Source organism: Hemiscyllium ocellatum, chromosome 9 (genome assembly GCF_020745735.1).
Source record: "Hemiscyllium ocellatum isolate sHemOce1 chromosome 9, sHemOce1.pat.X.cur, whole genome shotgun sequence".
In the NCBI taxonomy this organism is placed as follows: Eukaryota; Metazoa; Chordata; class Chondrichthyes; order Orectolobiformes; family Hemiscylliidae; genus Hemiscyllium; species Hemiscyllium ocellatum.
Genome location: NC_083409.1, coordinates 12,949,856 through 13,021,944, shown reverse-complemented (window position 1 = coordinate 13,021,944; position 72,089 = coordinate 12,949,856). Strand labels below are relative to the sequence as shown.

Sequence of the window (72,089 nt, the reverse complement as noted above, 5' to 3'; positions counted from 1 at the left end):
ATTTCTCATAAATCTCATCATAATGGCTCAAATTTTAGAAAGCTGAAATTTCTTGAAAACTTGGCAAGTTTGCCCTGCTTCTATCAGTCAACTTGGAAAGTGCAGTCATGCGCAGGTTCGATGCTAATATCTGCACATTTAAGATCAGGCATTGTCCTAAATCACAACCCAAGGGTAAGTAAATTTAATCTCTAGTTTTGGAATAATCTTTGTTTTGCCTGATTTAACTGAAGAACGTTGCTCAGAATGTTGCCTGGTTTGGAAAACGAGCGCAGCCATTATCACTTAAGACAATTTCACAAAACCATTTCTGAAAGACCACAAGGCATAGACCTGTACCTTTAGGATCTGAGCCAACGACACAGTCTCTTGTTGAGCAAAGGCTATTCCCCGGGTCATGTCTATCTCCGATAGCTGACGGATGGACTCTTCCATAGCATCCAAGTAAGTGTGTTGAGCAGTCATGTGGTGTTGGATACTTGGTGGGGAGCTGAGCATCGAGGCTGCAATAACCAAAGTGAAAAGTGTAATTCCAACTTTTACAATTAGTTCAATAATACATTGGGATCATGGGATTAACTGCACGCCTCTCCAGGATTCAAAACAAGTTCGGGAACTGCGTAAAAAATGACAAGGGACAAGACATTGAAATTTTCATGAGATTCACAGGATAAAACAAATAGCAAAGCGTGCGGAAAATCCAAACCCAATCATTGTATTTGGGTCCTGGTGAATGATCAGGAATGCAACAAAGGTTCACCAGACTTGTTTCTAGGACATTCTCATGGAGAGAGATTGGGAAAACTGGACCTGCATTCTCCAGCATTTTGAATTGATTTCATTGAAATCTACAAAATACTTAAAGGGTAGATGTAGGTAACGTTTCCCCCGTTGGGGAGTCTAGGACTGGTGGGACAACTTATAAGTGAGACCATGTCATAAGTCTGAGCTGATGATAATTCTGTTGTTACTTCAGGGTCATGAATCTTTTGGAGTTCACTGCCACAGAGAGTTGTGAAAGCATAGTCATCAATTATGTTTTATGTAAAAATTGACGGATTTGATTTCCAACAGTGTATGGGGTGATGGGAACAGGGTGGCTAAAACGATACTGAAGCACTGATCAGCCATGATTGTACTGAATGACAGGGGATGGCTCAACAGGCCGAATAGCCTACTTCTGCTTAATGTTCCTCAGACAGGATCCGACCACTTGAATGGAAAAGCACCTGCTTCCACGTGGCCCCTCACCATTTCATCCAGTCATCACTATGCCTGTCACTTCAACTTGGTTGTCTACTTACTCAGGGTTTTATTTTTTTTTAAAAACTACTCCAATGGAGACGGTTGGGACAAACCAATGACAGTTACAGAAAACATGATTCCGAGAGTTCCAACCTGCAGCAGAGGATGTGGAGGGCCAGGCTGCAGTAACACTGATGTCGGCTAGAGAAGGTGAAGGTGTGGAGGTAGTAGCACGCAGCTGCCTTGTCCCCTCTCTGGATGTTATCACTGCGTCATTCTGAAAAGGGCTCTGAGACATGGAACTCACAGTGGAATGGAACAATGAAGAGCTTGTGCTTTTCTTTGATGACTTCCCGTGAGCACTGAAAGCACAAAATTTACACAATCACAAATGTTGACAACTGCCAAAATGAGACATCACTTCAACCATTTAACACTGCAGATTTCATGCCATCAAGTATCTGTTTGCTGAAGCTCTGCTTTAAACAATCTGTAGGATTTAGTCGGCATTAGGGATAAACAGAGTCGAAAAGTGTGGCACTGGAAAAGCACAGCATGTCAGGCAGCATCCAAAGAGGAGACTCCATGATTCCGGCACAAGCCCTTCATGAGGATAAACAGTCATCCTTACTGGATGGGCCCATGTTCCCTCTACTATTCCCAAAAGCCAATCTTCTACAATACCATTCCCACTCTTAAATTTAAACAACAATGTACTGACTGGACACAGCAGCCTAAAGGCTGATGAACCTGCCAAACCTGACAACCCAGACAACAGCTTCGCAACATACTTGCCAAGGCCTAAAAGGTCCTTTGGGTTTACCAATCCATTTGAGTCATCAAGAGGATTCATCAGTGACTACCATCACACTAGCCACCGTATGGCTGGTAGCTCTCTGGGATGCCAGAGGAAAAATAAAGGACAACGACATCACATGCACATCAGCAGACAGCACACAATTATACAAGAGCTGAAGAGTTTCCAAAATCACATACACTAAATAAAGCAAATGCTCACTGATGACAATTTCCCCTTGATGAAGTCCAAAAAATGCCAAGAACCCAACTTCTATGAGCAGCAAGGAGAATTCACCCCAGCTCAACATATGTTGGACTATCCAGTGCAGGAGAAAGTGAGGACTTCAGATGCTGGAGATCAGAGCTGCAAAATGTGTTGCTGGAAAAGTGCAGCAGGTCAGGCAGCATCAAAGGAGCAGGAGAATCGACGTTTCGGGCATAAGCCTGAAGAAGTGCTAATGCTCGAAACGTCAATTCTCCTGCTCCTTTGATGCTGCCTGACCTATCCAGTGTAGGCTTACTAAAATGTACTGAGTATCTGGATTATTTACGTGGCACTAATACCACTCGGCCATCGCCTCCCCTTGAAATGAAACTGTAACTTTATTAATTTGGTGACTTCCATAACTTCACCTTGTATTTTCCATCTACTTACTGTCTCTTTCACCGGTAGAAGCAGTTCTTCCAACATCCTGACCAGGTTTGAGGTCTCCTCTGAACCACTATTCAATCAAAATGATCAGCAATTTATCGAATCTCTCTTGATTACTATAATCAGCGAATGTCAAGTTAACACTTTCTGGTTCCTGTGCACAGCCTTGAAGTCCTTCCTGAATTAGGGTTCCCAATACTGGGGACAACATTCTAACTGTAGCTTAACCAGTGATTTGTGATGGTTTAACATCATTCATTTTTGTACTCCAGTCCCAATTTATAAAAGCTTAATGGCTCTGATGAACTGATGATGATCTAAATACTGCACAAGACTGAGCTTCACTAACGTATCTCCATTAATAGTTGGTTTCACAGAGCAGTGAGCATTGAATAAAAACCAAATAGAATCAACTAAGGTGGGCTACATGGCAAAGGATTCTTGTAACCACGTTTTATTATTATTATTCCATATTTGAAATTGTGCCCATGTTTCAGGTTACTGGCAGACCCCAGTTTACAAATGGTTTCTGTTCTAGAGTGCATCTGCAAGTCAATTTGTACACAAGTTGGAACACACTGTAAAAAGTCATAAGCACAGAAAATGTTTGCGTGCAAGATCTTTAAAATTACACCCTCGGATGAGATTACGTGTGAAAGAACAAGCATTCTGAAGCCTGGGATCCTCTATGTATCTATCCTGCCACTGTTGACTCTGTTGTGATTTGAGTGTCAGAAGAGTGCAACTATAAGCTGTCAAGCAGGTATTGGTTGTTTCTAATATATGCACAGCTTCAGGAATTGATAACAGAAAGTGACCGACAGAAGGTACATACGCCTGGTCATACCTATATGCAGTTAATGGATCTCTGAATTCATCTCGACTGCTCTTCATAATGTTACTTTCCAGGGTGGTAGATCGCAAGGGACTGCGGGAGGTGTTGACCTTCCGTGATTTGCTGCGACTACTGGACTTGACAGATGTAGCACTGGCTACAGAATCCTCCAGATACCTTCCATCTGATAGAAACAGAAACAAAGTTTAAGAAGTCAAAAAGGAGCATGCATTCCATTATCACAATCAATGGGATTGGTTAGTAAGCACAAGTTTCTCTTAAACTGTTGCTGTCAGAATATAGAAGAGATAGATGCTAAGTTAATTCTTCTCGCCCACCTCCTCAAATTCTGTGGACCAGCACAAAGTGATAAACCAGACATTTGGGGGGAATCTGCAAAGGGCAACAGGTGTTGACACAGATGGAAGCGGGAGATGACCACTTCAGGAAGGGAATGGAGGGTTGACTTTGCCTGCTAAGCCTTACCAATGAAGCTCCATAAATTAGAGAGAAGGAAAAGATTCCATAGCCTCAGTCTCTGTTGCAAATGCTTTCAAAACACTGCAAAATGTGAGTGCATGACCCTCGACCACTTAACTTAATTTCACCAGGGTTATTACTTTTATCTGATTAACAATGGCCAGCATGAGGTCAAGAGTAACTGTTGATCTAATTACCATGAACAATTCATTTTGTATTCCTTCCACTTACCCAGTCCGCTAATTTTTCGAGTAGCACTGCTCAAAGCTTTCTTAGTATCCATCACTGTGTCTGTCACTGCAGTAGTGGTGGGTACAGCTTCAAGCCTGTTTTCTATGTGCCGCAACTTGGGATGAAAGAAAAATAATGAATCAAACACAATGCAAGTTAAAATAGTATGTTTCCTGCAGTAAAAACTCTTAGGATAGAGCCAGGCAGGAATCAAAGGGGAACTAGAAAACATGCAGGGTGTCAAACATATATTTTGAGGGAAACTGGAAGCTAAGAAGCAGGAAATGTCAGGGTGAGACTGGGAAGTATGGAGCTAAAATGTTCAGCAGACAGAATGACCTGAGATATGGAGGGGGGCAGGGCAGAAAAGAGTTGGAAAAGTAAACGGGAGCCACAAACAAATCTGTCCATAGGGACTTTGAAACTGAAGGACTGGGTTAAGGCAGAGAATGAAATTAAGTAACAAGAGGGTGATAAGCGAGCAGGGCGATGATGCAGAAGATAGAATGTGTAGAAATGTACAGCATGGAATTAAAGTTTTGGAATGGTTTTGGTAGGTGCCACCCTGTCAGTCTTAGAGAGCTTCTGTAAGTGTATTAAGCAAATGGTACAGATTGGTGCTGAGTGTTGAAGGTGGAGGAAGTGCAGGTTTGTGCATGTGGTGTTAGCCCTCAGCTGTTCTGTCCCAAATAGTGTCAAGCTTCTTCAGTATTACCAGATCTGCACTCATCCAGGCAAGTTGAAAGTATTCCATCACACTACTGAATTGTGCAATGTAGATGGTGAACTGCAATATGTGCTAGTAATTCAACCAGGCAGCCAAAAACAATCATGGGACAGCAAATGTTATTTTAACTGGCACTTTATGAACTGTTGCTCTTAATAAACCAACAAAAATTATACACCTGAAATACTCGAAGGTCACCGCATTTTCATGGTGTCAGAGTAGTCAGTTGAGGCTGCAAGTGAGAAGGCACTCTGCCATTAAGTTTTATTTAAGGCAAATGTGCATGCTTGTTTCAGTGAGATATACGACAAATAAAGTGATGTGTATACCCCTGCATTAGGTTTCTATTACTAAGCATTGATTATGTCAGTCTGTTTGACACTGGAATATTTGATCAACCAGCGCTCCTGGTCCCATTGGTGACAGTTAATAAAACATTTACTGTATCTTCAAACAGACATGGCGGGAAAGGCTTAGTAGGTCTGGCAGCATCTGTAGAGAGAAATCAGTTAACATTTCAGGTGCAGTGACTCTTCCTCACAACATGGAGAGAAATAAGAGTTATTGTTGCAGTGTTCAGAGGAAGGATCGCTGAACCAGAAATGATTACGGATTTCTCTCCACAGATGCTGCCAGACCTTCTGACCATTTCCAGCAATTTTTTTTTTGTTTCAGATTTCCAGCAGTTCTTTTGGTTTTTGTGCTGTATATTCAATCAAGGTTTTGCTGGGGATCTGATTATCCAGTACTAACACCAACTGGTTATTATGTCATAACAATCAGAGCCCGACATCATAATACCTTCCTTGTAACAATGACCAGAATTCAAAAAATACTTCATTGGCAGAGAGCCATTTTGAGATGTCCCATAACCACAAAATTCCTGATTTAATTGTAAATATTTCTTTCTCTATGACAGTCCATTGGCCTTAGGATCAAATGATCTCTAATCCGCCACACAGCATTGATGACTCAACCCAATAGTCACCACAACAGTGATTGAAGGCACTACAACTAACTGGAATGGTTTGCAAATCAGCACCACTGTACCTTGCCTCGTATTTTGAATCTTTATCAGTCTCTGATTTAGTAGGACTGACTTGTTAGATGTTTGACTCCACAACTTGTCAGCTCACCTAAAACAAAAGCAAAGCAAAGATAATCAACAACACAGATTTTCAGATTCAGATTAGATTTCATTACAAGCTTGCAATCAGAAACTTGAATACTTATTTTGGATTTGGATTTTCAATTTGGTCAAAACCAATAATATTAAGTTGACATTATTTAATGATAATGAAATACAACATTTTGTATAAACAATTGAAATCTGGTTTGTATACCAATGTTGAGCCTTACAGCACAATCAAATCCTTCACCAGTGTGGGACGTTCTCCAGTCCTGAGCGATAAATTAGCTTCAGTGAGGAATGTAAAAGAATTAAGTAGTAAGTTCAAACTAGAGCATCTGTGTGTATATACACCAGAACCACAATCAAATAATGTCAGTAAGCATCAACAGAAGCCCAAGCCCGTGTTCTCCTGGCTTTTATTACATAACAATTGGAGCCACAACACGCAACATCATAATACTTCCTTTGGAACAATGACCAGAATTCAAAAAATACCTCACTCGCAGAGATCCATTTTGTGTTGTCCCATAATAACAAAGATCACTGAACCAGAAATGTTAAAGGATTTCTCTCCACAGATGCTGCCAGACCTACTGAGCTTTCCAGCAATTTTTTTTTTGTTTCAGATTTCCAGCAGTTTTTTTGGTTTTTGTGCTGTATATTCAATCAAGGTTTTGCTGGGGATCTGATTATCCAGTACTAACACCAACTGGTTATTATGTCATAACAATCGGAGCCACGACATCATAATACCTTCCTTGTAACAATGACCAGAATTCAAAAAATACTTCATTGGCAGAGAGCCATTTTGAGATGTCCCATAACCACAAATTTAAATGTAAATATTTCTTTCTTTATAACGGTCCTTTGGCGATAGGATCAAATTATCTCTAATCTGCCACACAGTATTGATGACTGAACCCAATAGTCACCACAACAGTGATTGAAGGCACTACAACTAACTGGAGTAGTTTGCAAATCAGCACCACTGTACCTTTGTCTCGTACTTCGACTCTTTTTCAGTCTCTGATTTAGTAGGACTGACTTGTTAGATGTTCTACTCCACAACTTGTCAGCTCACCTAAAACAAAAGCAAAGCAAAGATAATCAACAACACAGATTTTCAGATTCAGCTTAGATTACATTACAAGCTTGCAATCAGAAACTCAAATATTTATTTTGGATTTGGATTTTCAATGTTTATTTGCATTACGACATTTGGTCAAAAAAAGTAAAATTAAGTAGACATTATTTAATGATAATAAAATACAACATTTTGTATAAACAATTGAATTCTGCTTGGTATACCAACATCGAGCATCAAATCCTTCACCAGTGTGGGATGTTCTCCAGTCCTGAGAGATAATGTAGCTTCAGTGAAGAATGTGCAAGTAGTAAGTAGTAGGTTCAAACTAGGAGCATCTGTATGTGTATACACCAGAACCAAAATCAAATAATGTCAGTAACCATCAACAGAAGCCCAAGTCCTTGTTCCCCGGTTGTTTTGCCATAACAATTTGAGCCATGGCATCATAATACCTACCTTGGAACAATGACCAGAATTCAAAAAATACCTCATTCACAGAGAGCCATTTTGAGATGTCCCATAACCACAAAGGTCACTGAATCAGAAATGTTCACGGATTTCTATCCAAAGATGCTGCCAGACCTGCTGAGCTTTTCTAGCAATTTCTGTTTTTGTTTCAGATTTCCAGCAGCTCTTTTGGTGTCTGTGCTGTATATTCAACCAAGTTTTTGCTGGGAATCTGATTATCCAGATTATCATGATCACCAAGTGGCTATTATGGCAGAACAATTGGAACTATGACATCACAATACCTCCCTTGAATCAGTGATCAAAATTCAAAAAGTACTTCATTGGCAGAGAGCTATTTTGAGATGCCCCAGAACCACAAAACTCACTATTTAGATGTAAGTATTTCTTTCTTTATAACAGTCCTTTGGCCAAATATTTGCCCCTGCAAATATTTGGTTGTTTTTCTGAGACTCTACCATTCATTAAACAACTGCTAATCTGGCCAAGTCCCATTTCCTGGTCCCTACATTATCTCGTCTCTCTTCCTTCTCGCAATGTAAATGTTCCATTTCTGTAAATTAATGGTTAATAGTCATTTACTGACATTAGTAAAATTAAACCGTGATTGACATTTTTTTTCTTACATTACAGACCTCTTTTCACAACTCTATCAGTTCACCTCACGTTAAATGCATCTTCCCTTTCCACAAGACAAATTATTTATCAGAAATGTGCAATAAATACATTGTAACATTTGTCATTCTGATTGAGACAGAGTCACAGAGAGTCACAGAGAGAAATAGATTGTCACAGAGTGTCACAAAGAGTCCAATAGTCACAGACAGCCACAGCATGGAAATCTTTTCCGAACATGAGATATACATAACCAAACAGGGAGTTTGATAAAGCAACTACAGCAGGTGGTAAAAGGTCACAATAGGGATATGTTACTGCAGCTGCAATCTGCAGAGAAAGTCCAACTTATGCTCAGACACAAATGCCCAATTTGTGTCTGGCAGGTCAACTTCCCTTATATGGTGAAAATAAAGAGAATTAGCCAAGGAAAGCCTCCACAACCCACCCTTGGAAAATGGTGGATAAATGAGCTCTTCAAATATTATTGCCTGTTACAGCAAATGCCTTTGATACAGAAACAAAGAATGGTTCGAACAAACATTTATTTGAAAGTGACTGTAAAGTTAGAGGTTGGCTTGTGTCATGGCAGAGATGTTTCTCATCAGGAACTGGAAAAGAGCTGACACACGGTTATATGCTGTGACTACTCTGAAGGTTTAATGATAGTTCCAATTTTTAAAAAAATAACTGAGGGAGAAAGGTAAATCAATTTGATGACGATTAGTTTGGGACACTTGATGTTGTTGTGAACGTACTGTTCACTGCAAACAATTAAACACAACCCAGAACAGCCATGTGCTTTTCAGGTAATAATGTAGATTCACAAGGAAGCACAACATTAAAACAATGGAACAATTTACAGAGGAACCTCGATTACCCGAGCGACATGGGTAAGGAGTGTTTTGTTTGGATAATTGAATGCTGGGTAATACAGTTTAGCCAAGCATCGGGATCTTACGATCTACTTTGGATGATCCGAAATTCAGATAATCGAATGCCAGATAATCGAGGCTCTTCTGCATGTAGATTAATCAAATATCCTATAAATCAAAGAGATTTAATATTTTAAACAATAAAGTCTGATCATCTGCTTGGTCTTTCGCTGTTCTCTATCAATTGAGGCCTTCAGGGCAATGAATAAAAGTTATTGACATGAGAATATGTGGAAGGGTTGATAATTCAGGAAATTAGTTGGTTCTCTATTGATTTAGACAAATAAAGAGGATCAGAATGGGAGCAATATGATATAATGTGCACACCACACCAAAAGGGTATTTCATCACAACTGTGCCACTTATTTTAAGAGCAGGAAAGGTCCGTCACTGACCAGATAGCAGTTGTGTAGCCTGAGACAGCAGATTGTGGGTTCAAATCCCACCAGAGATTTGAGCAGATCTCTCAGGCAGACATTTCACTCCAGGTAGTTCTTCTATAACATAATGGTTGCATTGCTGTCCAACCCCCATGATGTCGGAAAATCACATTTTAGAAACAGCACTTAAAGTCTTCGCGATGTAATCAGGTTACAGCCAACACACGTTTTCAGAGTTCGTGCTTTAGAAACAATGTCCCCAATTTGTCGATCGTGTTATAGCAAATTTGTGTTAACGAAATACAAGTTATAGCAGAATGACCTGTACTGTACTGAGGGTGTACTGCACTATTTTACTGATGGTGTCCTTCAGATGAGACGGATGCAGAAGACCTCAGCATTCTGGTCAATGTTTATTTCAACAGACTATCCTATTCAACAATTTGCTATTTTGATGAACCTAATATGCTCAAATTGTATTTTGTATTTGCTATTTCATAAACTACAAAGTGTTCACTGGTTGTAAGTCACATAAAGAAATTTCCATGATTGTAAACGGTGCCATTTAAAACAAGTTTTCTTTTCTTTTCTGAAGTTGCATAGATCAATACCAGACAACAGACACAGGCCCTGTTATACGATTACACACAACACTGTGATATTGTTACACACCACCGAGCTGAAGTGTTCTGCAACTGATCAGTCTCCAAGCTGTAGGGAACGGCTTCAACTTCGGCAGAAAAGGGAAGAAAATCCATCCAGTGATTCCCCTTTGCCAAGTGCACTCATGTGGGACGGATCAGCCCTCTGATTCCTTCTCTAATTTGCCCGGCAACACATGATAAAGGCTCAGAAAAAGAAAGTGATTACTTGGCCAAATTCTCAGTCAGAATAGGGAGAACAGGGAAGAAAATTGAGAAAATAAATTTCCATTCCAAGAAAAAGAAATTGAGGTCAGGGTCAACACCTTACAGGAATAATCATCTTTCTACATTAAAAAGGTTATGATGGCACATTTCATTTTCTAGATACTTCTGAGTTCAGATACAGTCTGACATTTTCAAATACTAACCCTGCCAACTTGAAAACTTCAAAGATACTTCTGACACTACAAATGAGTCAGCACCTTAGGCACATCACCTCCACACACGCTCTCTGACTTGCTCCTTCATCACTGGTAGCTCTATTTAATCTCAAATCACCTACCACCATTACAAGGCCCACTGCTGTTCAAAAAGGTGGCTCATGTTATCGGGATGACTGCCTGTTAAGTGAAACCGCGCCAAAACTGCACATGTCTGAGAACTCTAAATACTGCAACAGAATGAGGAAACCAGTAGACTGCTGAGACTGAAATTTACATCAGTTGACAGGAAGAAACTGAAGAAAACCAGAGGCGAAACACCATCAGTACACTACAACCAAAAGATACTCCTCTCCAAACATTGCTGAAATTCTACAGAGTTAAAAAACATACAACACCAGGTTATAGTCCAAAAGGTTTATTTGGAAGCACTAGTTTTCAGAGTGCTGCTCCTTCATCAGGTAGCTGTGGACCAGGATCATAAGATCCTTTGTTTTATGATCCTGCTTGACAACCACCTGATGAAGGAGCAGCACTCTGAAAGCTAGTACAGTACTTCCAAGTAAACCTGCTGGACTCCAACCTGGTGTTGTGTGATTTTTAACTTTGTCCACCCCAGTGCAACACCAGCACCTCCACTATCATAAATTCTACTAGGTGCTAGGACAAAAACCACAACCCTTACTCAAGTCTAGGAACAAAGATGACATCTTTGGAAACTTCCAGAAATATCTGAAATAAACATCGCTTAAAAGAATCTTGATCTAATTTACACAAGAGTGTTGATTCAATGCAAAGTGAACAAATCTAGTTTGGGAAAATGAAAAATGTCATGGAGAATTTTAAATTTCTTTCATCTGCTATGATTCCATTTTTACAAATAGTTATTCCCATCTATTTGAATAAACATTCAAATACATGGATGAAGATTCTAAAAGCACGCTGCCAGGGAGCCTCAATAAATGCTGAAACCCTCCATGAGAGCCCATGTAAATACCAAATACCAACACATTCTCAGGGACATTTTTAAAATGCTGACACCCCAGCAACACTGAAAACATTCCAGAAAACAGACAGGAAATAATAAATTTTTCAAAAGGTGTCCCATGAATACTAAAAACACCCATATGCCCCTGGCAATACCAGACACTTTCCCAGGGTCACCACTTTGAAAACTCTGCCATCCCTTATGTAAGAACACCTGTCTTCCCCACCCGTTCTGGTCTCCATATGTCTCCAAGCCCACAGCAACATGGTTGGCTCTTCAGTCTGAAGTAGCCAAGTAAGCCACCTAGTTCTTCCATAAACTGCTGGGGAAGGTAAATAATAAAACCAAACACACCATGTGATAACCTGATGCCCTCAGACTTTATGGAATCTGAAGTCAATATTGAAGTCTCCCAGAGCAACTCACTCCCAATTGTATGATACTGCCACTACCTCTGCTGACCCTATCCTGCTAAGGGTACGTGGGCGGCACGGTGGCACAGCAGTTAGCACTGCTGCCTCACAGCGCCTGAGACCCGGGTTCAATTCCCGACTCAGGCGACTGACTGTGTGGAGTTTGCACGTTCTCCCCGTGTCTGCGTGGGTTTCCTCCGGCTGCTCTGGTTTACTCCTACAGTCCAAAGATGAGCGGGTCAGGTGATTTGGCCATGCTAATTTGCCCGTAGTGTTAGGTAAGGGGTAAATGTAGGGGTACGCTTCGGCAGGTCGGTGTGGACTTGTTGGGCCGAAGGGCCTGTTTCCATACTGTAAGCAATCTAATAACAATCAAGGAACCAGAAATAACAGCAATATATCCAGCCCAGACGACTCTGCAAAGTTCTCCTTACTCATAGTCAGGGATTGTGTCTAATTGCCCCACAGAACACTCAAGTTTCAGCCTGACATAGTCACACCCAATTTACAGCCAATGTTGCACACTCCTCCTTAGCAGGATAGACTCAGCAGAGGTAGTGGCAGTATCATACAATTGGGAGTGAGTTGCTCTGGGAGACTTCAATATTGACTTCAGGTCTGAGGGCATCTGGTCAACCATGGACAACTTCCTGCTGATTCCCGCCACCCCCTAACTGGTGAATCAGTATTCCATGTTGAACGCCACTTTGAGGAAGTAGTGAGGGTGGCAAGGGCTCAGAATGTACTCTAAGTGCATGACTTCAATTTTCATCACCAAATATACATTCATAGCAGCACTAATGGCCAGGTTGGTGCAATCCTAAAGGGCAAATTTGGTAGACTTGATCTGCAGCAGGTAGTACCAAAACCAATGGGAAAATAACCACTTAACTCCATCCTTCTCTGATACTTATGAAGGGATAAGAGGACACAACAATTGCAATAAGGCTTGAAAACATATTAACTATACGATTGGTGGTTTGTGCTCCAGAACTAGTCATATCTCTTGGCAATATGTTTAAATGCAGCAACAACACTGACAACTACTAACAATGTGTAAATTTACCCAGGTAAATCCTGCCCTCAAAATGGAGGAATGTCCAAACTATTCAAACGTTGCTCCATCTGTCTCTGCTTAATCTTCAGCAAAATGGTTGGTCAACATTAACAATGCAATGAAGAAATACATTCCCCAATAAAACGCTGACTGTTGCCCAGTTTGGCTTCTGTCAGGACCATTCAGCTCCAATCCTCATTACATCCAATAATTGGACTGACATTAAGGGAGCTTTTGATGAAGTATTGTATCAAGGAGTGTTAGAAAAATTGAAGCCAATGGAATTAGGAAATAGTTGTGTTTGTTGCAGGTTCAAACACCTCAGTCCCAGGGCATTGTCCAAGATCCAATCATCTTCAGAGTCCTTTTCTCCGTAAGGTCAGAAATGAGGATGCTTCATGACTCACACTGTTGAATCCCATTCATAATTCCTCAGCTGTATTCCGAGTCACTATCAGTAAAACCTGAACAACATTCAAGAAGTCTTGGGCTGATAGGTTGGAAATAACATTGGTGACAAACAGTGCCAGACAATGACCAAAACATAGGATCCAGTCATCTCCCCTCATCATTCACGACATTACCATCATTGAATCCCACTAACACTATCCTGGAGGATGTCACCATTTACCAGAAATGGAACTGGATTAGCCAAATAAACAAGGTTTACAGGATAACATCAGAGGCTGGAAACTCTGCGTGAAGTAATTTACCTCCTGACTCGGCGAAGTCTGATGCAAAAGGTACAAGTCAGGATGCTTCAGAAGGGATTAACTCTGCTTTCTCTCCACAGATGCTGCCAGACCTGCTAGATTTTAAGAAATTTCTGTTTTGTTTACACATCAGGATGTCGGGATGAATGCAGCTTGGGGAAGAAGGCACTGAGTACAGTAAATCCCTCTGTCACACTGACAACTCAATACTCTTCCAATTACATAGCCCTTCTTTGAGGTTTTCCCCTGTTGGGTTGAAAACTGAAAAAAATATTTTTTCTATTAATACTTTCCTCTCACTGAGAAAGCTTCAGTCCAACCCACATCCTACAATCTGCTCTGAAAACTCTGCTCACATTTTGATAATGTGCAGTGCAGTTGCTGAAAACTTCCACAACAAAAGTAAAACACACAATATTCTTAAAAAACGAATCCATTACAATTCCAGATACAAATTCAGATCATTGCCAAGAAGTCCAATCCTTCCTTGGACCAGAATATATTGTCTACTACATTTTGTTGAAACAAATGTGATTGTTCTTGAGATGTATTGCCTGCAGAAAAACAGGAATTATTACAAAAAACATTTCAAGAAGTTGAAATCAAGGACAATGTAGCCAGGGTGAATGGCACCCAATATACAGCCTTTAATATTCCTCAGTCACTGTTGCACAATGCTGGCAGTTCAGGAACCTATCAAGGCTTGTGTCTCAACACTACCTAAACTCCTGACCTCCACCTATGAAAGCAAAGATAACAAGTATATTGGAGCTCCCCTCCAAACCGTATACCACCGAAACTTGGAATTATAAAGACATTCCTTCACTGTCACTGGGTCAAACATCTGCAAAGTTCACTCTGACTGCAATTGAAAACTCACCACATTATGAAACACTATCAATGAAGAGTAATACATGCTGCTACGCTTGTGATACTTGTGTCATGAATGACCAAAAGATAATAAGACATAGAATAAACAGAGCAGGGGTGGGGAACCTGCGGCCTTCCAGGCCATTGTGTGTGGCCTTTTGAATGAATCCAAATTTTGCAGAACAAATCTTTTATTTTTTCTTAATTTTTTTTTCATCCTTTATTATTTTAATTTAATTTTAACATGAATGTATTTAAAATACCAGAGAGTAAAAGAAAATTCAGCAAAATAATCCTCACAAACTGAACGCCACAATTAAAAAATTGGTAAGTAATAAGGGCTATTTCGACTCCTGCTATGCTCATGATTTAGTTATAATGCGACTCTAGAATGTACGTTATCTTCCCTGCCTGACTGGAGCCACTTCTGCCTGAGGCTGGTTGGCGAGAGCCTGGGTGTATCCAGTACACCAGTGTTTAGAAACTGATGACAACAGTGCACGTGGCTTTCCATTTGAAGTGAAATTTGAGAATAGTTACACAGTTTAACAGTATCACCATTTATACAATGGAAGTCTCTTGGATGAGGCTTTATTAGATTACAACTAACGTAATGTGGCCTTCCAACATGAAAAGGTTCCCCACCTCTGAAACAGACCATTCAGCCCAAGTTCACTTCACCTTTCAGTAAGCTTATGGGTTATCTGATAATCTGCAACTCCACTTTCCTGCCTGTTCACATAACCTTCTATTTTCTTACTGAACAAAAATTAATTTTAGCTTTGAATATGTTTAGCTTCCCAGCCCTGACAATCTTGTGATAAAGAATTCCACAGATTCACTGCCCTGAGAAGGAACTCCTCCAAACTGGTTTCAAATGAGCAACCCCTTACTCAGAGTTTATGCCCTCTGGCCCTAGACTTTATCACAAAGGTGAAACACTCTCTCAGCATCTACACTGTCAAGTCTTCTAAAAATTCCTTATGTTTCAATGAGGGTCCCTCTCATTCTTTTAAACTCCAATCAATACGAGTCTAACTTATTCAACCTGTCATTAGAAAATCCCTCCATCCACAGAACTAACAGTGAACTTTTACTGGATTATCTCAAATACCAGTATATTTTTCCTCAGATAAGGGGATCAAACTCTTCATGGTACTTTAGGTTTGATTTTAGGTATAATTTTAGCAAGACCTCTCTATTTTTACACACTGCTCCCTTTGAAATAAAGACCAACAGCACTTTGCCTTCATTATTACCTGCTGAGCTCAGCCTCTCCATTTATATGAATTCATTTTAAATGAATCAGCCACCAGAAGAATAATTCCATCTGAATAACAATAGAAATAGGTTAGCAAATGCAAAAACCATGAACTCATCACAAAGCAGGCATCAGAACAGCATCAAACATGAAACACCTTTCCATCGTAGATCTGTATGTTTCCTTCTTGTTGGGAAACAAAGAATTTGGGTTTTTTTGGGGGGGGTGGGAATCTAGCAAATTAGATATTGCTGACAGAATCAAGGATGACCTATGTAGAAAGGAATCTGAAGCACTTTAAGACAGAGTAGGTGAGAATATCAGGTTTCCATCCATTAAAGACATGAATAAGCTAGTTGTTGCAACAATGCACATGCCGGCACAATCGTTTGTTTGGAGGAGCTCATAGATACTATAAATGCAGTGGTGCAAACTTCGGGCTGCTAGTCTAGGAAATAAAGTAACTAGTATGGAATATATGGAAGTTAATTTGGCAGTTATGTCATTAATTTAGTGGAGTAATGCATGCATAGGGTTATGTTACAGGGCTCAGGTAACAGATAATGGTAGCACACTCTGATATAGGCCAGTTAAATCACACGATAGATGAGCTAATGCTAAAGACTATGGTGGTGTAATGTGATAGGTTAAATGTAAGCGGTAGACCAGTGTGTCAGACGATGATTAGTTTAGAGAGACAAAGCAAGCTAGTATGATTGGTTATGCTAATGCTATCAGATTAGTGTAGAAACTAGGGCAGTATAAACTGGAGAGACTTCAGGAGGAGGGTGGGCAGACAGGACATATAGTTTTTGATTGCCACAGCTTGTATTTGCAAATAAAAGTTTAACTTCATCAAGGATTTTCTGCATCTCCTGGTAATTTTCTTAGAGTAGTGGATGTTCTTTCCACCACACCCCTCACAATCTCAGTCTCTTGTTTGAAATCTAGAATGAATCATTAATCTCTGGGAGAATGTCCTCTTTGGCAACATTGAGTGTGAAGGTCAATGACACTCTCATTGTGACTTGATCTGGGTTGTCTCCAGTTAGTTTGTGCTTTGGTTCTGGGCCCAGACAGGACTGAAAATGGGAACAGGCAGGCCCCAGTATTTCACCTTTGAGACTGGCAATAAGACAGCAAAATCCCCCAGGGACAAATGCCTGGCCCTTGCTTTAACTGTTGAAATGTGGCCAATGGGGAGTAATGTACATCTGTGCTGACGTTGGGAATAGACATGTTTTCATCCTATCTAAAGGAAAATCTACTAATATGCATTGATTCTTCATTGTGCTTTTAATATGATCCACGATTTTGGAGCCTTGTGGGAACATTGAAGACTTTTAACCTCAAGGGGGCAGTGTTATAGTAATGTTACTTTGTCCAATCAATCTGACAATTATCAATATGTTCGTCTCATGCTGAAGAAACTGATACTGTTTCTAAAGTAGGAGGCAAGTAGATGCAGCTGTCACCCAGGCAGCCTTACACCCCAAACTTCTGATCCCATTGGGTCCCTAGCAAAACCCGGTTAGACACAGTATAAGGACGTGTGTGCCAGACCTGGGTACGGTGCAGAAATCATGGAGGAATGAGACTGTCTGTTCAGTGCCAATTCACAATGTAGAGGTTGATTTCTGTATTGCTTACTGTCTGTAATCATACAGGTTTAGTGTTTGAATTGCTTTCCATATTGTTTACAAATTTGGAAGTAATTTGCAAATTTCCATTTCTGCAATAATTACAGGTACTTTATATTACAAGGTACTACTGACTGAATTATCAAGTGATTTAGTTTCATACGTAGACGCTAAGCCTAAATGTCTTTGCTTTGTGTATGGAGCTTATAAGAATGCACACTGGTTAATTTGATTTATCTTTGGATTGGGCTGTTAGATCGAAGAAGGAGTGTCTGGCTGAGCTATTATCTTCATTTAAATATTTGATCCTGAACAATGATGGTTTATAATTTTAAGACAGTACCAATGTCTAAATTCTAGGGTTAGCTCAATATTAGAAAATGTCAGATTGGATTGAAAGCTTTGTGTCATGTTACCATAATTTGGGGGCAGCATTGCCCTCCATGCAATATTCATCACCAACTTCTCTGCTCAAAATCACCATCTGGTTTCTACACTGAATTCTAAATACTGTCAACTACAGCTGTAGCTCAGGCCATTTGATTTTTTAGAGAATACAATATATTGCAGTACTAATCTAAATTTTAGGTAATATTGATGTTTTTAGTAGCAAAACTTCAAGGAGTATTACATCCTAGCAAAGCTGGATTTAAAAAATATAGGTTTGCTTAATTCACCCATGCCTGGGCTCCTCCGTATAAAGTAAGAAAATAATGGGTAGGAAAGGAATCTCGAGTGCAGAGTTTAAAATGAATGAGCCTTTTGCCAGTGTGGGCAATATATTTACTCAAGTGGGCTATTTGAACTTGATTGATTTGAGAATTATTTAATTTAATTTAGATTACTTACAGTGTGGAAACAGGCCCTTTGGCCCAACAAGTCCACACCGACTCGCCGAAGCGCAACCCACCCATACCCCTACATATACCCCTTACCTGACACTACAGGCAATTTAGCATGGCCAATTTACCTGACCCGCACATCTTTGGACTGTGGGAGGAAACCGGAGCACCCGGAGGAAACCCACGCAGACACGGGGAGAACGTGCAAACTCCACACAGTCAGTCGCCTGAGGTGGGAATTGAACCCAGGTTCCTGGCGCTGTGAGGCAGCAGTGCTAACCACTGTGCCACCGTGCCGCCCTCAAAATTATTTATTTCAAAATTGCTCTTAGCCTGCTGAAGAGCACAAATTACGGCCTCAAATAGGGTACTCCCTCAATACTCAAACCAGAATATGGGTGACTCTTACGAGATGAGTTTGTGTTCCTTCTTTGCTGCTGCCTATTTTAATTGCTTATGTGTATATTGTATATACAAGGAGGAAATGGTTTATATTTTATTACAATGGAACTCCGCGGCCTCCTACCTTGCAAGGGGGAGATGATAAAGATCGAACTTGACCTGCTGTGTGGACTTGCCATTGCCAGCATTGGTGCATAAGAAGGGACAGTTTACCTGTGTGATCCTGAGCAAACAGAGACTGTGTACCAACTACGCCAGGAAGATGTCCTTGTGTACCAAGAAGCTGAATGTTACCAAGAATGACCATTGCACTGATCAACTGCATCAAAAAGATTGAACAGTTAATTTACAGAACAAGTCTAAATGGTCTTGACCCTGTAAAGGTGTTGTGTGCCAGTTGATTACATTTGTACAATGGGCATCCCTGGTAAGCCTTGTCCCCTTTCAGATAGATCATGTTAAAATAGACAAAGGGGGGATGTTATCCTTCACTAGCAATATGTTTCTAACAACCCATAATAAAATATTTGGAGAGAATGAAGAACTTTGTTATGTCCTTACTTCAGCAAGAGACTCCCTGACGCCTTTTATCCTTCCAGGGATGAGGAGGATGCATTTATGTAAAAGTGCCTAAAATTATCCCCTGTCTTATGATTAAATGTATCAGTCATCACTGCTTCCTTGAAGGACCTTGCATCTCATGTGTATGCCTTAAGGAGAAATGTGTCTCTATTACCACTGGTATTCAAACTCTTTGTAAGGTGGGTAACATCGCCCACCTTCGTTATGATACCCTTAATGGCACTAATATTTTCCCAATTATTGGATGGGTAGAACTATTCTGGGATGTCGACCACGTCCCTTATCAAGAAACCCACCTCATTCGACTAAATCATTTTCAGCCATTATGTTCGGGGCCAAATTATGTAATCATGAATTACACAGGTACTCCAGGAAGTTACAAAGATAGGCCTGCTTCTTATTGGGAAGGTCCCTCCATTATCTATACTAAACCTGGATAGTATTTTTTTCAGTCACAATAAGGCGTATACCTACCTTGTTCTGAATAGAGCAGATACACATCATGATGTAGCTGTAGGAACACTATTTCCAACTACTGTTCCCTGTCCAATTACCTGGCAACAAGACTCAAATTCCCTGATTAAACATTCACTTTCTCCTGACTTTTGTGCAGAATGGAAGAATGCAAGTGTTCTATCAAAAAATAAAACTCACTCATTGGCATATGCAGCTCTTAGTGTTCTTTCTGTAGGAGGGTCGTCAGGAGTTATTAGTCATCAAAACCATAATTATCTCATTTGTGGACTCATGATTTCATGAAATGAGACAACTGCTGCCCTAATAGAAATTAGGGACATGCTTTCAGAATTGTGCCTCTGTACCCAACAAAACAGCTATGCTTTTGATTACATACTTGTGGAGGAAGGTGGAGTTTGCGCCACAGTCAAAGGAAAGTGTATCATGGGGGTCACTTTGTTCATCGAAAATATTACTAGACATATAGATAGCATCCACACTTATGTCAACCAAATGAATGAAGGTGCAGGATTGGCAGATTGGGGTTTTGGCTCATGGTACAACTGGCTAATCAATATGGCTATGTATGCTGCTATTGTTTTAGTTGGTCTTTTTGTTGGTATTGCTATTGTTAAGAGTATTCTTGCTAAAATATTAATTTCTATTGACAACATTGGCTCCATCCAGAGAATGTTTCTTCTCCACTTAGATGATGATGAGAAGCATCATCGCCTGCCCCTGATTCATCTTCGGAGGAAGAGAAAATACTGCAGTCTTTCGCTGCCATTGGATTGGGTTAATTTGATCCATGCCTTTATGGTGTGGTCATAGAATGACAAAGGGGGGAATGAGGATCTAACATTTGAATTTAGGTTGTTGTCAGAAGCAACAAATATATGTAGATTTTTATGAACCACAAAATGGATTTTCAATTTAAAATAACACAACAACATGGCTGAAAGTAATGATTTGACTCTTGTGAACTTGTGCTGCTGCTTTGCTGTGTTAAGCTAAATACAAGTTCAGAAAATACAATGGATTTTTCAGAATAGGAATTATAAGACAGTGATTTGGTATTTGAACTAATCCTGAACTAGCAAACCTGGGGTAATTCTGTGCATATAACAATCTGTTTCCCGGGGAATATCATTGGACTGGCCTGTCATATCACTTTATTATGGTTGATCGAACTTTTCTTGTAATTAAGAACCCTTTCCCAGGAAATATCATGTCAACTTATTATATGTGATTGGTCTTTTCTTGTAGTTAAGGCTGTCCTATCTCTTAAAAAAACATATAAATAATGTGTAATTTTTGAATATAATTGTACCATTTCTCCATGGAACACAGAAGCTTTCAACCTCTGTGTCGCTGGACAAATCTGTGCAGGGTGCCTTAATTTATGAAACTAGTAACCTTGCTTTAACCAGACTGTACTCCTAGTGATTCTTTTGACCGATCATGAGACCGAGGGGTCCTGCAAGGGGGTCTACATCATCATTGGAATCTGAACAAAAAAACCCATGAAACTCAATGTCATGTTCATGAATGTTCTTTGGGCAAGGGAACCCAGTCATCACCCGGTCTTGTGACTCCAGTCTCACACTGACTCAATTAATTCTTAACGGCCCCATGATCTGGTTCAGCAAAGAACGCAGTCCGAGCAGCTGGAGATGGGCAATACATTTGAGGCTTATCACTGGCATTCATGCCCTGAGAAGGAATAATGTCTGCCTTTTAGCCTCTGAGGCACCACACTCTCATTGTTCTGGGTCTCTAATCCTCTCACATTAATTCATTAAGTGACAGTAATATGCGAAGAGCTTTTATTTTGAACTCTAAGTTCTCTTTTCCCCATGATTCTCTCCTCTTCACCCCCACCCAAAAAAGCTTTGCTGTGCAGAGTGAGAGCTCTCTGTGTTCTCTGAGGCCTCACTCTGTCTCTGTCTGCCTCCCTTCCAACTGAAGACAAAACGTATGTTTCCCAAACCCTGTGGCGATAAGAAGGCAGCTGAGAAAAATAATGTAACGAGAGTTGAGTTGTGTTTGTTAAAGAAAATGTTTGTTTTGAAATTATATTTCTGTCAGTGAGTGACAAAGGAAAGATGGGGGTCCAGGATTGTTGCAGCCACTGCCAGAACATAGGACCCAGGAGCAGGAGCAGGCCTTTTGGGAGCTGCTGTGCCAATGAAGAAGATCACTGCTCATCTGGGTGTGGTCTCAGCTGCACTTTCTGCTTGCCCCAATTCCCCCATTATACTGAACTGCCATGTTCATCAAAAATCTGTCTATCTCAACCTTGAGTGAACTCAATGACCCAGCCTCCATTCCCATGTAGAGAAGAGAATTCCCCAGACTGTCGACCGTCAGCCATCAAAACAAAACCTCTTGGTTTTAAACGGGAGACTGCTTTGTGTTAAATTGACCCTCTAGTTCTTGTCTGCCCTACAACAGGAACCATCCTCTCAGTATCCAGCCTGTCATGTCACCTTCAGACCTGAAACTGTTAATGACAGCAAACAGGTTGCATAAGTGAGGCTTTTCCGCTGGAAATGATTAACAATGTTGATGTAAACTGTTTTCTCTAGTGCCAGAGTTCAGAACAAGAGGGTTGTTAAAATTAAAATTAGGATGATTTCAGGAAAAACTCCTTCTGAAAAAGTGTGAGAATCCGGTACTCGCAATTGGAAAAGCTGTAAAGGCCAGGGTTCGATGTTCATTCGCTCAGGACAGTAAGGTTTACAGAACTAAGGGGGAATGTGTTCCAGGTTAGCCACAGCCGAACTGACTGGGGGATTTGGTCAAAACAGATGATAATTTATTTAAACTAAATGTTAACAATAAATCTATGTTAACCTGAGTGTACAAGGCATAATTTCAAGGTTTTCTGATGATATAAATCTTTTTAAGTATTGTGGCTTATGAAGAAGATAGTGTCGAATTTCAAAAAGGATGTCGGTAAGATAATGGAATGAGCAGATGATTGCAGATACAATTTAATGGGAAGAGATGTCGATTTTGGAAGGAAAATGTGGTGAGACAAATCAAACTAAAGGATACAAATATGGATAGCTGTAGTGGCAGTAGGGCCTGGATGCTTATGTGCATTAGTCACTGAAGGTGTCAGCACAGGCAGCTGTTTTCATGAGAGAGCAGCTGATAAAGCAGATGCCATATCAACATTAGCATAGAATACAGTCTGGATGTGAAAAAAATGTTACGTTTTCGGGGATAATACTAAACTAAAATAAGTTCCCTCATTTAATAATGAGAAAAGCAGATTTTGTTTGTCTTGCGTACAGTCATAGGTCTTTGAAACTCTTGTTTAAAAGGTCTACAGAAATCTCTGAATACTTGTAATGAAGAATTAGACAGCCTTTCAGCCCTTGCTTATCAGTAATCTATCAGATTTAGGCAAGAATGTGGAATAATCAGATCCGCCATGTGGAACAGGATCAAGAGGATGAATCTCCTTCATCTGTCCCTAATTCGTATAATTATGTGCCTCGAAAAGCCAGGAAGATGTGCTCAGCTATATGACAAGTTGGTTTGTCCTCAACTGATGTATTAAGTCCAGTTCCACCGTTGAAAGAGCAGCCCCTTGAAAACATGTGGGCGCAAATGGAACGGGACTTTACCCATAATCCTCAGCAGCAGGGCAAGCGCTCTCTCTCGCCACTAGAGGGCAGCTGCTTCACTGTCCCTGATCAGTAAAACATAAACTGCAAAGATGCAGAGAGTGTGTCCAGCTTCAGAAGCAGGGTACTTATCGTACCACAATGAAAATGTCCCCTGTGATAAGAAAAGTACTTTGGTGTAACTTGTGATTGTCTTCACAGTGTGCTGTTTTGTTCATTCTGTGATACAAATGGACAATATCAGTATCGAGGGGCACAAAGTATATTTCCTCCTCAAACCCCTTTTCCAACACACCCTCTCCATCTTGCTTTACTCCTTATTGACTCCTCTACAATTGTCCCTGTTCCCTCACTCCGTCCCAGTCCCTGAGAGATTGATGGCCAGAGTTGATGACCCCGCACTGTGTGAAGGTTGGTGTGAAGTGAGGCCAGTGTGTTGGAGCTTGGGCTCCTGCCTCAGGCCCAGGTGTAGGGGCCTGTTCAACAATCTGTACATTGTCCTTTTTCTCTTTCTGACCGTACTGGAGTTTTCAAGCTGCAGTAACTTGCTGGCAACAAGGTGTCTTGTCTAAAATGTTCCAAGCACTGGACAGATCTCTGCTGTTGATGGTTTTCTCTCAGGAGCCAGCTCTGTCCTAAATGCCTGTTATCATTAGTTTGTTAGAGTTTATATGTCAACTGCTGCTTCCTTGCTATTGCACTGAAAAACAACATCAATGCATCTTGAGATTTAAAATATTCTGTCTTCATGAAAGTGTTTGGCAGACTTTGAACATCACTTAACAAACTAATGATGGGAATGCATCAGTGTTGTTAATGGCTGGGAGCATTTAACATCATGGTCTTAGTTTTTAATGGATCCTCACTCGTGGTAATACGGTCTGCAATGTTCCTCTCCCCTTTCGTGTTATTAAAAGGCTTTGAACCATGTTATGCTGAGGACAGTGCAACTACAACACCGTGTGACGGAGTGGGTGGCTGAATTCCCATCTCATTATTGTCCAGCTTTCAAAGAAAATGATGTAGTCTCTGAAATTAGATTGTACCCAGGTTTTATACATATTGTGTTTGGATTTCATTTTTGGAATGCCGATTTTCATAAAAATATCCTGTTCGGTTTTTGTAGCTCAGTAGTTGTGTTTGTTCCCTGAGATGCTGAGATTTACACAACACGCCATTTTTTCTGTGAAATAGTTGTTGGCTGAAGCCTCTGATTGTTCGGTGAGTCCAAGCCATTGTCTTGCTGTCTGCAGTTATACCATCAACTTGGTTTCTCAGTGTGAGCCAGGAGACCACTGCGTGGTGACTTCCTGTTCCACTGTCGGTGTAAAGGCAAGTGGGAACTGTCGAGGTTAATCCCATCATGAACATCAGAACATTGTGCTCAGCTAGAAATACATACACTGACTCATTTCTTTAGCCGCCATTGCAGTAAACGCAAATCTCTCCCTTTGCCAGCACAAACAGAAAGTGCCCGTCAGATTCCCTCGTGTGTGATGGTTTAGCCCAATAGGAGCAGCACTGGTAGACCATGCTGTATCAGCCTGGACAGAAACCTGGGCAACCTCTAAATGAAAGGATGACCTTCAGTAGATCTGCTGTGACAGGAAATATAGAATTGGAATCCTTGTTCCCGAATCACCTCATCAAACCTAAATACAACTGAGAAAATATAAACCAAACCAATTTCCCAAGGACATATGTCACAACAAGAACGTAGGGAACAGACCTTTTCTGTCCCCTGTCTTTTGGGAGCGTCGCTTTTCCTGTCCCACCTCTGTCTGTGGGGTACCATTTCTATCATCCTTTCTGTCTGAGAATATTACTGTTCCTTTCCCCACTATCTTAGGGAGAGTTTGAGGGTGTCACATCCACCCATTTTGTTGATTCCATTTGCTCTCATGAAATGAGTTATCACTGCTTCACTATGTGTGTGTAAGCCACGTGTGAAATCCCAGCACAGCTCACCCTTCATCTCAATCAGAACACAGCGTTGGTCAGTACTGTCTGGACCCAGAACAATAACACTGACTAACTGGAGACAACTCAGATCAAGTCCCAATGAGAGTGCTATTGACCTTCACCCTCAAAGCCCACTGAGGAGGTGGTCATTAATCCCCGTGTTGTCACAGAGTAAGTTCTCCCAGAGATTCATGATTCATTCTAGATTTTATACATGTCTGTGATGTTGTTAGGAGACAGGTGGGAAGGCATAGAGATAAAATATAAAAGGAGAGAGAATTATGTTTTTGTTATACCATCCTTGAACTTAGGATGTTCGAAAATATTTTACAGCCAATGGAATGCTTCCAAAAACCAGACATTCCCGTAATGTGGGAACTGTGACAGCCTGGGCAATGCAGATCTTTTGGTAGCACCACCCAGAGACTAGAGGCTGCTACTGCAGGCAGGCGACAAACCAGCTTCGTTGTGAGGGAAGGACATTGGAGCACAGAAGGGCATGGGAAATGGGAGTTGGAGGAAGACTACAACGGCTGTCCATCCTTTCTTAAATACAGAGACGAAAAAATTGCACACAATACCCCAGATGCAGCCTCACTAACACCCCGTACAGTTTTAACAAGACTTCTCTGCAGTAATCTAGGTTGGAGGAGAAGCAGGTGAACCTCTGTCTCACCTGGAAGGACTGTTTGGGGCCCTGGATGGAGGGGAGGGATTGGTGTACCAGCAGGTTTTGCATGTTTTCAGGTTGCAGGGGAAGCTACCGAGCGGTTCGGGATAGTTGCAGTGCAAGTGGCACAGATCAAGAATTATCGAAGTGAATGGTCCTTGTGGAAGGCAGCCAGGGCTGGGGAGAGGAAGATGTATCAAGTGGTGTGGTCTAGTTAGAGTTGATGGAAGTGTTTAAGAATGATGCGTTGGATTCAGAGATTGCTGGGTTGATAGGTGACGACAATAGGGACTCTGCCTTTATTGTATTTAGAGGGGGGTGGGTTTAGAGCAGTGGAACAGGAAATAAACATAGTGCAGTGGATGGCAGAATGAGGAAAAACACATTGTTCATAACAGTTGGACATCTGTGATCAATGGAATATCTCCTCATCCGAGCAGATGGGGCAGAGGCAGAGGAATTGGGAGAATGAAATGGAGTTCTTACAAGATACTAGGTGAGAGGAGGTGTAGTCCATTTAGATATGGGAGTCTGTGGGTTTGTAGTAAATGTCTGTTTGTAGATTATCACCAGAATTGGAAATGGAGAGGTCAATAAAGGGGAGGGAGGTGTCCGAGATGGACCAAGGGAATTTGAGGACGGGGTGGAAGTTGTGGGTAAAGCCGATGAACTGCTCCAGTTTAGCCTGGGTGCAGGTCACTGCACTGATGCAGTCATTGATGTAATGGCGGAAGAGTTGGGGCATAGTGCCTGTGTAGATACCGAGGAGGGACTGTACAACATAGTCGATAAAGAAGCAGGCGTAGCTGGGGCCTATCTGGGTGCCCATGGCCACCCCCTGGATTTGGAGGAAATGGAAGAGTTAAAGTAAACGTTGCTGAGGGTGAGGACAAGTTCAGCAAGATGGAGGAGGGTATTGGTGGAAGGGGACTGGATAGGTCTGTTGTAGAGGAAAAGGTGGAGGGTCTGGAGGCCATCCTTATCGGGTATGGATATATATAAGGACTGCACATCCATAGTGGAGATAAAGCACTCAGGGCTGGGGATCTGGACGTTACTGAAGAGATGGAGGTGCGGTTGGTGTAGCGGATGTAGGTGGGAAGTGCCTGAACCAAGGAGGAGAGTTGAGGTAGGATGAGATGAGTTTGGTGGAGCAGGAGCATGCTGGGACAATGGATCAGCCGGAGTAGTTGGATGTGGATCTTGAGGAGCAGATAGAACTTGTCATTGTGGGGCTGGGGGATTATGAGATTGGAGGCAATGGAGGGGAGATCACTGGAGGCAATGGGGGCACTGATAATGCAAGTGATTTTGGCCTGATGGGTCACCGCGGGGTCATGGGCAAGGGAGAAGTAGGGCATGGTGTCGGAGAATTGGCGTTCGGTCTCTGTGACATTTAGGTCTGTTCTCCAGACTACCACCCCACCTTTGTCAGTGGGATTGATAGTGAACCAGGGGTTGGTGCAGAGAAAATGGAGTCCTCAATCAGAGGGGGGGGTGGTAGGAGAGGGTGACGGGGTGGGGGGGGGGAGGTGGAGAAATTGAGGCGGCTGATGTCACGTCAGTGGTCAGCACTGAAAAGGTCGAAGATGTGTATACAGCTGGTGGTGGGGGATGGGGGGGGTGACCAAATGGAGGAGGAAGGTTGGGAGGACGGGTCCTCAGAGGGAGGTTGGGAGTTTTTGTTAAAGGAGAAGACACGGAGGTAGAGGCGGCAGAAGAAGAGCTCCATGTCGTGGTGGGTGCGGGTTTTGTTGAGATGGGGTTGGGCAGGAAAGACTGTGAGCCCTTTCCTGAAGATGGACCTTTTGGCCTCAGAGAGTTCGAGGTCGGGGGGGGGGGAATAGTAAAAGTGTGGCAAGGCTCAGGGGTGAGGTTTTTGGGGAGGGCCCAAGGTGGCTGAAGGAGGGGAGGGGGGGAAGGGTGATGGCATGTGGTGGGTGAGGGTTGATTGTGATGTAGCACGGGGAATGGGTGTGGGAGAGAAAGGAGATTGAGGCGGAGGTGGGTTGTGGAGTGAGGTGGGGGAGTGGGAAGATGGGAATGAGGTGAAGATGGAGAAGTGGAGGGTTAGGGTGCACTGAGGGGAGGAATGGGTGAGGAGGGAGAGCGAGTGAGCTGGCTGGCTGCAAGTAGGCAATGGACTCAGGGTGACTCTGGGAAATGTAGTCGGAGTCTTGGTTGCAGAGTGGGTAAGGCCAGAGGTGGATGCAAAAGCTGGAGCAAAGTCAAGGCAGGTCCGAATATTTTGACCCGGGTTCGATTCCAGCCTCAGGCAACTGTCTGTGTGGAGTTTGCACATTCTCCCCATGTCTGCGTTGATTTCCTCTGGGTGCTCTGGTTTCCTCCCACAATCTAAAGACTTGTAGGTTAGGTGAATTGGCTGTGCTAAATTGCCCATAGTGGTCAGGGATGTGTAGGTTAGGTTCATTAGTCAGGGGAAAAGTAGAGTAATGGGATAGGGGATTGGGTCTTGGGTGAGTTACTCTTCCAAGGGTCAGTGTGGACTTGTTGGGCCAAATAACCTGTTTCCTCACAGGAGAGATTCTATGACAGTCCATTCCAGATTCCCACCAGCCGCTGAGTTAAAATGTTCTTCACCAAATCTCCGGTGTTCATTATGAAACCTTTCAAACCATTTATTTTGTCTATTGCCATTTAGCTGTTATGATCCTTGTTCAATAAATGTTTTATTCTTTTATATATAATATGAGTTCCCTGACAGGAACAGTTAACCTTGTCCAATCAGGGAGTCCTGGCTGACAGATGAAAAGGGGACTGTCAAACAGCGGTTCTCAGACCTAACGTAGTGCACCAGTTGGAGGATGCTTAGGTGTGCAGCGCGATCCCGTCCGTGCTCACCCCATCCCGGACGGAATTTCACATTGGCCCCAAGGTCCCATACCTCCCGCGGGAGCCTGTGCCCCACAACCTGAGCCGGCTCTGGAATTTTAATTTTGTCCCTTTTTAGGATGTAAAAAGGCGGGCCCTGTATCGACTGTTGCTGCGCACCGTCCACCTCTTGTCCCTCACCCACCCTCCGGACACTCCTTGGCGTGTCCATTTGCCACCGGGCGGTGGGGATCCCCAGTGGAGGGCCCTCTACGCAGGAGTCCTCTCCCTTTCTCTCGGGGATCTGGGGTGGAGGGTGTTGCACGCAGCAGTCCCCTGCAACCGCAGATTGCGGTGGTTCACGGACTCCCAGCCAAACTGCTTGTTCTGTGGCGCTGTGGAGTCCGTGGACCATGTGTATGTTGGGTGTGGGCGTTTGCACTCCCTTTTTGATTTTCTTAAAAACCTCCTCCTCTGCTTTTGTTTGCACTTCAGTCCCACGCTCCTGATCTTCGGGCACCCGGTGCGGAGGAGGGAGGGCAGGTCTGAAGACCTCCTCGTGGGTCTGCTCCTGGGCCTGGCCAAACTGGCCATGAACAGGTCCAGGCAGCGGGCCGTGGAGGGGGTTGTTAGGGCCGACTGCCTGCCCCTCTTCCGCGGTTACGTTAGGGCCCGGGTGTCCTTGGAGAAGGAGCACGCGGTGTCCACCAACACCCTGGAGTTGTTCAGGGAGAGGTGGGCGCCGCAGGGATTGGAGTGCATCATTTCCCCCTCCAACTCTATTTTGATTTAGTCCCTGCCCTCCCCTTCACTGTTTGTTCACACAGCATTGCCCTTTGATGTGAAGGGCACTGCTTGTCACAGGCCACTCGGGTGTTTTCCTACTTTTCCTGGTGGTGGAAATTGAATAAAGATTTGTACAGCTTGTCTCTCACTGTGCCTCACACCTGCACACACACACCATGGGTGCTGGGGATAAAAATAATAAGCACTACCGCAGTTAGGCGGTAGTGTGGGGGTTAAGAAAAAAAAAAAAAATAATAAATAAATATAAACAGGAGAATTGCCCTTTGATGTGAAGGGCACTGCTTGTCACAGGCAAAAAAAAAAGAAAAAAAAAGAAAAGGAGACTGTCAAACAGCGGTTCTCAGACCTAACGTAGTGCACCAGTTGGAGGATGCTTAGGTGTGCAGCGCGATCCCGTCCACGCTCACCCCATCCCGGACGGAATTTCACATTGGCCCCAAGGTCCCATAGCTCCCGCGGGAGCCTGTGCCCCACAACCTGAGCCGTCACTGGAATTTTAATTTTGTCCCTTTTTAGGATGTAAAAAGGCGGGCCCTGTATCGACTGTTGCTGCGCACCGTTCACCTCTTGTCCCTCACCCACCGTCCGGACACTCCTTGGCGTGTCCATTTGCCACCGGGCGGTGGGGATCCCCAGTGGAAGGCTCTCTATGCGGGAGTCCTCTCCCTTTCTCTCGGGGATCTGGGGTGGAGGGTGCTGCATGCAGCAGCCCCCTGCAACTGCAGATTGTGGTGGTTCACGGATTCCCAGGCCAACTGCTTGTTCTGTGGTGCTGTGGAGTCCGTGGACCATGTATATATTGGGTGTGGGCGTTTGCACTCCCTTTTTGATTTTCTTAAAGACCTCCTCCTCTGCTTTTGGTTGCACTTCAGTCCCATGCTCCTGATCTTCGGGCACCTGGTCCGGAGGAGGGAGGGCAAGTCTGAAGACCTCCTCATGGGTCTGCTCCTGGGCCTGGCCAAACTGGCCATAATCAGGTCCAGGCAGCGGGCCGTGGAGCGGTTCGTGAAGGCCGCCTGCCTGCCCCTCTTCTGCGGTTACGTTAGAGCCCGGGTGTCCTTGGAGAAGGAGCAGTCTCCACCAACACGCTGGAGTTGTTCAGGGAGGCGGGGGGTGAAGCAGGGAGTGGAATACATTATCTCCTCATCCAACTCTATTTTGATTTAATCCCTGCCCTCCCCTGCACTGTTTGATCACACAGCATTGCCCTTTGATGTGAAGGGCACTGCTTGTCACAGGCCACTCGGGTGTTTCCTTTCTTCCTGGTGGTGGAAACTGAATAAATATTCATACACCTTGTGTCTCTCACTGTGTCTCACACCTGCACACACACACCATGGGTGCTGGGGAAAAAATAAGCACGACCACAGTTAGGCAGTAGTGTGGGGTAATAGAAAAAAAAACAGGAGTGTCAGAGGTTCTAAAAAAAAAGAAAATGGGACTGTCAGAAGTACTGATACTCTGGGATCTGACTCTGAATAACAATCTGCGAACCAGCCCCCTCCTTCTGTCACCCTCAGTCTCCCCATGCTTACGCTTGATGCCCCTTCGATCCAGCTTGTGCTGCCTTTGGGAAGGGCTGAGCTTCCCTCCCTACCTAACCCAGGAACATGGTCATCATCCTAAAGGAGCACAGTCACGTTTTTAAGCTGAGGAGCATCACAGCTGGGACAGGAGGAGAGAACTTGGCACCTTCATGGTGGTCATACCTGTCATTAATCCACGGCAACATCTCTTGGGACTACAAGAATTCAACCTCCCTCCCTCAGACAGCTCCCCTCCCTGGAAGGTAATATTGCTGCTCCTAATTTCGGGCTAATTGAAAACTGAAATACAACTATGGTGAGCCAGCATTGGCTGGGCAGGCAGCCACTACTGCTCTGAACCTGTATCCAGAAAATCCCCTTGGAATTGGGCAACACATTAGGGAGCACAGTGCCCACTGCCTCTGAAATCACTCCCTTACCGAGAATACACTCTCAGCTGCCATCTGAATTTACTATAAACTCTGTGTCCTGTGATCCTGCCCCTCCAAATACCTGATGAAGGAACAGCGCACCGAGTACTTCTACTTCCAAATAAACCTGTTTGACTCAAACCTGGTATTGTGTGCTTTTTAACTTTGGCCATCTGAATGAACTGCTATCTCAGACTGAATCAGCTGAGCTGTTTTTCATTCATGATTTGAGAAGATTAAAGCCTCATCTTCAATCCCCAGCACAAAGCCCATTCTCAATCCATCGCTCGGAGACACAGACCTCAGAGAGACACCTACAGGCAGCACAGAGTAACACACTCACACTGAGAGAGACACCTACAGGCAGCACAGAGTAACACACTCGCACTGAGAGAGACACCTACAGGCAGCACAGAGTAACACACGCATTCTGAGAGAGACAACTACAGGCTGCATAAAGTAAAAGGTAAAAACAATGACTGCAGATGCTGGAAACCAGATTCTGGATCAGTGGTGCTGGAAGAACACAGCAGTTCTGGCAGCATCCAACGAGCAGCGAAAACGACGTTTCGGGCAAAAGCCCTTCATCAGGAAACACACACACTGAGAGAGACACAGCCGACAATGTCTGTGAATGACTGAAGATTTTTTTCGGGAGCTACCCAACATGCCGCAAAGATTGCACAGTGCAATCCCATCAGCTGGGTCTGGAGGGAATGGTCGGATTGTACTTATTGAGTCCTAACAACTTTCAGTTTCTGTTCTTTTTGGAATCTTGTAATCTGCATAAATTCCTGACCAAAGGGATCATTCGAAAATGATTAATGATTGATGATTGTAATTGATTGACAGGCCAACCAGCCAATCTTGACAATGACCTGCTGAAATACAGCCAATCAACTGGGGGGCGGGGAAGGTCATCTATTTCCAAAGCATACACCAGACAGAGACTGAATCTTCATCTTTATTCCCTTTTCCACATTCACATTGACAGAAAAAAACTGCAATTAACAGCCCAGACAGAGGAAGCTGCTCAAAATCACAGCCACAATGTAGCTTAAGGAAAACACTTGTGGAGAATTGCTCAATAACATGAGAATCCTGTCCCTTTAAACAGTGACAAAACCTTAAATTGGAACTGACAGCTGAGCAGGAAGGAGATCTGGTTTACTGAAGCAGAGAATTCTGAGGTTCACATTGTTTTGTACAGCTGACAGTCTTCAGCAACTTCAAGAGATTTTACTTGGCATACAGTCAACACTTCCCCATCAAACACTCCCCGGACAAGGACAGCATGAGCTTTGACATAGCGTAAAGTCTCTCGACACTGTCGCAGTGACCGACTTCAACATCCAAACCTCAGACGTATCTCTGAGCCAGTCCTGAGAAGGAAGAGAGTTGAAATTCAGTGCTGACAATGACCTTTGACCTGCCAGCTCAGCCCTGTTCTATTTAAAGTTGTGTCTCCTCTGTGGACTGTCTCCAACGCTCTACACACATTCTGATCTCCTGATGCTCTTTCTGAGGGAGAGGGGAGGGTCACGTGGGTGAGGGCACAGGAGAAACGAGCATTGGACTCCCAGTCAGACCCAGAGAGGGTCAGCAGGCTGCTGACACTGTAGGTGCTGTCCGAAGCTCGCAGGTAGTTGCTGGTCTGAACCCCGTCCGAAATGACTGCACCGTCCTTCTTCCACTGCACCTCCAGCTCATCGGGATAGAAGTGATTGGCAAGGCACACCAGGGTGGCAGTGCCCTTGACATTGACCTGCTCTGGGGAGAGGGGCAGCAGGGTCAGTTTGTGATGAGAGTTCTCACGGCCTGAAAGACAAGAGAAATTATTTTAATCCCTGCCAAACAAATGGCTTTTGACTCTCAATATATTCACTGGCAATATAATCTTATTGAACATTTGTAGTCAATACAGAATAAACCCGATAAAAGAACAGGTATTGTTCAAATTGCTTCTTGGGATATGAGAGTCACTGCCAGCTCCAGCATTTATTGCCCATCCCTAATTGCCCCTGCGAAGGTGATAGTGAAAGAGAAGGGACAGTTTTAGACCATCGTTTAGGGAATGAATATGGGCAACTGGAAGGGCTATCAATGGGGGAGCAGTTTAGTGACAGTGATCAGAACTCAGTGAGATTGAGAGTATGGATGGAAATGGAGAACCATGGAGCAAGTGTAAAAGTTTTCATTTGGGAATGAACTATTTTACTAAACTGTGCGGTGATTTAGCAAAGTGGACTGAAACCAAGTACATGATGGAAAATCAGTGTCAGGGCAGTGGGAGGCCACGAAGGATGAGACAGAGATTGTTCAGAATCTGTTCCCACAATGAGTAAGGGTGGGACTCCCAAATATAGACTCTCAGCCTGGGATATCAAATAGCAGCAGAGTAGGGAAGACCAAACAGGGATGGTGATGTTGGTTATCTGGAGATCAAACCTGCAGAAAGCTGAGAGGAGGACAGAAAATGCAGGGGTGACATTGAACAGGACCTGAGGAAAGCAAAGAGCTGACAGGATGAAGTATGTCCAACCGAATCAGGGAAATCCCAACGAACAAGAGGATTGGGGGTCATGTACTGACATGGATTGGGAACTGGTTGGCAGACAGGACAGAAACAACAAGTCTTTTTTCTGAATGTCACGTAGTTACCAAATGTCATACTACAGGGGTCAGTCCTTGGTACCCAGTTATTCATAATATACAATCATAGAATCATAGAGACCCAAAAGGCCCATCAGCCCATTGTGTCCAGACTGGTCAAAAAATAACAACCTAATAATTCTCATCCATTCCTCCAGTATGAGGGAATTAGATGTGGTATGTGTCAAGAAGGAATTAGATATTGTTCTTAGGATTAAAGAGATCAAAGAATGTGGGGAGAAAACAGGAACAGGTGATTGTGTTGGATGATCAGCCATGATCACTTTGAATGGTGGAGTATTCGAGGTGTGTAAAATGATGAGGGCCCTGGACAGAGTGAGTAGGAAGGACTGATTTCCATCAGCAGAGAAGCAATAGCCATGGGGAGAGATTGAAATGAATTGGGGCAGGGTTTGAGGGGAGTTGAGGAGTAACTGTTTCCACCCAGAGGCTGGTGAGATCTGGGACTTACTGACTGAAAGGGTGGGAGAGGCCAAAACCATCATCACATTGAAAAAACACTTGGTTATTCACTTGAAGCAGCGAAACCTCCAGAGCTATGGAGCAAAAGCTGGAAAGTGGGATGGAGCTCGAGACATCTTTAACAAACCTGCTATCACCCACAGATCAGGAGAACTTTATCCGAGAACATTGGAGCAGACTTGGATCCACATACTTCATTGGGTGTCCATGTGGAAGGTTCCAGATTACATTTCAAACCTTGCTGCACACCAATGGGCTGAGGTCAAGGGTGAGGCTACAAAGAGTCTCACTGCCCCAGGGTCAGCCAAGGTCACTTCTCCTAATGACTCAATGACCCCTGGAAGGTGAGAGTGCACGGACAATGGGTGAGGGTCAGGATCAGGAAGCTCCAACTTAAAGAAAGACTTGAATTTGTGTAGCACCTGTCCCCAACTGAGGATGCCCCAATGGCTCTTTCCAGCAGACTCTGCACAGTAAGATCCCAAACACATTATGATAATTAGCAGGGAATTAGATTTTTATTGATTTTGATTGGGGTATAAGTATTGACCAGGGCACTGGGGGAACTGCCTGCTCTTCCTCCAATGGTGACATGGAATGGCATCTTTCACAACTGAAGGATTCCCAGTTCATCCAAAAAAAAGTATAGCTCCTTTAAAGTGGAGTTGCAGGTAGGTAGGGGGGTGACGAAGTCATTTGCCATGCCTTCCTTTATTGGGCAGTGCATTGAGTATTGGAGTTGGGAGCTGTTGCGGCTGTACAGGACATTGGTTAGGGCACTTTTGGAATACTGTGTGCAATTCTGGTCTCCCTGCTACAGGAATAATGATGTGAATCTTAAAATGCTTCAGAAAAGATTTACAATGATGTTGCCAGGGTTGGAGGGTCTGAGCTATCTAGAGAGGCTGATTAGGCTGAGGATATTTTCCCTGCAACTTTGGAGACTGAGGGGTGACAATATAACGGTTCATAAAATCATGAGGGGCATAGATAGAGTGAATAGCAGTGAAGATCTTTTCTCCAGAGTGGGGCAGTTGTTTCCTCCACGACGGTTGGAGGAAGAGCGCCTCATCTTCCGCCTGGGAACCCTCCAACCACAAGGGATGAACTCAGATTTCTCCAGTTTCCTCATTTCCCCTCCCCCCACCTTGTCTCAGTTGATTCCCTCGAACTCAGCACCGCCCTCCTAACCTGCAATCTTCTTCCTGAACTCTCCGCCCCCACCCCACTCCAGCATATCACCCTTACCTTGACCTCCTTCCACCTATCACATCTCCATCGCCCCTCCCCCAAGTCCCTCCTCCCTACCTTTTATCTTAGCCTGCTGGACACACTTTCCTCATTCCTGATGAAGGGCTTATGTCCGAACGTCGAATTTCCTATTCCTTGGATGCTGCCTGACCTGCTGCGCTTTTCCAGCAACACATTTTCAGTTCTGATCTCCAGCATCTGCAGACCTCACTTTCTCCCTGAGGCAGGAGCCCAAGCTTCAACACACTGGCCTCACTTCACACCAACCTTCACACAGTGCGCGGTCATGAACTCCGCCATCAATTCCTCTGGGACTGGGACGGAGTGAGGGAACAGGGACAATTGTAGAAGAGGCAATGAGGAGTAAAGCAGAATGGACAGGGTGTGTTGGAAAGTGTTTACTGGAGGAAACATACTTTGTGATACTGAATATTGACATAGTCTACATGTAAGAGGAGAAAGTGAGGACTGCAGATGCTGGAGATCAGAGCTGAAAATGTGTTGCTGGAAAAGCGCAGCAGGTCAGGCAGCATCCAAGGAGCAGGAGAATCGATGTTTCGGGCATGAGTCCTTCTTCAGGAATCTACATGTATCACAGAATAAAAAAAAGCACAATCTGAAGACAATCTAAAGTCACATCAATGTATTTCTTTTTGATATATCATAGCATGCAGCGCATTTTCATTATGGTATCCTGATTCGAGAGCTGTACTCTCTCAGATTGAGCCGGTTGGATCCTCGCAGAGCCCCAGTTATTTGTACTGTTCAGTAATGTGGGGATACCGATGGTGGACTGGGGAACACCTGACGAAGGAGCAGCAATTCGAAAACTTGGGATTTAAAATGAACCTCTTGAGCTGGAGCCTGGTGTTGTGTGCAACTTTGTATTGTACGGGCACAGTGAAACAGCTGCCTTCCAGTAACTATAGAGTATTTGCAATGCAGCTGAGGAGTTTGGGTAACGACTCCTTCCATTAGCCGCAAACAAACCCGCAGTCATTCCTGTGGATTCCAGTGGGAATGACCTGTCAGTTGCTTCCCAGATATTACATGGTTCACCATCGCCATCTCCAGGACAGTTTGGGAAGAGCAACAAATAACCGACACTCAACGCCTACCCCATCCCAGGAGAAATAAAAATAAATGACTTACAATTCAAATGATCAAACTGGTGAAGCTTGAATTCATCTCTTTGAAAGACTGGAGCCTTGCCCAGAAACAAAGCCTGGAAATGGGTGAACCTGGTTTGTCAGACTGCAAGGTGGTGAATCTGGTTTGTAAGACTGCAAGGTGGAGTGTCCTTCGGATTAGCAGTGGGATCAGCAAAAAAACATCGTTCGCAAAGATCTAAAAAACAGCCATCAAAGCATGCCCCAAAAGTGCAAAGATCAGTATTTGAAGTTCCACGTCTCCATCTCTATCCTTGCTTGTTGCTCTTCCCTAATTGTCCTGCAGAGGGCGGTAATGAGCCATGAGTGTCTCGAAGAGGATCTGACAGAGGGACAAGGTCATGTTCCTCGGCCTGAGCACAACTGCCTGACCTGCTGTGCTTTTCCAGCGCCACACTTTTCGATCACGAGCACAACTATCCCTCAGCAGAATGAGCTGTGACACAAGAGGAAACGTGGGAGTGTTGGAAAGGCACCGGCAGCCTGGTCAGCCTGCAGAGGGGCAGAAACAGATTTGATGAATGAGCTGATATCCTCCCGAGCTGAGATGCAGACTCAGGCTTTCAGAGCCACACAGTTTACATTGTTACTGACCGTGGCTCCATGGGCAATGCTCCTGGCCCATAGTCAAAATGGTCATCGGATTGAAAGCCACCTCAGAAATGAGAACACAGAATCCAGGCTGAGACTGTGGTGCACTGCTGAAAGTTGCACAGTCTCTGGCACCATCATTTGAGTCTCCACCACCACCACACCCCGACCATCCCCACCCCCACCTCAGGGGGCTCGACAAGATCCCATTCTGAAGAGATTCCCTCGGGTGTCCTGTTCAATATTCAACTAGTGCCAACAAAACAGATTTGTTTTGTCATTCATTTACTGCCTGTGGGACCTTACCATCTTGTCCGTGAACGTGACTGCTCTATGCTCACAGCTTTGAATATCCTGAGATGATTAAAAAAAACTGCACCAAGAGTTCTTTCCTCATTATCATGTAAAAGGAAAGCAATTAGCAAGTGATAATGCACACTGAGCGTAAACACTGAAGCTTCAGCTGAAAGGCTTTTTGCACCATGTTAACCTGCTCCTTGGGCATTTCCTTCCAATGTCCGAGATGGTTATCAGGCTGGGATGGAGGCTGACAGATCACATGGAGTCCTTCAGGCAAGGTACACAAGGGCACAGTCCAGGCTTGTTGCAAATCTTGAAGGGCTGGGAGATTCTCTGTGGCAGTTTCTCGTGCACATCCTCCATGGAATTATCACAGATTTTACTGAAATGGAATTAACTCAGAGAGGGGAAGGAAATGGGAAGAATTAACCAGAGAAGGGTGAGCATCAAGAGAGGTGGGAGTGTGTGGAAAATTCAGTGCCATTAAAATTTCCAACTGGGTTTCACACGGAAAACTCAAATCATTGCCAGGATATAACAGGGAGAATCCTCACTGACATAAACAGGCTGAGTGTCAGAAACCCTAAGCCTCCGGTGCCCGACTCTCTCTGAGGCATTACAGTTCATGTGTCAATAAGGGAGACTTGGTGACATGGAGTTGCGTCATGATTAATGACCGGAGAGGCACAGATTAAAGATAAATGGCCAAATGTTAAGAGGGAAGATAAGGAAACACATTTTGACCCGGAGGGTGGTGACAGTCTGGGGCTCACTCCCTGTAAGGGTGGTTGGGGCAGAAACTCTCCCATAACATTGACGTATTTCGATGTGAAACTGTGATGCCAAAGTACACAGGGCTACAGGCCGAATGCTGGAACATGGAATTAGAATGGTGAGGTGGTGGTTTTGACTGGCTTTGGCTCATTGGGCCAAAGGGCCTTGTTCTTGTAGACCTGTGGCAGATGTCTGACTCTGCCAGGACTCCAGCAATGTGGCTGACCCTTACCTGCCATTTGAAAGGCCGAGCAAGCCACTCAGTTTCAGGGCAGTTAGGGATGGAGAACAAATCCAGTGACACCCACATCCCAGGAAAGAATAAACAGCCTCAGTAACACCGTCACCTGAACCTGCAGGTTTTCATGTCTCACTCCAGAGACTGGAGCACTGACGAGAGGCTGGTAAGGGCAAAGATGCCATCTGCTGGATAATCGGTTAAACCACTGCCCTCTCAGGTTAATGTGAATGTAAGGCTTTTCTGATCATCTCAGACAAAACCCCCCCCCCCCCCCCCCCGCCCCCCCCCCCCCCCCCCCCAGTGTGCTGACCAATACTTCTCTTATAACCAATGGCATCAACACAAATACAAAAACAAAATACTGCAAATCTCAAATAGAAGCGCGATGTTGGAAAAACGGAACAGGTGCAGCCTCTGTGGGGAAAGGAGGAATTAACTTTTTGAGGTTCAGTGATGTTTTATCAAAAAAGCAGCAGCATTTTATTTTTTTCCATTTTAAGTTGTTTTATTTATCTTATTTAAATTTTGTTTATCAAATTTTAGCCCGCTTGATTGGCACCATTTCCACACACATCCATTCCCTCCACACCAACACTCAGTAACATCTGTGTGTTCTATTTACAAGATGCACTCCAATAAATTCATCAAAAGTTCTGAGGGAACACCTTCTAAACCCATGATTACTTGAATCAAGATGGACAGGGGCAGAAGATACAATGGGAACATCACCCCAGCAAGTTCCCTCTAAGCTATTCACCAGTTTAACTTGGAAATATCATCACTGGGTCAGAATTCTGGAATTCCCTTCCTCAGGACATTGTGGGTCTACCTACAGCACAGGACAAGTAAAGATGGACAGTAAAAAGGCTTGTAAAAGTAACAGTAGGTGTGATTTGGGACCAGAAAGTGAGACTGTGATGTTTCAGTTATTCCTGGACATTGGTGTGACCACATCTCAAATACTTATTGTGTGTAGTTTTGGTCTCCTTATTGAAAGAAGAATATAAATGCATTGGAGGTGGTTCAGAGGAGTTTTACCAGATTGATCCCTGGTATGAGTGGGCTGTGTGATGAGGAAGGATTGGAAAGGCTGGCCTTGTTCTCAGTGGGGTTTAGAAGAGTGAGGGGTTTTCCTGTCCCACTGTATTCTCCAACCCCCTATCTGCCTCCCTCGTGTGTCATACCCTCCTGCCCCTTACTACAACGAGGAATTGAACTGTTTAGTCTTGAGGCCTATAACTTCCTTCTGGAACTAATCCTCCAGGTATCTCCGGCACTCCCTGATGTATCACTGCTTTTTCAATTCAGCCTTCATTCCAAACACCCTGAGTGGGAGCTCCTGTAGTTTTATACATTCACTGCAGATGTATTTACCCTGAATCATTTCAATGCAATAAAGAAATGTTGATCTCACTTACAAATGAAAAATATCCATTCCTTCATTAGAGCAGTAATTGTCTTCAGTCTGTTTCAGTCTACTTTCCATTTATTAAACTTCCCTAATGGACATGTCCTGAAGCAGTCTATTTATACAGCCCCTCAAACTAAACAAATCCAGATTCCTATTTTCTTGTTTATCATTTTGTTTCATTCAAACCAAGTGCATGTGCAGGCTCCCATCAGCTGAAGTGACAGTTCCAAATCAGGTTGGAAAAGCAAAGGTAGACTCCTTCTCTGAGTTCACCAAACTACCACACTGACCAGCATTCCCCTCTGTGCTGGCTGCACCTAGTGCGAGCTGCAGTATATAGGCTGCCCTGTACTTATACTGTTTCTGATTTATATTACTCCATTCTGTTGTGCTGTTGTTCAGGATATGGGTTAAGCTCACTCATTTCTCAATCGAAGGCTTCCTTCTTTCAGCCTGAGAGAGACTTTACGTTTGCAAACAGGAAATATGACTTCAATGCTGGAATCTGTTCTCAGGATTGATGCGCTCGATGATTTGATTCAGTGAAATAACCATGTCGAATCTCTTCAGGGGCCGACATTTTAGGCGTAACTCTTCTTCAGGAAGAGGGGAATAGGTGTGAGGGGAGTTGCAGATAAAGGGGTGGGTTGGAGTGAGGTAGTGAGGTGGTGAGGTGGGGATAGGTTGAGAAAGATAGAGAGAATTACCTGATTTGTTGATGGGAGAAATGAATCCAGAATCATCCCTCCCCTCGACCAACCAGGTCCTATCCTCTACCTGTCTCCACCTATCCCCACCTAACCACCCTGGCCCCACCACTCCCTTTATCTGCAGCTCCCCCAACACCCACCCACCCCACTTCCTGAAGAAAGGTTACACCAAAAACGTCAACATCTCCACCTCCGGAGGTTTCCTGGTTTGCTGTGTTCTCCCAGCCTCCTGCTTGTTAACCTTGGATTCTAGCATTTGCAGTTTTTTTTGTCTCTAATCTCCTCAGGGGCCAGGATGGGTGTGAGGAGATTGGGCTTTGATGGAATTGCCCACAGACTGACGTCAAAAGAAGCAAAGCAAGAAAGGCACGTGGATCAAATACAAGAGAGCAAGTTGTGAGGGAAAACCAATTATTACCAGTTTGACAATTAAAAAGGAGAGAGTGACAACATTGAATTGCTTCTGGTGTCATCCTCTGTGCCCTAACATTTCACTGTGCCAGCTCCACATCCTTCCATTGGCTTTGTCATTGAGAGTCAACAGTTCCCTTCCCACAGCCCTTTTTAAAAAGTCCTGTACCAGAGAGGCAGAGAATATTTCACCTTTTCTGGGAAAGATAGAGAAATATAGGATGTCAAGGAGCAGTTTCTCTGTCTGACAGAAGGATGTGTACCGGCTGTGGATTCTGGAGACAGATCACTGAGATATTCCTCACTCCCATCAACACCTGACTTTATTCTGACATCAGTTTCTATTCTTCATTATAAAGTACCCCCACCAGTTTCAGACTAGACATTTCACACCCAGCCCCCATTTCCTCACATTGGAATCAAGAACCAAACTTGCCCCATCTCAGGATTGCCCTCTGAATGTGGTGTCAGTGTGCTAATGCTGTGTTTGATGAAAGAGCCACAGTGGAATCTGGGACTGAATCCAAGGGGTTTCTGAGCCACCAGCAGCCTCCCCGCTGTGTGAGGGTCTGTTTGGATAAGATTTCAGCCCCATGGTTCCCATTGATACCAAAACCATGGAGTGAGATTGCTGGAGCCACGTGTGGACTGAGGAACACAACAGTCAGGACAATGAGCTGCTCTGGAATCCACCCTGAGCCCTGGGTGATCCTCACTGAGATGGCCCAGGGGCTACAGAATATGACAGCAGAAGGTTTATCATTGATGATCCTCCCCAGCCGTGACTCCCAGATGCCCCCGGATTGAACATTCTCAATCTGACCCCATGGACACACGGGGCAATTCCATCCCATTTGAAGAGGAAAGAAAACCCAGGTCTAATTTATGGAATATGTATTTCTCAAACCCTGTAGAATTGTTATTCTGAGTAACAAGAGCCTGCTGGTCATATTCATAAATACAGGGTTCCCAATGGCACTGGCTCACAAACAGTTGAGTTGAATTTCTTGACCTGGCATCTTGCTGTGCCTAAGGGATGGGTGAGGGAATTTCCATCAGATTATTGTGTTCCCCAGTGTCCCTTCCTGCCTTCCTTCTTTTCTCCATTTATTGGGAAAGAATTCCTTGGGGCCCTGCATTCCTTCTGAAAGAACCCCTCTGGACACAGTTGTAGAATTGCCCTCCTTCTCCAGGGACCCCATTAACTCCTCGATTCTCCCCCTTTTGTTCCAGGCCTTGAAGTTGGAGGTTAACACTTCACACACCTTTCCCTGAAGTTTCAGCTCTGGCCATTCCCAAAGCACACACAGAGACAGAGACTGAATCTTCTTCATCTTTATTCCCATTTCCAGATTAACATGAACAGAAAACAGACTGCAACTAACAGCCCAGACAGAGGAAGCTGCTCAAATTCACAGCCACAATGGAGCTTAAGGAAAACACTTGTGGAGATTTTCTCAATAACATGGGAATCCTGTCCCTTTAAACAGTGACAAAACCTTAAATTGGAACTGGCGGCTGAGCAGGAAGGAGACCTGGTTTACTGAAACAGAGACTTCTGAGGTTCACATTGTTTTGAACAGCTGACAGTTTTCAGCATCTTCGAGAGGTTTTACTTGGCATCACTAGTCTTCACTGTCCAATCAAACACTCCTAGAACAGGGTCAGCATGGGGTATGATACAGAGTAAAGCTTATTTTTGATGATCCCAAAGACCTGCCTTAACCCTTGAACCTCAGACGTGTCTCTGAGCCAGTCCTGAGAAGGAAGAGAATTGAAATTCTGTGCTGGCAATGACCTTTGTCCTGGCAGCTCAGCCCTGTTCTATTTAAAGTTGTGTCTCCTCTGTGGACTGTCTCAAACACTCTACACACATTCTGATCTCCTGATGCTCTTGCTGAGGGGAGACGGGAGGGTCATGTGGGTGAGGGCACAGGAGAAGCGAGCATTGGACTCCCAGTCAGATCCAGAGAGGGTCAGCAGGCTGCTGACACTGTAGGTGCTGTCCGAAGCTCGCAGGTAGTTGCTGGTCTGAACCCCATCCGAAATGACTGCACCATCCTTCTTCCACTGCACCTCCAGCTCATCGGGATAGAAGTGATTGGCAAGGCACACCAGGGTGGCAGTGCCCTTGGCATTGATCTGCTCCGGGGAGGGGGGCAGCAGGGTCAGCTTGGGCTGAGAGTTCTCACGGCCTGAAAGACAAGAGAAACAATTTTAATCCCTGCCATTCAAAGGGATTTCAACTCTGAACCTTCACTGGCAAAACAATCAATTTGAACATTTGTATTCAATACCTAATAAGCCCCATAAAAGGACAGGGCCGTTTAAAATTGGGATGTGAGTGTCAGTGGAAGGGCCAGCATTTATTGCCCATCCCTAATCGCCGCTGAGAAAGTGATGGTGAAAGAGAAGGGACAGTTTTGGACCATCATTTATGGAATGAATGTGGGCAGCTGGAAGGGTTATCAATGGGGGAGCATTTCAGTGACAGTGACCAGAACTCAGTGAGATTGAGAGTAGGGATGTAAATAGAGAACCACGGAACAAATGTAAATGTTTTTATTTGGGAACAAACCATTTTACTAAACTGGGCAGTGATTTGATAAAAGTAGGCTGAAAGACAAAATGCAGGGGTGAGATTTACCAAGACCTGAGGAAAGCAAAGAGCTGACAGGATGAAATGTGTCCAAATGAAGTCAGGGAAATCCCAGTGATGTTTTATAATCACAGAAAGAACAAGAGAATGAAGGAATGTATGAGGCCCATTCGAGAGCAGGAAGGGAACTTGTGTGTGGGGGTGGAAGATGGAGCAATTGTTCCTCATGAAAACTTCCGGTCTGTTTTCACAAAAGAGAGGGACAAAGCAGGAACTGTAATTCAGGAGGAGGACTGTGCAACATTGGAACGGAATCTTTCACATCTGAAAGACTCCCAGTTCATCCAAAGAAAAGAAAGATCCATGCTGTCCCCAAGACATTTGCAGACAGTGTGGAACTTGTTTGGAATGTGCTCACTGTAGGAATGCAGGAAATGTGAAAGCCAGATTGTACACAGCAAGATCCCACAAGTAACAATGAACCAAGGAACATTTTGAGTGATGTTTGTTCAGGGATAAATATCAGCCTGAATATGATTCAAAGAAAAAGTAACTGGAACAGTTGGATGGAAAATGAGAAAATGAAAGTTAAAGGAGAAGGGAGAGTTACTGGATAGTGATGGGATTGATTGTTACCAGAAAATAAAAGGAAAGGACAGAGTATTGTGAATGTCTTATTGTACTAAGGAAACTTAAAAGTGCAGGGAAGCTCAATACTAGAACAAACTCAAAGGCTTTGTCTCTTAATGCATGACCGATTCGGAATAATGTAGACAAAGTGGTACCACACAAACCAAGGTAAATCAAGCTTCGAGGAATTTAAACTGTTTGAAGAAGGTAGGGGCTCAGGACACTTTATTAAAGTATCCAGACCAAGTACTAGGATAGAGAGTATGGAAAGGATGAGGAATCGAACTTGAGGCCCCGCAGGGTGGAATGGTGGATCAGTGGTTAGCACTGCTGTCTCACAGCTCCGGAGACACAGACTCAATTCCAACTGACTATCTGTGTGTTGTTTATACATTCTCCCCGTGTCTACTTGGGTTTCCTCCCATTGTCACAAAGATGTGTAGGTTAGGAGGATTATCCATGGGAATGGTAGGGTGGGTGGGATGCTATTTCGAGTGTCAGGCTGGGCTGAATGGCCTGCTTCCACACTGTAGGAATACTATGAATTCTAAAAGAGATAACTATGAGAAGGAGTAAAAAGTGAGGTCTGCAGATGCTGGAGATCAGAGCTGAAAATGTGTTGCTGGTTAAAGCGCAGCAGGTCAGGCAGCATCCAAGGAACAGGGAATTCGACGTTTCGGGTACAAGCCCTTCATCAGATGAAAGGCTTGTGCCCGAAACGTCGAATTTCCTGTTCCTTGGATGTTGCCTGACCTTCTGCGCTTTAACCAGCAACACATTTTCAACTATGACAAGGAGGCAGTCAATGCATGACTGAGGGTGTTGTACTTCGATGTATGGAGTATGTGAAACAAGGTAAATGAGCCTGTAGCGCAGGGACGTGGCTGCAAGGGGATCAGGGCTGGGGACTAAATATCCAAGGATGCACATCCTATTGAAAGGAAATGCAAGGGGATAGAGGGTCAAGTGTGAAGGAAGGACTGAAGATAATCCTTATTAGTCAGGATATGGTCTTGGGGAGACTGATGGTATCAAAACTTGGTAAGTCCCCAGGGCCTGATGCTCTGCAACTCAGAGTCCTTAAGAAAGTGGGTGTAGAAATAATGGGCACATTTGTGATCATTTTCTGGCATTCTGTCGATTCTGACAGAGTTCCAATGGACTGGACAGTATCCAATATAACCCCACTTTTTACTAAAAGGAGGGAGAGTGAAAATGAGGAATTATACATGAGGAAAACACCAGAGTCAGTTATTAAAGATACAATAACCGAGCATTTGGAAAGCAGTGACAGGATCGGTCCAAGTCAGCATGGATTTACGAAAGGGAAATCAGGCCTGACACATCTTCCGGAAGGTTTTGAGGATGTGATCAGCTGAGAGTGGACAAGGCTGAATCAGTGGACAACAAAACAAAAAAAAAATGATGAAACATTTTAGCAAATCTGGCAGCATCTGTGGAGAACAATCGAAGTTAGAGTTTCGAATTGAGTGACCCTCCCTCAGAACTCAGTGGATATTGTGTATCTGGAATTTCAAAAGGCTTTTGACAAGGTCCCATACATGAGATTAGTGAGTTACATTAAACCACATGGTATTGGATGTAATGTATTGACATGGAGAGAGAACTCGTTGCCAGATAGAAAGCAGAGAGTTGGAATAAATGGGTCCTTCTCAGAGTGGCAGGCAGTGGTGAGTGGGGTACTGCAGGGGTTCAGTGCTGGGACCCCAGCTGTTCACAATATACATAAATGACATGGACAAAGGTATTGAATGCAATCCATGCAAACTTGCAGATGACATGAAGCTGGGTGACAGTGTGTGGTGTGAGGAGGATGCTAAGAGGCTGCAGCGTTACTTGGACAGGCTGGCTAAGTGGACAAATGCTTGGCAAATGCAATATAATGTGGGTAAATGTGAGATCATCCACTTTGGTGGTAAACAGGAAGTCAAATTATTAATAAATGGTGAAAGTTTAGGAAAACGTGAGGTGCAATGAGAGCTGGGTGTCATGGTGGAACAGTCACTGAAAGGGGGCACGCACGTGCAGCAGGCAGTGAGGAAAGCTAATGGCATGTTGGCCTTCACAGTGAGAGGATTTGTGTATTGGAGTAAGGACTTCTTGCAGAATTAAACAGGGCCTTGGTGAGGCCTCACCTTGAGTATTGTGCGCAATTTTAGTCTCCTAGTCTGAGGAAGGACATTCTTGCTATTGAGGGAGCCCGGCGAAGGTGCATGAGACTGATTCCTGGGACAGCAGGACTGACATATGATTGACTGGGCTTGTACTCACTGGGATTTAGAAGAATGAGGGGAATCTCACAGAAACATGTAAAATCCTGATGGGACTTGACAGGCTCGATGCTGGAAGAATGTTCCCGATATTAGAGAAATCCAAAACTCGGCTTCAAAGATCACAAATAAGGTTAGGTTATTCAGATGTTGTGAACCTGTGGAATTCTCTACCACAGAAAGCTCATGGGGGCAGTTTGTTAGACATATATCAAGAGGAATGTGGCACTTGCAGCTAAAAGGATCAAGGGATATTGGGGAGAGTGGGAATGGGAATCGGAGATTGCATAATCAGTAATGATCATATTGAACGGTGGTGCAGGCTCTCAGGGCTAAATAGCCTGTTCCTGCAGCTATTTTCTATGTTTTTACGTTCCTCGTGATCAGTAGATGGGCAAGTTGGGGAGTGGGTTTACTCTGTCAGTTAGAATTGAAGTTACATCGACAGCAAGAGGAAATATAATGTTAGAGTGCATAGAATCTGTGTGAGTCAATTTAAGAAACCACAAAGGAACAAAGAACCTGATGGGAATTATGTACAAACCTCCTTGCAGTAATCGGGACGTGGATCAGAAAATAAATCAGGAGACAGAAAAGGCATGTAAGAAAGGGATTATTACAATAGTTGTGGGGACTGCAATATGCAGGTGAACTGGGAAAGTCAGGTTGGGAATGGATCTCAAGGAAGGGAATTCATGGAATGTCTACGAGAGGCTTTTTCGGAATAGTTTGTGGTAGATCCCCTAGGAAACAGGTAATTCTGGATTCGGTGATGTGTAATGAGGCAGCTCTGATTGGGGAACTGAAGGTGAATGAACCCTGAGGGGGCAGTGACCATAATGTGTTAGAATTCACCCTGCAGTTCGAGAGGGAGATGCTGGAATTCTATGTAATAAGAGGAGTTAATGACAAGTTAGACAAAGGAGAACCAATCAACATGATCTATTTGGATTTCTAGAAGGCCTTTGACAAGTTGCCACACAGGAGGCTGCTAAATAACATAAGAGCCCATGGGGTTTGGGGCCCGGTACTGACATGGATAGAGAGCGGGAATAAATGGGTCTTTTGCAGGATGGCAGCTGGTGCCTCGTGCAGTTCAGCAGGGGGCAGTGTTGGGACTTCAGCTGATCATGTAACAATTAATTATATATCAACGATCTGGGAAAAGGAACTGAGGGCATTGTTCCTAAATTTGCTGATGACACAAAGATGAGGTGAGGGACAGGGAGAGTTGAGGAAGCAGGGAGGCTGCAGAAGGACTTGGAAAGGCTCAGAGAGTGGGCAACGAAGTGGCAGATGGAATACAATATGGGAATGTGTGAGGTTATGCAGCTTGGTTGGAAGAACAGAAGCTCAAACTGTTTTCTAAATGGGGAAATTCAGAATTCTCAAGTACAAAGGGACTTGGAAGTCCTCTTTCAGGTTACTCTGAAGGTGAACATTTTGGTTCAGTTGGCAATTAGGAAGACAAATGCAATGTTATCATTCATTTCAACTGAGTTAGAATACAAGAACAGGTATGTCCTGCTGAGGCTGTATGAGACTCTGGTCAGACTGCATTTGGAATATTGTGAACAGTTTTGGGACCTGTATCTAAGGAGGGATGTGCTTGTATTAGAGGAGATCCAGAGGACGTTTATAAGAATGACCCTGGGGGTGACAGCCTGGTCTGATGAGGAGCGGTTGAGGACTCTGGATGTGTACTTGATGGAGTTCAGAAGGACATGGGGAGATCACATTGACACTTACAGAATACTGAGAGGCCTGGATAGAATGGACGTGGAGAAGATGTTTCCACAAGGAAGAGAAAATTGGACCAGTGGGCACAGCCACAGAGTTAAAGGATAACCAGTTGCTGTGGTGGTGAAGTCATTGAGTGCATTTAGGACAGGCATTGGTAGGTTCTTGACTGGAAAGGCAATCAAACATAATGGTAAGAAGGGAAGACAATGGTCGTGAGAAACACATCAGCCATGACCAAATGGCACAGCAGACTTGATGGGGCGAATGGCCTAATTCTGATATTTTTGAAGAGACTCTGCAAAACCCAAGAACACTGAGAGCACTGGATTGTGAGCCCTGCTGGAGCTGTTTGTCATCAGAACTTTGCCAAGAGGTAATCAGGGAATGGAGAAAAGTTCATCTTGTTCCATGTGGGAACTTCAGAATGCTTCCCCGGTCTTGGAATACCATGATTACAGGAAGTGTGATCAGTGACAGCAGTTGGAGCTCCGGGTTTCGGAGCTTGAGCAGCAGCTGGTGTCAGTGCGGAGCGTCCGTGAGGCTGAGAGGTCCGTGAAGAGCACGTTTCTAGATGTGGTCACTCTGCAGCTTCAGAGTATGCAGGGAGAGAGGGAATGGGGGAGCAGCAGACAGTCCAAAAGGACCAGGCAGCTAGTACAGGGATACCCTGAGTGCATTCCTCTCTCCAATTAGGATTCAGTTCAGAATCCTGATGAGAATGATGGTTCATCTGGGTAATGCAGCCAGAGTCAAGTCTATGGCACCACTGTGGTGGTGGGGGGCTCAGCTGTACCAGGGGGAGGGCACAAGGAAGACTGGAAGAGCGATAGTGAGAAGAGATTCGAGAGTGAGGACAATCGATAGGTGTTTGTGCAGCTGCAGATGGGAATCCAGGATGGCGTGTTGTCTCCCTGGTGCCAGGGTCAAGGATGTCACTGAGCTGCTGTAGAGCATCCTGAGGGGAGAGGGGGAACAGACAACAGTCTTGGTCCACATCGGTCCCAGTGACAGAGGGAGGAAAGGGATGTGGTCCTGCAGTCAGAATTTAGGGAGCTCGGGAGGAAATTAGCAGCAGGAGCTCAAAAGTAGGAATCTCTGGATTACTCCCAGCAACCAATGCAAGTGAGAATAGGAATAGGAGGATAAGACAGGTGAATGTGAGGCTGAAAAGATGGTCCAGGAGGGAGGGTTTGAGATATTGGACATTGGGAATGATTCCAGGGGAGGTGCGACCTCTATAGACTGGATGGGTTGCTCCTGAACAGAGCAGGAATTGAGCTTCTTGAGGTGTGACTTGCTTGTGCTGTTGGGGAGGGATTAAACCAATTTGGCAGGTCTGAGTGAACCAGGAGGTAATATCAGGGAGGAACACCAAGGAAGACAGAAACCTGGGAGATAGATACACGAGAATAAGGAATAGTAACTTCTTGGGCAAGGTCAGAGTGAGGGAGAGAGTAATAAATTCTAAATCCGGTTGACTGTATGGGACTGCACACATGGACAACTGGTTAGTAAGGTTAGATCAAATGGGATCCAGGGCAAGCAAGCCAATTGGTACAAAATTGGTTTGATGGTTGGAGACAGAGAGTGGTGGTAGAAAGTTATTATTCAGACTGGAAGACTGTGACCAGCGGTGTGGCAAAAGGATTGGTTCGGGGTTCATCATTGTTCATCATTTAAAGAAACAAATAAGATTGGAGAGTTACAGACACAGATATTCCTGGATACAAAGCATTTAGGAAAGATAGGAAAGTGGGGGAAGAGTGAGAGGTGTGGGATTGGTTAAGGAGATCGGTGCAGAGCTGGAGAAAGAGGATGTCCCAGAGCGGTCAAGGACAGAACCGATTTGGTTCAAGATCAGAAACAAAATGTGCAATCAGTTTTTTCAGTGCAGTCTGTAGGTCACTGACTAGTGGGAAGGATGGAGAGGAACAAACCTGGAAGGAATTTACAGTGAAGTGCAAACATTAGGGGGACTTTAGTTATCAGAATATAGAATGGGATAGGAGCAGTGTGAAGGACAAAGAGGGCCAGAGTTGTGAGATTGTGCTCAGTGATTTTTCTTCAGCCGTATGTTTCCTGGTGAATGGGAGTGGATGCTCTGCTAGACCTGGATCTTGGGAGTGAGGAGGCTCAAGTGGATCAAGTGTCAGTGAGAGGACATTTAGAGAAGAGTGATCATTGTATCACAAGGTTTAGGGAGACAGTGGAAAAGGACAAAGGACAATCCAGAGTAAAGTCAGGACCATGGATCATATCCCACGTATCACCTCCAAATGTCTCACACTTAGAAATTTTCATTTCTTTTTCAAACAAAATATGGATGAGTCACAAATCTAATATTTTACCGCAATATTTACAGTTGAGAAAGACATGGAAGTGAAGAAATTTGGGAAATAACTGTTGATGTCTTGAGAAGAGTCCATATTACAGACGAAGAGGTGCTGTAATCTGTTCTTAAAACTCATTAAAGTAGATAAATCCCCAGGACCGGATCAGGTCTATCCCAGCAGTTTCTGGGAAACTTGGGAAGAGACAGCGATGCCCCTTGCAGAGATGTTTGTATCATCAATAGCCACGGGTGATGTGCTGGAAGACTGGAGCTTGAATGATGTTGTGCTGTTAGTTAATAAAGTCTGCAAGGTGAGTCTGATACCAGTGGTGAGTAAGTTATTGAAGGGATTTTGAAAGATAGGATCTACACACATTTGAAAAGACAAGGATCGATTAGGAATAATCCACATGGCTTTGTAAGTGGGAAATTGTGTCACAAATTTGATTGAGTTTTTTGAAGACATGACCAAGTTAATAACTGAAGGCAGAGTGGTAGACATTGTCTACATGGACTTTAGCAAGGCCTTTGACAAGTTCCCGCAAGGTTACATCAAATGGAATCCAGGGAGAGCAAGCCAATTGGTAAAAATTGGTTTGATGGTTGGAGACAGAGAGTGGTGGTAGAAGGTTATTGTTCAGACTGGAACCCTGTGACCAGCGGTGTGGTAAAAAGTTGGTTCGGGGTTCATCATTGTTCGTCATTTATAGAAAATATTTGAATGAAAATATAGGAAGTATGGTTTGTGAGTTTGCAGATGACACCAAAATTGGTGGCATAGTGGGCAGTGACGAAGGCTATTTGAGAGCATATTTACATTCCATATTGAGATAATAGGCAGGTGTTAAATTTTGGTACAAAAGCTAGGCCAGGGTTTACACAGTTAATTATGGGGCAATGGGGAGTGTTGTCAAACAGGGAAATCAAGGGGTGGAGGCATATAATGCCTTGAAACTGGAGTCACATGTCGGCAGGGTGGTGAAGAAAGCATTTGGTTACACTTGCCAGTCAGAGCATTGGGTATAGGAGTTGGTCAGGCCACATTTCTGGTCACGCTGCTATTGGAAGGCTGTCATTAAACTGGAGAGGGTGTAAAAAGGATGACAAGGATGTCACCGAGACTGGAGGGTTTGAGTTATAAGGAGAGGCTGGTTAGGCCTGGGCTATTTTCTTGGAAGGTCAGAGGCTACGGGGTGACATTTTAAAGGTTTATAAAATCATAATGGGCATAGATAAGGTGACCAGTCAAGGTCTTTTCCCCAGGATAGGGGAGTCCAAAACTAGAGGACAGACATTTAAGGTTAGAGGGGAAAGATTCAAAAGGGACCTGAGGTGCATCTCTTTCACTTAGAGGGCAGTGCGTGTATGAATGAACTGTGAGAGGAGGTTGTAGAGGCGAGTCTGATTATAACATGGATAGGAAAGGTCGACAGAAATTTTAGCCACATGCAGGCAAACAGGACTATAGGGAATAGATAAGGTGAATATTTCACGAAGGAAGTGAATATTTTGCAGATATGTTAAAAAAAACCGTGGAAGTTTCAAGGATGAGTAATGCCAGTTATGAAAATACAACGGAGAAATTTGGACTGTCTTCCTTGGAGAAGAGAAGGCTGAGAGGAGATGTATTTGAGGAATTCAACATCAGGAGGGGTCTGGACAGAGTAAACAGGGAGAAAATGTTCCCAATTGAGAAAGGATTGAGAGGAGAGACCACAGATTGAAAGTAATTGGTAAAAGAAACAAAAGTGGGATGAAGAAAAATATTTTCAGCCAGTGGGTGGTTAAGGTGTGGAATGCGCTGCCTGAGAGTGTGGTGGAGGCAGCTTCAATGAAACATTCCGAAGGGAATGAGACTGTTATCTGAAAAGGAACAATGTGCAGGGTGACAGGGAGAAGGCAGGAGAATGACACTCAGTGTATTGCTCATTCGGAGAGCTGGTGCAGACAGGATGGACGGAATGGCCTCCGTGTGCACTGTTACAATTCTGTGATTGTGTGATTGAGCAGAGTTAAAGCTGGGAGAGGTGGGAGCTCAGTGTCTCACTGTGCTGCTGCTGCTGCTGCTGCTGCTGCTGCTGAGGTCAGTGAGATCAGAGACTGGGACAGGGAGCCAGAGCTCACATCAAACTCTGCCCCGTGTCTGTCACACTGAGACTGGCAGGAGGCTACTCACTGATTTCACTCCATGCTGCAGGAATGGGACCACAGGCTGCAAATGGACAGAGCTCCTCCACACGGTGAGTAAAACTTACTGACTTATATCTTGCTGCTTAAAGAGAGCAATGGAACTAAATAAATACAGCTAGACACCCTGTTAGACACAGTGCTCCTCAATCAATTATTTCATTCACTGCAGCTTCTCACTAACACCTTGAACAATTCAGCATTTGTATTTTAGAAATTGTGTTTCAGTATTGACAGGGTTAATAACAGAGGATTGAGGTTTACTTACTCAGTCTGAGCTTGGTTCCTTTACCGAACGTGTACCACAGTGAGAGCACCCAGTGCAGAGGCTGTACAAAAACCTTAGCTCTCTGCTTCCCTCTGTCACTCTCACCCTCTTCCTTTCTCTCTCTGTCACTCATTCACTTTCACCTTCTCCCTGTCCCCCTTTGTCTGTCACTTACTCTCACCTTCTCACTGTCTTTCTCACTGTCACCTATGTCTTTTATCTCTGTTTTTCTCAAACTGTTTCTCTCTTTCTGTTGAGTCCCTGTCTCTCTGTCTGGGCTGTGTCCAGCTGGGTTTGGGAGGTTTGTGAACTTTATTTTTCACAGTTCACCCTTGCAGTTGCTCTTCACATGTGCTTATATGTTTAATAAGGAAACTCGAGGCTTTAAGTGAGCAGTGAATACCACAGGGACTGAATAGTGACAAGCCTGGCATGGAGCTAATTTGTTAAGTTTTGTTTATATATAACTGTGACTGTGTGTTCATTATTATATATTATGTATGGTGGTGGGATGTGTCAGGGCAGGAGGTGGGACTTTGTGTCCATTATTATATATTATATATAGCAGTGGGATGTGTCAGTACAGGCAGTGGTGCTGTGTGTATTGAGGTTTTTGTATGGCTCTGTATCACTGTGCCAAGGCCAGCTCCTACTTTGCTGACAGTAATAGTCAGCAACATCCTCATTCTGAACGTTGGTGATTGTCAGGGTGAAGTGTGTGATGGACACTTCTGTCCCGGTGAATCTGTCGGAGACTCCTGTGTTTCGTATTACTGCATTGTAGATCAGGAGAGAGGGTTTCTGTCCTTCTCGCTGCTGGAACCATTCAACATCAGTCGTGGCACTCTGACTGGATTTACAGGTGAGTGTTGCGGTCTGGCCCAGTCCCACTGACAGCACCGGGGGAGACTGGGTCATGATGATGTCTCCGCTGATACCTGAGGGGTCAGAGAGAAACACAGTGAAATCAGAACTTTCAAAAAAAGAGCATGTCAAATGAGAAATTGTTGAAGACACTGAGCATTTTCCCTTCAATCACAATCTGTGGAACTGAAGTAAAATGGAGGGCTAAAGATTCAGGTTGGAAGGAGAGATTGCTGATGTACCTGCGATGCAGAATGCCAGGGGCCAGACCAACTCGATGTGTGAAATCATGGTGTGTGCTGCTGTCCCTGTGCCTGGTTCCTGATAAACTCTCCCTTCACTGGGCTCTGCTTTATAAAGCTGCAGCCTGTGAGAGTCTGACTGGGTGTTCCTCAGTATGTAAATGACATCGGGCAGAGAGAGCCATGTCAGCCCCTCACACTTCCTCTTCTCTCTCTCTCTCTCTTTCTCTCTCTCTCTCTCTCTTGCTCATCCTTCCGAACTTTCTCCATCCCTTTTCCATTTTCTCTCTTTCTCCCCTTTCTCTTGTATATATTCTGTCATTCATTGACTTACTCCCTCTTTTTCTATTCCATTTCCGACTCTGTCCTCTCCCAATTATATAACCACTTATATCTTTCCCTTTTTCCATGTGTGTTTGACACTCTGTTTATCTCCCTTTCCTTCTGTGTTGGTTGATCTCTCTCTCTCTGTCTCTTATCATCTGTTGGTCTCCTTCACTTATCTATCTACCTGTTTCCTCACTTGTTCTCTCCTCATACCCTCAATCTCTCATTCTCTCATTCTCTCTTTGTTTATGTCCCTCCCTCCTGTCACTCTCTAATTGATCTCTATAGCAGGCGCTATTCTGGTATATTGGAACACTGAGTCCTGGGGTAGCTGTTAAATGCCTTGTCCTCTCACTCAATCTCACAATGTGAACCTCTCTCTCTCTCTCTCTCTCTTTCTCTTTGTGTGTTTTCTGTCCCTCTCTCAATCAGAAGCTCAATGACATGAACAGCATTAAACAAATCTATCCAGGTCATCAATGATCTAACAATACTAATCCCAGCTTGGCATTGAGGGAGACGATCATCCATGATCATATTGAATGATAGAGCAGCCTCACAGGGCGAAACCCCAACCCTAACCCTACTCCTTCTCCCTGTTTCTATCTTTGTCCGTCTGTGTTATCTTAAATCTGCCCTGGGTATTGATTCCTCTACTTATGGAAAAATTGCCTTCCTGTCCACTCTATCTCTGCCCCTCATAATCTTATAGCCCTTTAGCAGGTTCCCTCTCAACCTTCACTGCTCCAAGAGAAACAATCCCAGCCTTTCCAATCCTTCCTCATAGCTCAGACCCTCCAGGCCAGGCAGCATCCTGGGAAATCTGCTCTGCATCCTCTTGAGTACAGTCATATCCTTCTCATAATGTGGTGACCAGAACCTGTCTGTCTGTCTGTCTGTCTCTCTCACTCGATTCCCTTTACCCCTAGTCTCACACTCACTCTGTCTTTTTCTCTCTCCTTTCTATTCTTCTCTCTCAGTCACACTGTCCCATACCCTATCTCTCTCTCTCTCTCTCTCTATTCTTTAACCTTACCATCTCTATCTCCCTCTATTTTGCTCTCTCTCTCCTTTTACTCATCTTACATTGCCTCAGACTCTCTCTATCCCTTTCTCGCTTTCACACTCTGTCCTTCTATCTCTCTGTCACACACACACACACACACACACACACACACACACACACACACACACACACACACACACACACACACACACACACACCCTGCCTTTCTCTTTCTCAGAATGTCCCAGTTGGCAACTCTGCCTCACTAATGGATGTTAACTCTTGACCACAGAAGCATGTCTTTTCCTGGAGTAAGGCCCCATTTCTCACATTGACTACGCATCAGCCTGTCTCAGGAAGATGGACAGATTCTTGTCAAATGAAAGGCATTTCTGTGCTGTTGGCCCATTCTCACTGGTTTGGACACAAAGCTCATTCCATGAAGGCCCAGCAGAGAGAGGAGATCCTCAGGCCATCAGTGTGAGCTGGACGGACAGGACAGACTCTGACCCACTGATCCATCCACAACATTGTCCAATCTCTTCCCTTCTCTTTCCCCTTCCACAATCAGGTTCTGGGATGAAACCAGGACCCATCACACAATTACAACATAAAGGAACTGATGCCCACACCTACCATGGTGTCCATGACCTATTGGGAACCTCCAGTAGCGAATAGGAAACATGGAATTCATTCCAACTGGACCATCAAATACAGACCATTAAACATGGGCCTCTTTGCCACTGAACTCTCTCATGGAGATGAGTAAATATGAGCCTTCTTCCCACTGAATACTCCAACAGAGATGAGCGAACATTCCTGTTGGGCCTTCCAATAGAGGCCAGGAAAGAAAGGCCTCTATTTCATTGGACTCTCCAGTAAATATGGACCAGTTTCAAACTGACCCCTCCAACAGAGACCAGTAAACCTGCGACTTCTTGCAACTGGATCCTCCTGTAGAGACCAGTTACATGGATCACATTGCCGTAGCAAGATTGGAACTTCGGAATGAAGAGCAGGAATAGGTAATTCAGCCCTTCAAGCCCATTTGCCATTTAACATAATCATGGCTGGTCTTACCCTCATCTCCACTTTCCAGACTGCTCCCTATTGCCCTCTATCCTGCTTTTATCTGTTTCTTTCTTCAATCTGTTGATTGATTCTGCCTTCACTGCACTCTGGGGGCAGTGACTTCTACAGATTCACAACACTCTGAGAGAAGGAGTTACAATAGAACAGAATCCCTGCAGTATGAAACAGGCCATTTGGCCCAACAAGTTTACAATGACCCTTGAAAGAGCATTCCACCCAGACCTGTTCTCCCTACCCTGTCCCTGTCACCTTATATTTGCCATGACTAATGAACCTAACCTACACATCCCTGGACACTATAGGTAATTTAGTATGGCCAGTCCTCCTAGGTTGTACATCTTTAGACTATGGGAGGAAACTGGAGCCCCCAAGTGAAAGCCAAGCAGACAGGGGGAGAATGTGCAAACTCCGTACAGTTGCCTGAGGGTGGGATCAAACTGGGGTCCCTCGCAATGTGAGGCAGCAGTGCTCACCACTGTACCCCTGTGCCACCTGTAGTTTCTCCTCATCTCAGTTTTGAACCGACCTCCTCTCACTCCATATCTATGACCTATTGTTCGAGTCTGGCCCACAAGAGGGAACATCTGTTCCATGTCTGCCTTATCAATCCCCTTTAGCATCTTATATAGCTCACTCAGATCTCTCGTCTTGCGACTGAATTCCAGTGAGTACAAGCCCTAGCTATTCAGCCATTCCCGTACGACAGCCCTTTCATCCCGGGAATCAGTCTGGTGAACATCCTTTGAACTGCATCCAGTGCCACCATATCCTTCATCAAGTAAGGAGACCACAACTGGACACAATGCTTCAGATGTGGTCTCACCAAAGCCTCACAGAATTGTAACAATATTTCTTTATTTCTGTAATCCAGTCCTTTTATAATAAATACCAAGATTCCAATTGCTGCAAGAAATGCCAACATTCCAATTCCATGAGACTCAATTGGAACCTCCAACAGAGATCAGGAAACATGGGCCTCCATCCCACTGGAATGTCCAATGGAGCAGTAAGCCAGGGCCTCTTTCCCACTGGACCCTCCAGTATTGGAGCTTCAAACTCCACTTCCTCTCCATCACATAGGTCTCTTATTTCAATCTCCACAACATTGTTTGCCTCTGCACTACATCATCTCTTTGACCACAAAAATCCTTATTCCTGCTCATCCCACCTCCAAACTGTATGGTTCCGATGTCCTTTCCCAGCTTACTCCATTTCTGTTCCATAAATTCCAAATTGTCTCAAATGGAGTGGCCCCTTCCCTGCCTCACACGTAGGAGGAGATGGACAGATTTTATATAAGTAACGAGTTTAAACATTCTGGAAAGTGAATGTGGTCAGAATTGATCAAACTGATGATGGCTCCTGCAATTGAATATCCTGCTGGCAAGCTCCAGCCTTTTACACACAGAATGGGGAAGTGTGTATGGTAGGGTATATATTGTAGGGCTCCATGGAACTATCCCTCAGCATCAATTGTCCCTCAGGAGGGGAGAGGGAATGTTCAGGGTCGTGAGCTCCATTTCCCAGCCCAGGCAGTTTGTCTCCCAGTGAATGAATAAGATGCCAATTTGGAGCCCAGGTTAGGGAACAGTCTCTGCTGTGGACCCAGGTCTACAAGAGGCAACTAGAGATTGAGCTGAAAAGGAAAAAATTGCTGGGTTATGGGGAGAGGGAGGGGCAGTGGGATCACTCACAGACATGATGGGCTGAATGGCCTCCTCCTGTGCTAGGGGGAGCAGATTTCGGACTGAATTGAGAAGGAACTTCTTCACCCAGAGGGTGGTGAATCTATGGAATTCCCTGCCCAGCGAAGTCGTTGAGGTTTCCTTAGTAAATGTTTTTGAAGCTAAGACAGATAATTTTTTGAACAGTAAAAGAATTAAGGGTAATGGTGAGGGGGTGGGTAGAGGGAGCTGAGACCATGAAAAGATCAGCCATGATCTTATTGAATGGCGCGCGGGGTTGAGGGGCCAGATAGGCTGCTCCTGCTCCTGGTTTTAATGTTCTTATGTGCTGTCAGATTCCAGGGAGTGCAGACAGTTCACAGTTTTCTCCCATCTCAGTAACAAACGTCCAGCTGCTCTGAGCTCCTTCTTTCACTTCCTCTCTCAGTGAAGTTTCAACCTTGCGATCTGACAGTCCTTGCATTTATTTTTTACACTGGGGCTTTCTGCTGTGGTCAGAATCTCTAATAATAAGTGTCCAATCAGTGACAATCACAGCAGCTAAGAGCAGTCAGGACTGAGGAGCCAGGCTCACAGGGAAACACATTGGGAAGATCAAATCCATCCTTTTCAGATCCCACTAAAAACTTCATCCCTCTCCCTGAGCACTCTTTACAAAAACAGAACAGTTCTGAAAAAGGTTCTCTTGACCCAAAATGTTAACTCTGCTTTCTCTCCACAGATGGTGCCAGACCTGCTGAGCTTTTCCAGCAATATCTGTTTCTGTTTCTCATTTACAGCAACCACAGCTTTTTCAGCTTTTATTTAGTGTCAGACTCCTTGCTATCTTGGCCTTATCTTTGAGGATGATCTGAACCCCAAATCTCCACGTCACAGAGATCACTCACTCAAAATCTCTTTGCTTTGGGACTCCAAATGTGATCAATTCAATGTTGTCCTGTGCCACATCACAGCCACTGCCCTCTGTAAACTTCAGCTCATCCCAAACTCTGCTGCCCGTATCCAAGTTCGCACCAAGCCCCATCCCCAACCCCCACTGTCCTCACTGACCGACATTGGCTCCCGGTCCAACAACATCATGATTTACAAATTCTCATCCTTATTCTCAAACCCTACCTGTCCTTCAACCCTCCCTATCTCTGTAACCTCCTTCTAGCTGCCTCATTCTGTGTGGTTAGTAATCTTACATATATGGCTGTCTAATCCTTTATGCACATCATTGAGAGATATTGTGAAACACTCAGGTCCCAGCACAGATCCTTGGGGACACGACTATCCACATTTTGCTCATTGGAGAGCACACACATTATCCCTCCTCTCTGTCTCCTGCCTCCAAACTAATTCCTAACCCAAGGCAAATTTGTGTTTTCAATTAATACGTTTCCATATTGATGAATAGTCTCCCAAACAGTGAAGCTAGGAGCAGGAGTAGCCCTTGGAGCTTGTTCCGCCATTCAATATGACAATGGCTGATCATCCACCACAATCGCCTGTTCCCACTTTGTCCCCGTAACCTTTGAACCCTTCTACCTTGAGAACTATATCGTGCCCTTTCTCGAAAGCATTCAGTGGTTTGAGCTCAATTTCTTTCAATGTCAGAAACTTCCACAGGCTTCCCATTCACTGAATGAAAACATTTCTCTCCATCTCAGCCCTACATGGCCTTTCCCATATCCTTAAATTGTAATCCTTGGTTCTGGACTCCCCAGACATCAGGAACATCCTGCCTTATCCTGTTAGGATTTTCGATTTTTCAATGTGACCCCCCTCAATCTTCTAACCTCCAGTGAATATAATCCTAACCAATCCAATTTCTCCTCAGGTCTAAGTGCTGTCCTCCCAGGAATCAGTCTGGTAAACCCTCGCTGCCCTCCCTCCACAGCCAGAACATTCTTCCTCAGATAAGGAGACCAAAACTGCACACAACAGAATCATAAAATCAACAGTACAGAAGAGGCCCTTCAGCCCATTAACTGTGTACCCAGCCAAACTACACTCAACCTGCACCAGTCCCACTTTCCAACACAAGGCCGATAGCTTTAAATGTTACGAAATTTCAAGTGTTCATCCAAGTAGTTTAAAAAGGTTGAGAGATTTGCCACCTCATCTACCATCCCAGGCAGTGCAAACCAGACCCCCAAGACCCTCTGAATGAAAACCTGCTCTTCAAATCCCCTCTAAAGCTCCTGTCTTTCACAGTGAATGTGTGCCAACTCGGAGTAAGGGGAAAAGCTGCTTTCTATTCATTCTGCCCATTCCCTTCATACCCTTATGCACCTCTATCAGGTCCCCATTCCACCTTCTCTGCTTCAAAGAAAACAACCCGAGTTTATCCAGCCTCTCTTCATCGCTGAAATGCTTCATCCCAAGCAACATCCTGGTGATTATTCTCTGCATCCCCTCCAGTACAATCCTATCCTTCCGATCGCGTGATGACCAGAACTGCACACAGTACTCCAGCTGTGGCGTAACCAAAGTTCTGTACAGCTCCAACATCTCTTCCCTGGTCTTCTCATCTATACCTGAAATGATAAAGGCAAGTGTTCTGTCTACCTTCATAAATACCTTGTTGACCTGTTATATCTTCCAAAGTTCATCACCTCACAGTTATCAGGGGTAAGTTCTATCTGACTCTGATCTGCCCATCGGACCGATCCAGTTAGATCTTCCTGTAACCTAAGACCTTCTTCCTCACTGTCAACCATCTGCCAAACCTTGTGTCATCTACAAATTCAGTCATCATCCACTCACCCCCACCCCTCACCTCTCACATTCTCATCTTCATTGTTTCAATACATCCTGAACAATAAGGGACCCAGCACTGATCCCTGTGGTATCCCACTGCACACTGGACCCAATCACACAAACAACTTTCTGCCTCCACCCACTGTCTCCTGTCTCTGAACCAGTTTTGGTTTGGATATTCCAGGTGTGGTCTCACTAAGACCCCATACAATTACAGCAAGACATCCCCGATCCTGTACTCAAATCCTCTCACTATGAAGGTAACATATCAGTTACCTTCTTCACTGCCTGCAGCACCTGCACGCTGACTTTCAGTGACTGGTATACACGGACACCCAGATCTTATTGCATCTCCCCATTCCCAATCTATCACCATTCAGATAATAATCTGCTTCCAATTTTTGCTACTAAACTGGGTAACCTCACATTTAACTTCATTGTATTTCATCTGCCATCACTCAACATCTCCAAATCACACTGAGGTATCTCTGCATCCTCCTCACAGCTCCCCCTTCCACCCAGCTTTGTGTCATCTGCAAACTTGGAGATATTACTCTTAAGTTCCCTCATCTAAACCATGAACAAATATCGTGAATAGCTGGATCCAGGCCTGTGGTACCCTTTCAGAAAAGAGGCCAGTTTATTTTTACTCTTTGTTTCCAGCCTGCCAACCAGTTCTCTATCCATGTCAGTACACTGCCCCCAGTCCCAGGAGTCTTAATTTTTTACGCTCTCTTCTGTGGGACTTATTAAAAACCTTGTAAAATTTCCAAATGTACTATGTCAATTGCCTCCTTCTTGTCAAATTTGCTCTTTGCAGACTCAAGCAATTCCAGTCAATTTGTTAAGCATGATTTCCCTTTCCACAAACCATGCTGACTCTGTCTAATCCTGTCACTGTCTTTCAGTGATTAAATCTTTCATAATAGACTCGAGTATTTTCAGGCTGATTGGTCTAAGTTGTCCAGTTTCTCTCTCCCTTCCATTTTAAATAGTGATGTTACATTAGCAACTCTCCAGTCAGTGGGGATTATCCCAGAATGTATAGAATCTTGAACATCAATGTTTCCAAACATTTTGGGCATTTCCTGAAGTAATCTGAGGTGTAGACTATTGGATCCTGTGGATTTATTTGAATTTAATCCCATAAATTTTCCAAAACCATTTCGTGAATAAAACTAGTTTTCTTCAGTGCTGCTATCAGTCTACACCCTGTCATCCCAAAATGTTTAGAACGTATTTGAGTTTTCCATTGTATACAAAGATCCAGAATGCAGCAAATGCAGAAATTTCCTTTGCGCGTGTTGTCAGTGGTACTTTTAACAAATCACTTTTGGATAAGAATGACACACTACCTACCCTATCAATGCAATCTCCTGGCCTGGGAATAGGGTACAAATCCATCTTTGTGACTACATTCACTTTCCAACTGTCTACACAGAATCTAATTGAAACATTTGGTTTCAGAACCAACACTACAAGAGAACTCCAATTACTCTTACAGTGCAATCAGGGTACCCTGTCCAGTTTATGATCAGTAATTTGCGGATTTTTAGATGGTTTGAATCTAGCCCAGATCCCTGGTTCTGCTGCTGGATTTACATAAAAATGTCAAATGAAGAGGGCAGTAGATGGGTGTTTCAGGGCAAAGGAATCTCTGGGTTTATTCAATACAAAAGGTAAGTATAATACAGGAGCAAATGTAAATGTAATAAACAGTGAAATTACCAGTATCCATTATACAGAGAACAGTAATTAAATACACTATCAAATTAAACACTGGTTATACACTACTAGGAGCTAGAGTGGAAAAGTGTTGCCCTGGAAAAGCACAGCAGGTCAGGCAGCATCTGAGGGACAGGAGAATCGATGTTTCGGGCATCAGCTCTTCATCGTGAAGGTTGTGGGAGTGGAATGGGGCTGAGAGATCAATAGGAAGGTGGGGCAGGGGGTGGAGGAAAGTAGCTGGGAAGGAGATAGGTAGATGCAGGTGGGGGGGAGGTGATAGTGATAGTTCAGAAGGGATGGTGGAGCAGATAGGTGGGATGGATGATGGATAGATTTGGAAGGTTCAAGAGGGTGGTGTCCAGTTGGAGGATTGGATATTCGTTGGGGGGTGGGGAGGGGAGATAACGAAACTAGTGAAAACAACATTGATGTCGTGTGGTTGGGGCGTCCCAAGGTGGAAAGTGAGGCATTCTTCTTCCAGACATAGTATCTCAGTGGTTAGCACTGCTGCCTCACAGCACTAGGGACCCAGGTTCGATTCCAGCCCTCGGCAACTGTCTGTGTGGAGGTTGCACGTTCTCCCCATGTCCGGGTTTTCTCCGGGTGCTCTGGGTGCATAGTCCAAAGATGTGCAGGTCAGGTGAATGGGCCGTTCTAAATTGCCCGCAGTGTTAGGTACATTAGTCAGAGTGATATGGGTCTCATTGGGTTACTCTTCAGAGGATCGGTACGAACTGGTTGGGTCGAAGGGCCTGTTTTCAATTTCTAGGGAACCTAATCTAATCAGAATGTGTAGGTTAGCTGAATTGGCCATACTAAATTGTCATAGTGTTATGTGCATTAGTCAGGGGTAAATATTAGGTAGGGGAGAGGGTCTGGGTGGGGTTACTCTTCGGAGGGTTGGTATGGACATGTTGGGATGAAGGGCCTGTTTCCATACTGTAGAGAATCTAATCTAATCTGATCAGATTTTGGGTAGCTTGGAGTTGGCAGTGGAGGAGGCCCCGGACTTGTATGTCCTTGGCAGAGTTGGAGGGGGATTTGAAGTGTCCGGCCACAGGGTGGTGGGGTTGTTTGGTGCATGTGTCCCAGAAATGTTCCGCAAGTCGTCCTTCCCAACATGTCTGATGAAGGGCTTCTGCCCAAAACATTGATTCTCCTACTCCCCGGATGCTGCCTGACCTGCTGCGCTTTTCCAGAGCCTCACTTTCCGACTCTGACCTCCAGCATCTGCAGTCCTCACTTTCTACTATTCGAAGCAAAACAGTTTGAGTCACACAAACTTTAATCAGGCTCCCTACCCTTGGGTCCCAATGCACTGCCACCACCCACCATCCCCTCCCTGCGAGCTCAGAGGGAAACTTTGGGGTCTCAGGGTTTTCAGCTCAGCATCGAGGAAAATACAGGTTTAATATGTGTCCTGTTGGTGAGGTTCTCGCTGTCGGTTCTCTTGGCTCAGGACAGGTCTGTGAGAAAGTGAGGACGGCAGATGCTGGAGATCAGGGTTGAGAGTGTTGTGCTGGAAAAGCACAGCAGGTCAGGCAGCATCCGAGGAGCAGGAGAATCAACGTTTTGGGCATAAGCCCTTCATCAAGAATAAGGCCTATGGGCTGAGAGCTGAGAGATAAATGGCTGTGGCGGGGGGGGGGGGGGGGGGGGGGGGGGGGGGGGGGGTGCGGTGGAGAGTGGAGGTAAGACTGGGGCGAAGGAATCTGGGAATGTGTTCAGAACAGGCCTGACTCTGGAAGCTTTTGTTCAGATAGCGTTTGGTTGGTGTTCCTGCTCTCGGGTGTCCTTTGTTGCGATGATGCTCTTGGTTTGATTTCTGGATTCGGCTTCTCTGTTCAGCCTCTGTAGTTCTTGGTTCTGAAGCTGCTTGTTGGGGCTTGCTGAAGCTGTTCCTGCAGAAACTTGTTGTTGAAAAGGCTCATCCTCAGATTAGGGCTGGCTGTTACACAGGCTGGGTGTCCCTTTATCTCCCCTCAGATCTGTATTGTCCAATGTGTTTCTGGTGTTCCCTTTAGGGTCAGTTGGCTTCCTGACAGTTAAGAGTATGGATGAATGTATCTTGATTGATGTTGAATGCCCAATATCCCTGTGAGTAAGTATTGATTGTGTTGAATGTCCAGTATCTGTACAGGTTCCAAAATGTCTGTGTTGTAAAAGTGAGGTTCAGTCTGGAGAATGAGTTCTGGTTGGTGCTCTTTAAGGGTTGAGGTGTGAACTGGAATTCCAGGCAGAACAATGGTTCCAGGCAGCCATCTCCGTGTCTCTGTGTTTTTCCCAGAGCTCAGCCCAGCTGTCTCTTTATTTTTAAAAGGTTTTTAAAAATCCAGGGTTTTAGAGAATAGGGAATTTTGCTCAATCCTACACGGGAGAACTCCAATTACTCTGACAGTTCAGTCAATTGATTTTCCAACAAACATTGAGCTTCCTTTGTCACTTTGGCCAGTTTCTCTGGGTTTAGCCAAAATGGGTTTTGTTTTATTGGGTCTGAATTATCTATCTCCACATCATGTTCAATTAATGTGGTGCATCCAAGTGTATCTTTTAAAGACCATGTATCAGTGCAGAATGTGGCCAAACAGTCCACCAAGTCCACTCTGCCATTCTATCATAGTTGATTTGTTTGTCAACCCCATTCTCCTGCCTTCTCTGTTACCCTTGATTGGTTTACCAATCAAGAACCTATCTATCTATACACTCAATGACTTGCCCTCCACAGCACTCTGCAGCAATGATTAATCCACAGATTAACCACTCTCTGGATGAAAAATCTCCTCCTCATCTCAGTTCCAAAGGATGGCCCCTTCTGGGGCTGTGCCCTCTGGTCCCAGTCTCTCTGCCAAGTGGAAACATCGTCTCCATGTCTACTCTATCCAGGCCTCTCAGTATACTGTATGTTTCACTGAGATTTTCACTCATCCTTCTCAACTCCATCGAATACTGATCGAGTACAGACCTCAACCACTCCTCAGACAAACTTCTTTGTATTCTCTGAGCAATCTCCCTCTGTCCCTCTGTTAATCTTTCTCCAGATACAAAAATGCAGTATCTGAATTCTCTAATGCCTCTGAGTCTGTTCACCTCACAGGAGAAAGTTCACTTTGAGAATTGACCAATTCTCTTTGGCTCTCAAACTTTTTCTCATCCCCTTTCTGCTACACTCAGTGCTGGACACACCTCTACACGACTGAATGGTTCCTCAAAAACTGGGAGAGGAATTAAGGATGCTGCTTTCATAATGTGTGGAGGTTGACCTACAACTTGACAAGTTTTTTTTTAATGTATTCATTTTGTGGAATGTGAGCATCGCTGGCTGGCCAGCATTTATTGCTCATCCCTAGTTGCCCTTGAGAAGGCCCTTGAGCTATTCTTGAACTGCTGCAGTACACCTGCTGTGGGTTGACCAACAACACCATTAGGGAGGGAATTCCAGGATCTGGAGCCAGCAACAGTGAAGGGACACAATACATTTTCAAGTCAAGATGGCTTGGAGGGGAACTTGAAGGTAATGGTGTTCTCATATATCTGGTGCCCTTGTCCTTCCAGATGGAAATGGTTGTGTTTGGAAGGTGCTGTCTGAGGATCTTTGGTGAATTTCTGCAGTGCATCTTGTAGATAGTGCACACTGCTGCTGCTGAATGTCGGCGGTAGAGGGCAAGGTTACATGTGGATGCTGTGCCTATCAAGCGGCTGCTTTGCCCTGAATGGTGTTCAGCTTCTTGAGTGTTGTTGGGGCTTCACCAATCCAGGCAAGTGGGGAGTATTCCATCACATTCCTGACTTGTGCCTTGTAGATTGTGGCCAGGCTTTCAGGAGACAAGAGGTGAGGTACTTGCTGCAGTATTCTTAGCCTCTGACCTGCTTTTGTAGCCACTGTGTTTATTTGGTGAGTTTCAGCTGGCTATCAACTCCCAGGATGTTGATAGTGGGGGACGCATTGATGGTAACACCACAGAATGTCAAGGGACACTGGTTAGATTGTTTCTTAAGGAAGGGGCCATCCTTTGGAACTGAGATAAGGAGGAGATTTTTCATCCAGAGAGTGGTTAATCTGTGGATTAATCATTGCTGCAGAGTGCTGTGGAGGGCAAGTCATTGAGTGTATAGATAGATAGTTTCTTGATTGGTAAACCAATCAAGGGTAACAGAGAAGGCAGGAGAATGGGGTTGACAAACAAATCAACTATGATAGAATGGCAGAGTGGACTTGAAGAACTGTTTGGCCACATTGTTATTGGTGACAGTCAGAGTCTAGCATTTGTATGGCATGAAAGTTATTTATCACTTTTCAGCCCAAGCCTGGATATTATCCAGATCTTATTGCATTTGAACTTGGATTGCTCCAATCTCTGAGGAGTTGGAAATGGTGCTGAACATCGTGCAATCATCAGTGAACATCACCCCTTCTGACCTTGTGGAGGGAAAGTCATTGATGAAGCAGCTGAAGATAGTTGGGCGAAGGAGACAACCCTGAGGAGCTCCTCCAGAGATGTCCTGGAGCTGAGATGACTGACCTCTAACAATCATGACCATCTTCCTATGTGTCAGGTATGGCTCTAAATACAAAAGATTTTGCCAATGATACCCAGTGATTCCAGTTTTGTTAGGACCTCGAACCATTTGTTGACATCATGTGGGGTGAATCGAATTGGCTGAAGACTTTTATCTGTAATGCTGGAGACCACTGGAGGAGGCCAAGATGGATCATCCACTTGGCACCTCTGGTTGAAGATTGCTGCAAAAGCTTCAGCTTTATCTTTTGCACTGCTGTGCTGGGCTCTTCCATCATTGGGGATGTGGATATTTGTGGAGACTCCTCCTCCAGTGAGATGTTTAATCATCCAACACCACTCATGACAAGATGTTTCAGGACTGCAGTGCTTAGACCTGATCCGTTGGTTATGGAATTCTTTAATTCTGTCTATCATTTGCTGCTTATGCTGTTTGGTATGCAAGGAGTCTTCTTTCGTGGCTTCGCCAGGTTAATACCTCATCTTAATGCATGCCTCGTGCTGTTCCTGGCATGCCCTCCTGAATTCTCCATTGTTGGTCCCCTGGTTTGATGGTAATGGTTGAGTGGGGGATACGCCGGGCTGTTATGTTTCAGATTGTGCTGGAGCAGAATTCTGCTGCTGTTGATGGCCCACAGTGCCTCATGGATGCCCAGTCATGAGTTGTGAGATTGGTTGTAAGTCCGTCCCAGTTAGCGTGTTGATAGTGTCACACAACATGATGGATGCTATTCTCAGTGGAAGGCAGGAGTTGGCTTTCAAAAAGACTGTGCGACACTCACTCTGACTGATACTGCATAGGACAGATGCATCTGCAGCTGGCGGATTCCGCCAGCTGCAGTATGACATTTTTTTTTAAACTGCACCACATATTTAAACAATTTTTGCTCAGTAAAACACATGATTCAGGATGCCTGTGTTTTCCAAATCACTATGGTCCTCTCATGGAAATCTGATGTGCTCCCCACAATATCTCCCTATGATAGCTGGGTGGGACCACCAGCCAATGTCTAACCGACCATTCTGCATCTGTGGGTCCATGGTGGGGGTGGGGGGGAGGTCTCCACTTCCTCATCAGCGCTCCATTCTGAAGGTAATAATACCCTGAAACCCCTCCAGCCACGACCTCAGTATGAGCTGACTGTGTTCATTTAGTTCATTTAGGATCTGCTTCTTGGATCTGCTGTAATTAGGGACATCATACCAAACACTCCACCTGGATTATCTTCACCCTTTTGGAATGTTTCAGCGATCCTTTCACTTGCTGTGGTGTCACATCAACCCTTATTGATGGATTTTGTTTAACCATTGCCCTGGTTACCTCACATGAAGGAGAGAGACCAGGAACCTGTTCCTGTCATTGTTCTGTTTCTTGGATCTCCTTTGGACATTCTGTAATTATTGGGGAAGCTACTGCCTTTAGTCCTGACAAACTATTCTCTAGAAGGAAATCGACTCCCTCAACAGGGAATATTTTCCCCACTCCGACAATCCCAGGCAACATCCTGGTGAATCTCCTCTACACCCTCTCCAGTCCAATCACAACCTTCTCACAGTGTAATGACCAGCACGATACACAATATTTCAGATATGACCTAATCAATGCTCTGTAAAATAACAACGAGACTTCTTTGTTCCTATATTCTACACCCTGGCTAGTAATGGCAAGCATCCCATATGCCTCCTTCAGCACCCTGCCTAGCAGTGCTGATACCTTCCGGGATTGATGGACTTGTACACCAAAGTCCCTTTGTTCCTCACTACTCCCAAGGAACATAAGAACAGAAGAACTAGGAGCAGGAGTGGGCATTCTGGCCCTTCAGGCCTGCTCTGCCATTCAATAAGATCATGGCTCATCATTTCATGGACTCAGCTCCCCTTACCCACGATCTCACTGTAACTCTTAATTCCTTTCCTGTTCAAAAAAAATCTTAGCTTTGAAAACGTTTACTGAAGTAGCATCGACTACTTCATTGGACAAGGAATTCCAGAGATTTATGACCTCTGGGTGAAGAAGTTCCTTCTCAATTTGGTCCTAAAACTGCTCCCCCTAATTTTGAGACTCTGTCCTCTTGTTTTAGTTTCACCTCCCAGTGGAAACGTCCTATGTCTTATCTATTCTCTTCATAATTTTATATGTTTCTATAAGATCCCCCACCGCCCTCATTCTTCTAAGTTCCAGTGAATGTATCCCAGTCTACTCAGTTTCTCCTCTCACAGGTCAACCCTCTCAACCCCAGAATCAACCTAGTGAACCTTCTCTGCACCCCTTTGTGTGCCAGTACACCCTTCCACAAGTAAGGAGACCATAACTGCACGCAGTACTCCAGGTGTGGCCTCACCAGCACCCTGTACAGCTGCAACATAACCTCTCTGCTTTTTAAACTCAATCCCTTTTGCAATGAAGGACAAAATTCCATTTGCCCTCCTAATTACTTGTTGTGCCTGCAGATCAGCCCTCTGTGATCCATGCACAAGGACACCCAAGGCATATACCTTGCATTTTGTATATAACTCCCTTATCAGACCTCCCAAATTGGATCACCTCGTAATTATCAGGATTAAATTCCATCTGCCATTGATCTGCCCAATTTACCAGCTGATCAATATCAGACTGTAGCCTGAGACCCGGTAATCCAAGATGGCAGCAGAGTAGGACTCTTCAAACCGAGTTCACCTGCTCCAACTGTTTCCTTTTCCTGTTTTTCTTCAATCTTTTTTTCTTTTCTTTTGTGTTTTTCTTTTGTCCTTGTTTCATCTTTTCTCTCCCAGCCACAGACTCGCGGCCTCAGACACCTGGTCTCTGACCAGTGCAACCCAGTGATATGGCCTCTCAGCTTTGTGTGGCAGTGTCCTGGCCTGGCAGGGAGACATCCCAGCCCAGAAAGGCAGACTCTCGGTATGACATAGAGGCCTCTCAGTTTAATGTGGTGGCCTCTCAGCCCAGCATGCTGGACTGTCAGCCCAGCGTGATGGACTCTCAGCCTAGCATGGCCATCTCTCAGTGGCCCAGTGTGGTTGTCTCTAGCCCACAGGGTGATCTTTTGCTGTATTTGGTGTTCTCTCAGCCCAGCACGGCCTCAGCATGGACTTCTGGTCTCAGGGTAACGACTCGCAGTATGATCCCATGGTAGCTAAGTGCTTAGGAAAGACTAATGATTGAACTTTCAGATTTGTTACTTTATTTTCTTCTTAAAATTAATCTGTAATGGGTATCTTTTAACTTTATTCTTTCTTTCTATCTTGTTCTTAAGATTCTGTACCTAGGTCCTTGTACGTAAGATGGTACCTTGTGATGCGACAATACATACTTTTCACTGCACTCCTATACTTTTGTGCTTGAACACTTGTGACAATAAAATAAAAATCAAATCAATATCAACAACACCACCAATTTATGTGGCATCTGAAAGCTTTCTAATTATGCAATCACAATCAATTTGTTAATGTACATTACAAACAGAAAGGGTCCCAGCCCCAATCCTTGTCTTACACCACTGATCACAGGCTTCCAATCACAAAGACAACCCTCCATCATGCTTTGTATTTCGAATAGTCCACTTTCTCCCTATCCTTCTCACTCACACTCTCAACTGATTACCCAGACATCGTGGCAGGTCACCGTGTTTGAGGAGAAATTGACTCAAAATTGAATCAACTGTTGATATTTCATGTGGATATTCAATTAAACAACAAGTATGTTTACATTGGAATTATTACATGATAAATGCATAATAATTGGACAGACTAATGTCTTAAACTTTGTGGCATTTGAGGAATATAACTTCTGCCGGTTTGTCAAGAGTGCTAGTTCATAAAGTGCAGGTTACAACAAAATTTGCTGCACATCTTTTATAATGGACTCCAGTATTTCTCCCTCTACTGATGTCAAGCTAACCGGTCTCTGCCTCCCTTCTTAAATAGTGGGGTTATGTTAGCCACCCTCCAATCCATAGGAACTGCTCCAGAGTCTAGAATTCTGAAAGATGACCACAAATGCATCTATTCTTTCTAGTGCCACTTTTTCTTAAGCATTCTGGGGTGAGGGGCTCAGGCTGCCAAAGATATTTCATGGTTCCAC

At 44.3% G+C, this 72,089-nt stretch overlaps 2 gene segments (V, D, J or C); both read right to left on the bottom strand.

The window, feature by feature from the left end:
* Window positions 1-43,199: 43,199 nt before the first annotated feature.
* LOC132818589 (immunoglobulin kappa constant-like) lies at window positions 43,200-54,027 on the bottom strand. The segment is given in 2 exon segments: window positions 43,200-43,947; window positions 53,803-54,027. Coding segments are annotated over 2 exon segments (462 nt in total).
* Window positions 54,028-54,243: 216 nt separating this feature from the next.
* LOC132818590 (immunoglobulin kappa variable 3D-15-like) lies at window positions 54,244-54,976 on the bottom strand. The segment is given in 2 exon segments: window positions 54,244-54,740; window positions 54,909-54,976. Coding segments are annotated over 2 exon segments (432 nt in total).
* Between the last annotated feature and the right edge of the window lie 17,113 nt (window positions 54,977-72,089).